Source organism: Callorhinus ursinus, unplaced genomic scaffold (assembly GCF_003265705.2).
Source record: "Callorhinus ursinus isolate GAN/ISIS: 27379988/994484 unplaced genomic scaffold, GSC_fseal_2.0 scaffold24, whole genome shotgun sequence".
NCBI classification, from domain to species: Eukaryota; Metazoa; Chordata; class Mammalia; order Carnivora; family Otariidae; genus Callorhinus; species Callorhinus ursinus.
In genome coordinates this window covers 26817504-26888183 of record NW_027397086.1, presented here as the reverse complement: position 1 = coordinate 26888183, position 70680 = coordinate 26817504, and the positions used below count along the sequence as shown (strand labels likewise).

Sequence of the window (70680 nt, the reverse complement as noted above, 5' to 3'; positions counted from 1 at the left end):
TGAGAAATAATAGTTCTCCAATAATGTGATGCCATTTGTTTTTGTTTTCATATTCATCAACATTTCCTATATCACCAACGATTAGTCTCACCTGGAGGCAGGAAAAGGGCTCCTCGCACCCGACCTTCTCGGATCTGCACACGCTGTACCCCAGGGGCTGAGAACCAGCGCTGGACCACCTGGCTGGCCATGGGCTCACCTATGATCAAATCTTGGAAACAAACTGAGTCATATAGGTTCAGAGTGACCCAAAAGGGGCTGTTCATCACATCCTTCTTAAGCAGCCTCCTGAAACCCTTCTGGGGCTTCAGAGACCAGAAGAGGCCCATCGGGTGGACCCCCACGTAGTCGCCTCCACATGCAGGAGCCCGCATTAGGTCCAGCTCACCAACCTCGTTCGCCTTGTAGAAGGCTTTGGACTGGTACACATTCCCCTTCTCATCCTTCAGAGACGCCGTTAGGGTCACCAACTGCAACGGGGACAGGCCTGTCACTTGGATATGCACTGGCTCATCTGCAAGGGCGCTTGCTGGGGTGGCTGTCAGCTGGAACATTGGCAGCTCACAAAGGGACCAGGTGGTATTCCCTGCCCTGGAGGGTGAGAGGAGACTTTGAGTTGGAGACCGAAATCCCAGGAGAAAGATCAAGACAAGGCTTGCATTAGGTCTGGCCAAGCTCTACTTCTAGAGACCTCATGCAAAATATATAGAACATTAGGAGGAGGGAAAAGAAGACGTGCAAGAGGACTCATTATTCTCATGTTACACATGAGGAAACAGGTTGAGTGACATGCTCAAAACCTCATAAATAATTAACAGTAAAACTAGAAATTCAAGCTAAGGCTGATACCTGCAGCCTCCTCTCTTATCCATTATAACACTGTAGTAAATCTTCATTTTATGGTTTGGGGTAAATTAAGCTTCAATTCCTCAGTTGAGATAATACCCCTGTGACCTACTTCACCAGGTGTTTGTTAGGATCTAAGGAGGTAATGCATGGAAAAGCCCTTACAGGAAGGATCAGTGCTACTTTTCAAGCCACATACCTACCTGGGTAGAGTTACATAAACAAGAAATATACTATGGTGTTGTATATTTTTTGTTTTAGTCTCTAAATAAGACCAACTTCCAGCTTTTTTGTGTGTTCCCATTATTTATTCCTTTTAAGGGAAAATAAAACTCCATGATCTTGTCTCTGCTTTTATGCCTTTCTGATGGACTGATAAATGTCAAAATATCATTTGTGGTAAAGAGACTGTAAAAGACATTGGGTCAGCTATTTCGTTCTCTGCTCCATTAATGAGCAAAATCTGGGGTATTTCCTCCTTCTTTACATCCTTTCTCCTTTCCTTTCTTCTCTCTCTCCTCACTTTTCTCCTTTCTTCCATACCTCATACTCACCAAAAAAAAAAAAAAAAAAAGGTTGAACCTATTTACAGATAACAGATGCAGAGTAAAATAAGAATAAAATAGAATTGGGAAAGTGTGAACCAAAATCAGGCATTGGTCAAAGAAAACCTACAGCATGAAAAGTAAAGCTTTTTATGGACTGTGAGTTTGGCACAGAATTCGTGACAGCCAAAGGAGAAAAGGTAACTTGGTCAGTTCCATTATTCTAATTATTATCATAGAAAAAGTTACCAGGTCCTCAGGGGAAAGGAAAAAGAGAGGTCTTTCCAATGTTTAGCTCTATAAGAAATTTCTTATATGAAACTTTGACATAGGTATGTGCCATTTTTTTGACAAAATCTTGATACAAATTATAGTGATGGAAAAGCCTCCTAAAGCCCAGGGATGGAGACTCAACAGCTATGTGGATACCATGTGACCTCAACCTGGGGCCACTGAGGATTGGATCAGGGCTGAATACCTGATTCAAGATGCGCCAGGGATATTTTTCCCTTACCTATTTAGAATGGGGACCCAGAGATCACCAGTCACTCTGATTTGTCAGAAATTCCCCATAATGACTCTGAAAAACAAACTGAGGGTTCTAGAGGGGCGGGGGGGTGGGGAGATGGGTTAGCCTGGTGATGGGTATTAAGGAGGGCACGTTCTGCGTGGAGCACTGGGTGTTATGCGTAAACAATGAATCATGGAACACTACATCAAAAACTAGTGATGTAATGTTGGTGATTAACATAACAATAAAAAAATTTAAAGGAAAAAAAAAGAAATTCCCCATAATGGTCACTCTTACTCTATGTGTACATTTTTGCTATTTCCACCAAAGTGTGTGCCAGAGATTAGATGAGAGTGACATTCCTATAAGAAGCAGTTCTCTCAAGAAAACTATATGGATTTGACAAAAACGAAACCATGAAACAAATAAACGCAAGAGAGAAAGACAACTTGTCAGGCCAACAGTGTGTGCTTGTGAATGCTGTCTCGGTTTCCCTACCAAAGACAAAGAAGGGACCAGATGATCAGTAACCCCATAGTCATTGCCCCTTGCAGTATGGGCTAAATAAAGTCAGTATCTTTCACACCTTCTATCTTGTGATGGGTGTACCTTTGTGAGGACTCGGTAGGCATCCAAGGCAAAGTTTGACAGATTGCCTTCCCAGAAGTTGGCTGTGAATCTAACAGTCCTCAGACTTAACAAGCCTCTGTGTCATCATTCCCTTATATTCAAGAAACAAGAAGAGTCCAGAATTAAAATACACACATACACAACACACATGTGAAAGAAGACTTGGTACCTATACACCTGGGGTTCTGAGGAACCCTGAGGTTTTGTGAAATGTTACTAAGGGGTTTCCACTAGAGTTCTTAACTGAGAGAAAAAGAAACTGTTTTTGAACTTCAAGTGTCATGTGATTATGGTGCACATAATGATGGATAGTGATTGAGTGGTCCTATTAGTGATTTCTTTACAAGTTTTTCATCCCATGAGGGCAGTGTCCAAAAGGATCATGTTCATTTTCGGTTTTGGATCCAAGACAGAGGAGGTCCTTGATGGTTAGTGAGCACTCTATTGCATGGGGAGGATGGTAGGCTGATGATGTTTGCCTCTCCTTCCTCAATCACGTACTCCAAACTCCCTTTCTACTTTGTGAAATGAGTTAAGGTAGTAAACAAACCCTACTGCTATAAGGGAAAATTGGAGGGAAATTTGCATTCCAAAAAATGAATTCTTACACACTGCAACTCCTCTGAGCTCCGACACTTTGCTATTATTTGTAAGCATTGCAAAGTGTGGACTGAGTAAGAAAGGCATCGTGAAGTAGGGGCAGGATCAGAAGAGCATTGTAATAGGAATTGTTTTTTGAAGAATTTTTCTCAGGGCACCTGGGCGGTTCAGTGGGTTAAGGGTCTGCCTTCGGCTCAGGTCACAATCCCAGGTCCCAGGATCCAGCCCCACATCGGGCTCCCTGCTCGGTGCAGAGCCTGCTTCTCCCTCTGTCTGCCTCTTGAAAATAAATAAAATTTTTAAAAATCTTTGAAAAAAAAAGAAGTTTTCTCCCTTGGTTATTTATTATACCGCTTTTATATTTTAGTAAGCATTTGCCTTTTATAAACATGTCTGATGGTCCAATAGGCTGATTTTTGAAGATAAATTTAAAGTGGAAGAAGAGGGCGCCTGGGTGGCTCAGATGGTTTAAGTGTCTGCCTTCAGCTCAGGTCATGATCTCAGGGTCCTGGGATCGAGTCCCACATCGGGCTCCCTGCTCAGCGGGGAGTCTGCTTCTCCCTCTACCTCTCTCTCTGTCTCTGTCTCTCATGAATAAATAAATAAAAGTCTTTAAAAAAATAAAAATAAAGTGGAAGAAGAGGATTAAAGGACCAGACACATGTCTCATGAGATCAGAAATGGAGAATTACCATGTTCTGAGTCATTTCACAAGAGTCGACACGCCAAAAAGTCTGTCTTTACAATGAAGCTACCAACCGATGGGATTTACACTAGCTGGTAATATAAGTTGTCCTGTCCCATGTGCATTGTCTTTAACAAATAATTTTAAAATGCAGCAACGGCTCCAGGAAAACTGAAAAGGCAATCATACACCGCAATCATTTGACAAGTAAAGGGCCTGGTTCTTTTAAATGGCTACTGGAGGGCGCCTGGGTGGCTCAGTTGGTTAAGCGACTGCCTTCGGCTCAGGTCACGATCCTGGAGTCCCAGGATCGAGTCCCGCATCGGGCTCCCTGCTCAGCGGGGAGTCTGCTTCTCCCTCTGACCTTCTCTCCTCTCATGCTCTCTCTCTACCATTCTCTCTCTCTCTCAATAAATAAATAAAAAAAAAAAATTAAATGGCTACTGGAATTCTACTCTCCCCCTTGGTTCCCTTTTTTTCTCTAACAGCAAACATTTATTGGGCACTTACTAAAACCTAGCCGCGGGTGATATTAATTCCCATAATAAAGCCTTTCCAATTTTCAAGGTCCTTTCCTGGTCATTATAAGTTAGGAGATCAAACTCAGCAAGTTAAGTGACTTACCCAAGTTTGCCTGTGTTAACGGTGCAACAAGAATTTTAACCCATGCTATCTGACCTTCCATGTAAATCTTATTTTCCCCAAATGACAGTAGAAATGTGAATGTGCATTTTTTTTCCTGGCCTCTCCCACCCTTGTTTCTTTTTTACTACTTTCTTGTCTTTGGTTTCATCTTTTCCTTTTCCCTGACTCTGAAGCTTTTAGTGACAGATACTGCCTGAAGCATAGTATGGCAGGACTGATAATAGAATAGTAGGATTGAATTTTAGTCCACAAACCCACATGTGCACAAAATGCGATGTTTTCCTATTATTCTAGATTCAACGTAATTTCTCTTTTGAATCCTTGTTCCTCCAGGTGGCAGAGATGTACTCACAGAATTTAGAGCACTCTGCTTTTCCTTGCAGTCCAAGTAAGTCCCAGTGACTTGTACAGTGCTAAAACACTTGGCCGAAACGCCCTGCTCCTATGTTTTTATGCCTTCTTCCAAAACCAATTTTACAATGAATGCCGAGCAGGTCATACCAGTTTGCAGATAAAGGTCAGAAGGAATGCAATATAAGACTGTAGTGAACTGGGGCACCTGGGTGGCTCAGTCGTTAAGCGTCTGCCTTCGGCTCAGGTCGTGATCCCAGGGTCCTGGGATCGAGCCCCGCATCGGGCTCCCTGCTCGGCGGGAAGCCTGCTTCTCCCTCTCCCACTCGCCCTGCTTGTGTTCCCTCTCTTGCTCTTTCTCTCTCTCTGTCAAAAAATAAATAAAATCTTAAAAAAAAATGCTTATTGATTGTGCTTCACTTCATTCGCATAAACTCTCATCCATTTACCTAATTCTTCTTCCCTGTTTACAGGCTTTTTCACTTCCCAGTCTAACCTCTGCAATATTGTCAGATCTCAACACAAAAATAATCGAATCTCTCTCCTGCTTTAAACTTCCAATGGCTGAAGGGTGATGGGGTAAGTCCAAATCCTTTGGCCTAGCATTAAGACCCTTTGCAGGGGAATGGTTCCACCACAACACCCCGGACGGTTTCCCTGTGTCCGCAGGCAAAACTTGTACCACCAGGCCTTGCAATTGCAAGAATGTGGTAAGAGAGGCAATCTTTCGAGGGGGCTTCACAAGATTGTTTTCTCACCTGTCTCTCTTATCCTCTTTTTTTTTAAAGATTTTATTTATTTGAGAGAGAGAGAGCACATGAGAGGGGGGAGCGTCAGAGGGAGAAGCAGACTCCCCGCCGAGCAAGGACCCCGATGCGGGACTCGATCCTAGGACTCCAGGATCATGACCTAAGCCGAAGGCAGTCGCTTAACCAACTGAGCCACCCGGGCGCCCCTCTTATCTTTTTTTTTTTTTTAATTGGAATAGAATGGACATATGAGATTAGTTTCTATACATTACCAAATGATCAGCGTGAAAGGTTTAGTTACTATGTGTCATCATACAAAGTTATTACAATGTTATTGGCTATATATTCCCTATGCTGTACCTGATGACTTATTTATTTTATACGTGGAAGTTTGTAGCTCTTAATTGTCTCTCCCTATCTTACAGGAGGCCGCTATGAGACAGCTTTTCCACCCACCTCCCTGGTTCCAGAGAGGCATAGAGGACTTTGGGGCACGGCTGCAGGCTCTGTGACAGTTTTGCTGCAGTCTGGAGTTGGATCCTCAGCAACAGGGTAACTGCAACTGTGTTGAGGTCACGGGGCCCCTTTTGTTTCAGAGCCATCATTCAGGACTCAGACAGCAGGTGCCTTTGGCTTCTCTTGCCTTCATTATCTATGTAAATAATAAACTGTCTGAATCTAACAGGGGCTCACTATTTCTTTACCAGCTGAATCTGTCAGTCTTGGAGTTGGACTTCCCTTTGTGTTTGGTGCCCGTTATAACAATCTGATTCAATCAAAGCTTTTACAAGTCACCCCAACCTACTTACTAGTCCAACCATCTCATTATTACACTTAGCTTATGATATTGTAAAAATCTGCTTCTTTATCTCCCTCCCTTTTTGCTCTATCCAATGTAGTAGCCTCCAGCCACATATAGCTAATTAAATTTCAATGTATTAAAAACAAATAAAATTTTAATTCCTCAGTCACAGTAACCACATTTTAATTGCTCAATAGCCACACATAACTAGTGGCTACTACATTGGGCAATTCAGATAGAGACTGTTTCCATCAGCCTAGAATATTCCATTGAACAGCACTAGTCCGGATTGTTAATTATTCCTCAAGGGCAAGAATTACACCTTGCTCAACATTCTATTCCTCAGTTTCTAGAATAATGTCAGGCACATAAGCTGCTTCAAACAAGATAAGCCTTCCAGTGGTTGCAGAGAGAGCCCTAGGCAATGTGGAAGCAACCTCTTGGGCTGAAAGCTGAAAGCTGAAAGCCATTTTGTGGAGCAGGTTCCAGACTCCCACGGGGAAGGGTATCAAGGTTACACGCCTGGGAGAACTTGACCCATCCTGGAGAAAAGGCAGCCAAGAACTGGTAGGACGTTAACACGATAGATGGCAGGAAACAACTAAAGAGCAAAAGGTCACCCACAGGAGTTAAACTTACTAATCAAGAAACAAAAGTCCTTTCCCTTTAGGGGCTTTTCTTCCTTCATCACAGGTACTTCCTCCCACCCCCCACCCCATCTTCCAAGCAATAAGTCTCAGAGACAAATTTCCCAAGCCAAGAAACAATCTCTCCATAAGTTCACACGAGTAAGAGGACCCTGACTTTGCAGCCGAGTGTTCACTTTGCCCCCGAAACAGTCTCTAAAGGATCTCTTGTTAAGTGGATGCTTCTAAAACATAGATCCGCGTGACCAAGCAATCAGCCACCCACGAGGGAGGCGATGGTCCTCGCAGGTCCCCCAGTGAGCTGCGCTAGCCGCCCAGCTGAGAGGAACGCACACAGCTGAATGAAAGATGTCTTCCTGGGTGCCCTGCCTAATACCGCGCAGCCCTCAGCCAGGCCAGGCTGCGACAAGCCGACTCCCCCACACTCACCCTGAATTCACCTGCCTGGAGCAGTCTGGAGTAGGGCGGCTTGCTGAGCCAACTAGAAGCACTGGAGGCTTCCTCAGCCTATTCTTCCAACTGAGCCAGCCACGCGCCCTCTAGCCTGCTCTCCCTCACAAAACTGTCAGCTGCTCCTTCCTCTTATGTCCCCAGTGACGGGACTATGGGCCATGCTGTCACGGGGTCAGGGCAGGGTCTCAGTGCAGCTGGGGCACCTCTTAGTCCAGGTGTTTCACAATGGATCTCGGGTTTCATCACATAGCTCTGGTTTCTAAGCACTTCCCTGACTCCTCTCCACTCCCAGTTCTGGTCTTCTTTCCTGCAAACCCTTCTCCATTTCCTCCTTGGAGTCGGTGCTCTCTTAGGCAACTGCCTTTTTTGATCGTGTTTAACAAGGAAAGTCGACAGATATCTAGCCTCCGAGCAGTGTGGGCTGAAGACTCACCCCAGGGGCCCGTTAAGTCAAGTTTCCTGGGCCCCCTCACCTGGAGATTCCAACTGGAGTAAGGTCCTGGGATCTGTATGTTCAGCAGGGGATTGCTAAGGCATAGCTGGGTTTGTGAACCACTCTTCCAAGGGACAATAGAAGCCCTCCCAATGCAAAAAATGCCTCCCCGGGGGCAGAACCTCTGAAGCCTGCCCCACTGTTAATCTCCTTAGCCGATGTCCATTGTAAAAATGTACAAATGATCAAATTTACAGATTGTAGACTGTGCCTCCTGGTGGTGACTTGCTTGAGGGAGGGCACTGTGTCTTTTCATTTTTGCACCTTTTACAGCCAGTGAGGTGTAGCTGGGAGACCACGGGTCTCTGGAACCAGAGAGATCTAGACTGGAACCCGCACTCCTCAACTATCCATGTGACTGACCTCAGGCAGATTGCTTAATTTTCCTTGTGCTTCTGACTTCTTAAATGGGAGTGATATGTAAATATATTGAAGGTGAAATATAAGCCTTGAGGGAAGAGGCTGATCTTGGAAGTCATGGGCAGGTTGGAGGTACTAAGGAAAGAGAATGGTGCCTCCGCACACAACTCTCCCTGTGGATGAGAGGTACCTTGGCAGGATAGCAAGGCTCCCAGCTGAGGGACTAATTCCCAAGATCAGGTCCCAGGGTGGGTTCAGTGTCATTTTCATGAAGATTCTTTTTTTGTTTTTTAAGTTGTTTTTTTTTAAGATTTTATTTATTTATTTAATTGACAGAGAGAGATAGCGAGAGAGGAAACACAAGCAGGGTGACTGGGAGAGGGAGAAGCAGGCTTCCCACGGAGCAGGGAGCCCGATGCGGGGCTCGATCCCAGGACCCTGGGATCATGACCTGAGTTAAAGGCAGTCGCTTAACCAACTGAGCCACCCAGGCGCCCCTTCATGAAGATTCTAAGAGCAGTGCAGGAAAGCCTCCTGAACACAAGTCAGGAGGCTCCAGCACCCAGGTAATCAAAAGGGAGCAGGTCAGGCTGGCACAGAGCCAGGTCTTCTCCACTCTGCTGCCCAGAATGGAAAACGCTGGGGAACCTAGCAGTCCATGGGCCCCTAAGAGCTATAGCAAATGAGGAGTGGGGACACCGGGCAGTGAAGTGATGACCGTGTAGGGAAGAGACCTTAGCAGTTATCACTAGCAGGCGTGAACCATGCAGAAAGGACTGAGGTCCTCTAGGGTAGAAGGATATCTACCTGCAGTCTGCCCTCAGACCCACGACTGCAACATCAATTCTTCCCTGGGACCCCAAAGCCTGCTGACCTGCCCTGAAGATTTGAGCCCCTGCAATCACACAAGCCAATTCCTTAAAATCCATCAATCTCTCTCCCTCTCTTTCTACACATACCTTTAGGTATATTTATAGGGCCTGAGAATGTAACTGACATAAGACAGATTAAGAGGTGAAAACACCCAAAAGTATTTAATGCAAGTTTTATGTGGCACAGGAGCCCTCATAAGGAATGAGACCCAAAGAAAAGCAAATACTCGCTTTTATATTAGCTTGAACAAAGACAGAGACAATTGTGGAAAAGTAACTAAACTATGTGGGCAGTTTACTTTCCTTCTGATATAGGGAGGACACCTTCCATCTGGGAGTTTTAGCTCCTGCTTTCAGGAGGGAAAAAGGAAGGGTCAGAGGGCCCTTCTTGTACCTGCTGTTTTTTTTAACTGCTAATTTTTGTTAAAGAGGCATATTTTGGGGTGACATATTCTGGTTTCCTTCAAAGGAGAAAGAAGAAAAGCGTGAAAATTAGTGACTATGGAATGAAGACTACTCTAATGGGGTAAAGTTACAGGTGTACTTTCATTGAGCTTCCACATAGCTGCAACAATCAGTGGAAAACTGACTTCTCAATGGTAGACCCAATAGTGTCCCTAGTCATCATTAGAACCTAAAAAATTTCTTCATAATCAGAGTAAATATAGAACTTGAAGTGTCTCTAGCTCTCCTAAGCTAAAAACAACCAAAACAATGTGTTAATGTATAGACCCAAATTTATTTCAAATTTCCAGAGAATAGAGTTTAACAGGCCATGGGGGAAAATCTCAACACAGAGTAACAGAGAAAATTTAGGTCTAAGTCCCTGGGTTCTGATTCCAGCCCTGCTATCAATTCATCGTGAAAATTTCTCTGCACCCCTATTACTCAGCTATGAGAAGGCTGACAAAAATCAGTACTCCAAAACATGCTTGTCATTGTTTCATAATGAGTTTAGCTATATCTGTGTACTCTGACCTGTTTATTTTTTAAGATTTTATTTACTTATTTGACAGAGAGAGACACTGAGAGAGGGAACACAAGCAGGCAGAGTGGGAGAGGGAGAAGCAGGCCTCCTGCTGAGCAGGGATTCCCAATGTGGGGACTCAATCCCAGGACCCTGGGATCATGACCTGAGCCGAAGGCAGACACTTAATGACTGAGCCACCCAGGCGCCCCTGACCTATTTCTTATAAGGCAAGGATGATCTTTATTAATGCCTCCCTGACAGCAGTGATGTTCTCGGTAATTGCTTTATTCTTCCTTGGAAGCTTTATTACATTAAGGCTATGTCCTGGGGCTTGTCCTTCAGAAAAAGGCAACCCTGCCTAGAGAGAAGGTCTGAGCCTTGACCAAGGTGGGAATGGATTATGAGAAACTGAAGTCCACAGAAGCTTTTTTCCTGCTTCCTGTTTGGGGTTCTGAAAAGCACAGTGTTAACAGGACATCGTGTGTTTAGGCAGAAGGAGATAGCACATGCAAGTCTCCCTTTGCACTCCTGGTGTGTGAAAGAGTTCAGCAAGCTCCCAGATTCTCACGGTGATGGGCATGGAAGGCAGCTGAGAGCTGAAGGTCAGCAAGTCTGCCCTGGGATTGCTGTGGCTGTGTGTGAGTTGACCCTTTAGCAGAGGAGATGGGGTATATGCATCCACCAGGGACCTGATAGGAGACACAACTCACACTTAGAATTTGCAAGGACAATAAAAGCCAAGTGGGCCAAAAGCAGAGGGTGAGAGTGGTTTTGCCAGCTGGCCTGGACCACGCTGAGAGGACACACTATTAGCTAACCAGGTGCAGATACTTTATCAGTGCACACAAGAGGTCAATGCCTGGAGATCAGACCGCTTACATTTCCAAGAGGTTAGAGAAGCTGGCCAAGAATGGTTATTTGATCTGCATTCCTGCCAACCTTTGTAGTAGTGATATGGAAAAGAATATATGAAAAAAAAATTCAAAACCTTCTTGGTTCTGAAAATCCACAAAATGTAAATCAAGGGATATATATTAGACCAAACACAAACATCATATCTCATAAACATAAGCATTCTTCCTAAAGTCCAAAACAGGAAACAAAAATAATTATACCCATTAAACTCACTATGATAGCTATTATATAGCATATGGCGTATATAACTAATGATACAGCATCTAACCCACATAGTTACCATGTAGCATACAGCATAGGTGGTATTAGCCATTGCAGTTACATGATTATTAGAGTCAAAGGAGTGATGTGGTCTGATTGACTGGGTCTGGAAAATGTGAAAACTTGTCTAGTGAGAAAGGAGGGAGGCTAATAGCCTCACTCATCCTGAACGGAATGATTTTACTCCAAACAGAGGGAGCATCAGAAAGCAGATGAAAGAAAAAGAGTTTAGGCAGGTACCATGAAGTGTCTTCATATTACTTCTATTACTCTCATTCCTCGCTGGCTTCCCCACCACAACTAAGGAATCATTCAAAACCCTTTTTTACTGGTTCATCTTCACTTGATTATCTCCTACTCACCTTCCACTTCCATCCATTGCAATTCAGTAGCTCAGGAATATGTGGGCTGTGACTTACCCCTTAGAGAAAATGCGTCAGATTTGACCTTGGACAACGTAATTTGGACTGTTTACACCCAGGGTCATCAAACTATGCCCTGTGAGCTAAATCCAGCCAACAGCCTGTTTTTCTGCTGCCCATAAGCTGAAAATGGCTTTTACATTGGTCAAAGCTTAGAAAAAAATAAAAAGAAAATTACTATTCTGTGACATGTAAAAATTATATGAAATGCAAATGTCAGTGTCCATAAATAAAGTTTAATTGGAACAAAGCCACGATCATTCATTACAGCCTATCTATACTGCTTTTGTGCTTGAATGGCAGCGCTCAACAACAGTGACAGAGACTTCACACGGCCCACAAGGCTGAAAATATTTGCTATGTAGAACTTTATAGAAACAGTCTGCCAGGCCCTAAGGTACACAAACCACACCATCATGGCTCCTTCCCAAAGTGCAATTCTATGAATCTCAGATTCTTTCTCAAAATGCTGTACGTTTCAACACAAATATTACCTTCTTTTCTTTTATTAGCATTTGTTGAATTATTGATTGTAGGCTGACTCAATCATGTTACCTCTGTATCAACTTCCATATTGCCTTAAAGTAATAAATTCATTTACCTAGCTCTAGTTTTTCAATGACAATGAAGTAACCATGAACCATGAGCATATTTTCCAAATATGAGAAATTTAAACATATTTCATTTGAGTTTTAAGAAATCAACAAATATCAGCACCTGATTCTACTCATATCTGTTTTACAAACCAGGAGATTCTGTCATTCATTTTGGTCATTTTTTTTCCCACCAAACAATTGTTATAATAATAAACCAGAATATTTTAGGGCAGGTAGAGCCCTACACTTATTTTTAAAAAAATGTAAAACTCTCCATGTATGATATTGGATTAAATGGAAACCATTTTCCCTTTCCAAAGTCAAGACATGACCACTGTCACCCTCCTGCTTTTTCTTAGTATAACCTCCCACAATAAGAAATCAAAGACATTGTTCATGAAAATGAAGTGAAGGTCTGGTATTGCTTCTCTGTTTCTCAGGATATCTTCTCTTCTCAGAGTTGACTGGTCACAACTGGAACAAGGTGCTTCCTGAGAAACTTCTGTATCTCCTTCCAAGAATGCTCCTGGGCAGCGGCGTGTGGGGTCACCCTTCCACCCCAGTGCATGAATAGGTGGAGATTGGAGATCTTTGAGGCACAGCATAGTGGGGAATAGGGAGGCTCTAGGAGGTGGCCTGCCCCAGGGTAAGATAGCAGGGTTGAGTTGTTCTTCCCTTATCTTCTCAGCTGTTCTGTGGCTTGCTTAGCATATGCTTTGCTGTTGATATTCTTATCATCTTCTCCCACAATGAAAAGGAAATGTCCCTGGGCCTTTTCAATGGGAAGAGAAGTCTCACTGGCTTCACTTCTAGTTTCCTCAAAGCTGTGCTGGAACTCTGCTAACCCTAAGGTGTCGATGGATAGCAATTGTAGAGAGAAGGGCAAGGGCCGACTTATCTGACCACAATATACCTGTGGAATGCTAAATACGAAGTTGGGCCCGTTAATAAGCACGGTGGCTTTGACTGGTTTTAGGCGAATAGCCATGGAGAGTCCAATCTCTGCACCTTTGCTTATGGAAACTATCCCAATGCCTGGGCGGAGGACCTGAAAATAATGGAAATGAGATGTTGACTCTGTCCACCATTTAGCAAAACCCTACCATCTCAAACAACCAAAGAACTTGAATGGCCAGTGGGAGCCAAGCAAGGACTAATCCCACCCACATGCCCAGTTCTAGAGTTCTGGAATACAGAATGAATGTTCAAAGGAAATACTCCTTCAAGAACATGTCAGGTTCCTTCCAAATTAAATACTATGCATTCAGCCTGGTGTTAGGTGCTGAGTTTAAAATGCCCTAAAGAAATACCAATGTAGTAGGAAAAATAAGAAAGAGGCACGTAACTCTTGTGAATAATATGAGTCAGGGTACAGTTGATCGGTAAACTCTGTTGCACCAATTCTGGGGTCTCTAGAAGTTCAGAGAAAAGGGTACTCTATAGGAAAAGACTGAGAAAAAGAATGAGTTTAGTAGAACAGAGCATGGAAATGTGAGCAGAAACCTCTGCTGTGGTTTCCCTGGAGGGTTTCTCCTTTAGAGAAAGGTTTCATAAAGGAGGCTTGGCTCTGCTTCCTCTTCCACCATCAGTCATCAAGCAAGAATTTTTTTTTTAAGATTTTATTTATTTATTTGACAGAGAGAGAGAGAGAGAACAAGCAGGCAGAGAAGCAGGCAGAGGGAGAGGGAGAAGCAGACTCCCCTGCTGAGCAGAGAGCCCGATGCGGGGCTCAATCCCAGGACCCTGGGATCCCAGGACCCTGGCAGACACTTAACCAACTGAGCCACCCAGGTGCCCCCAAGCAAGCATTTTTAGATCATCCACACTGTACTAACCACTGGGGGACACAGAGGAAGGAAAGGGGTAAATCATCTCTTATCATCAAGGAACTCACTGCCAGATGGAGAGACAGGAGGGGAAAAAAAACCAGACAATTAGAGTAGCTTACAAATTCTGTGATATAAGAATGCACATAGGCCAGGCTGCCACTCCAGATTAGCAGGGAATAAAGGCAGAATCAGAGAGAGATTCTCAGAGGAAATAGGCTACAATTTGGATCTTTATACCAAGACAATGGGAGCAAACAAGAAGGAAAGGCATTGATTGTATGCTGTATCGTGTAGAATGATAGAGGCCATTCTCTTTTTATTTTATGGGGCATGTATCCAGTCCCAGGGGATAAATTCTGATGGATCTGAACCTATTCCCCTTTGCTACATATTTTTTCAGCCTCTTTGTAAGGCCAATACATTCTACCTGAGGTCCTATCCTGGTATATTAAGAAGGTGACTGCAATCATCTCCTTTTGAATTAAAAAGACCTTTCAAGCTCTGAAGTTCTATGTCTTAATATAAAAGATATAGAGTCATAGTTTAGGCAATGAGAGGTGAGAACTCAGAATGGATGTGGCCAGGGAAGATAAAGTAAAAGGAAGTATAACACGGATGTACAACAACAACAACAAAAAAGTGACTCAGTTATGTGCAGGCTTTTGGCAGAACACTAACTCCTGTTATAATTTCTGCCACCAAATTTGGGATCAGGGAATTTAGAATGCTTAGAAGACACTTAAAATCGGGCGCCTGGGTGGCTCAGTCGGTTGAGCGACTGCCTTCGGCACAGGTCATGATCCTGGAGTCCTGGGATCGAGCCCCGCGTCGGGCTCCCTGCTCAGCGGGGAGTCTGCTCCCTCTGACCCTCTCCCCTCTCATGCTCTCTCTCTATCTCATTCTCTCTCTCAAATAAATAAATAAAATTAAAAAAAAAAAAAGAAGACACTTAAAATCAACAGATGGAGAAATAAGGCCTATAAGGAATTGAAATAATGGGTGGTCTCTCCTCTCACAGAAGAGAGAGCATGAAGCAGGCTTAGTGCAAGTACTAAGAGCCTAGGAAAGAAATCTGGTTTCCAGGTCTCATTAGGTATTGACTATCTAAGCGACACTGGTAAGAACACTGATGGAAAAGCCATGCAACAAGTACAAGGGCAACCAGGCTAAGAAAGCGAACAGCAGCATCACATAACCTCCTCATTTCTTATCTAAGCCAAGCAGAAAACTCAGCACAATAACATCACCTATGTGATAGTTCAAAGACAACTCCATCATATGCATCAAAAATAGCTATTTAAGGGGCGCCTGGGTGGCTCAGTCGTTAGGCATCTGCCTTCGGCTCGGGTCATGATCCCAGGGTCCTGGGATCGAGCCCCGCATCGGGCTCCCTCCTCAACGGGAAGCCTGCTTCTCCCTCTCCCGCTCCCCCTGCTTGTGTTCCTGCTCTTGCTGTCTCTCTCTGTGTGTCAAATAAATAAATAAAATCTTAAAAAAAAATAAAAATAAAAATAAAATAAAAGGCAAAAATTACCTTAGGATGTCTCAGGAGAAAGTTGACAGCTTCCTCAAAATATTCTAATTCTGTCTTTTCTGGTTGGGAAGGCAATTCTTCAGAGTTAAAGTAAGCCAAGGCCAAGGCAACAAAGCCATGACTGGCCAGGAGACTGGCCTGGAATTCAATCAGTCCACCAATACCACCAAACAAGTCAATTACCCCTGGGAAACGGCCCTCTCCTGAGAAAGAACAAAACAAAACAGAACTGGGTATGAATGGAAAGGAAGGAAAAGAGAAGAGAAATATGACAACACAAAGAAATGCATCACAAATTCTGGAATTGAAGCATAAATTTTTTTTTTAAAGATTTTATCTATTTATTTGACAGAGAGAGACACAGCGAGAGAGAGAACACAAGCAGGGGGAGTGGGAGAGGGAGAAGCAGGCTTCCTGCGGAGCAGGGAGCCTGATGCGGGACTCAATCCCAGGACCCTGGGATCATGACCTGAGCCGAAGGCAGACGCTTAACGACTGAGCCACCCAGGCACCCCGAAGCATAAATTTTCAGTAGAATCTCCAAGTTTTCAGCCTTGTATCTGGGGCAGAATTAAAGCTGATTGGATACATTCATGGAACATAATATCAGGAAGGTTGATTGGGAACCATATTCACTGAACACGTTTAATCTCTGTAGCCAAGGGGTCCTGTGGACTCACAGTAGTTCATTTCTATAGTATTGGTGTAAAGAAAGCCATTGAAATTAGGCAAGGGCTTTTTAACCTATGAAAAGGTACACAATTAGGCTTTAGGAAATCAATGAAGGTCGTGAAATGATATGCAAAATATAGGTCTATATGTTCTTTTTTTTTTTTTTAGGAGAGAGAGCGTGCAATCTGGGGTGGGGATGGCATAGGGAGGGGTGGAGGGAAAGGGAGAGAATCTTAAGCAGGCTCCACGCTCAGCACAGAGCCTGACATGGGGCTCAATCTTACAACCCTGAGATCATGACCTGAGCCAAAACCAAGAGTAGGATGCTTAACCAACTGAGCCACTCAAGTGTCCCTATGTGTGCATTTTACTAATGAAAGCTTCTACAGATTTAATTAGGTTTTCAAAGTATATATAACTCAAAAAAAAAAGGCTTCAAAAGTATATGTCTTCAAAAAAAGCTATTGAAATAACTATTTTAGCTAAAATCCCAACTTAACTCTGCTCTGTTCCATTCCTCTGACTATATAGTGATGAAATTTTGCAGCCAAGCAGATGTAAATGATGAGTTCTTCCATGCAATAACAATTTGTTTATTACTGCAGCTTAACACATTGTAAAAAGTAGGGATGGTCAGAGTATCATTCTACACTCATGCTCTGTGTAGGCAGCTAGTTTCCTAAATAAAGTAGAAAAAAATTTATGATGCACTTACTGGGGGCGCCCTATTCTCAGGTAAGTGATTTTAACTAAGAAAAACTGGTCCCATCCATGGGGGCACCTGGCTGGCTCAGTCAGGAGAGCATGAGACTCTTGATCTTGGGGTTGTGAGTGGAAGCCCCATGTTGCTTACTTAAGGAGATAAGTAAGTAAGAGGTTACTTAAAAATAAAAAGAAAAAAGAAAGAAGAAAGAAGAGTGATTTGATTTAAAGGAGTATTGGGAATTTTCAAAACAAAACATTGCTATGTTTTCTCACCTTGAGAGAAGGAGAAATAAAATGATACTAAATATATCTTGGCTTTAAAAGACCACTTCAATAAATGAATAAAGGTGCTTTTCATCTCCTGACTGACAGGAAGAGGGAGGACTTAAGAGTGCTGAGCCTCTTATTATGGAAGAATGTTGTAGTTGAGAACTGTTTTGAGACCTGACTCAACCACTTTTGGCCCCACACAGCTCAAAGCTCTTTTGTATCCCCCACAGAACAAGCAGGACACACAGCACGTGCAGTGTCCAAGAAGATTCACAGATAGCACCCTTTAATGCAGCACATCATCCCAAGGTGGGAGGTCTGCACCGATAGATTTTTAACGAGGTGGACAGACATTTGTGCCACTTAGCTCCTGATACCTACACACAGTGATGTGTGTGCTAGGGGTGTAAAAATATTGAGATTTATCCAAACAACTGCATGGGTCATGACGATTTTGGAAAGGAAATCTTTTATTCCTTCTACATCATCTATAACTCTTGCTGTCAGGAACCACCTCTAACACTTCAGGCTTCCTTTACCCATCTCACTTCTACACAGTGATTATGTTTCTGAAAGCAGAGAGAGGCGCAGTACATCCTGATGATATGATGGCTGTGTCCCGGATCAAAGCTCATGCCTGAAGAAGGGGATCTCGGACACACCTGAGACCTGGACCTGTCGAGGACTACTTCTGGGAAATTAACTTTGCTTCATTCGGTCCCACAATAAATCCTGAGAAATGTACCAGTAGATGTTTTGAACCACTTATTGATATGTGGAGATCACTGTGGGAAACTGACTTTTCTAGTAGGTTTTATGGCCATTAGGGAGCAGGTTATATTATCTGTGGATTTATGGAATATTCATATTTATAGAATATAAATATAAACTAGAGGATATAGTCTCTTTGTATCCTCTATATTTGTTGCAGTATTTCAGTCCATTGTATCATCAGCTTATTGCATGCAATGACCTATATCTAAGTTGAAACTCAGACAAGACAGAACTCCCAAAAGAAGCTGGGACACAGTTCCACGATATCAGGATGTGGGTCTTCAGATAGGCTTCAATACAGATGGATTTCACATAAATCCAAAGCTATGAAACCCCATAATGCAGGGACTCTATAAACTACATGTTAGTCATATCCTTAGACAAGCTCCAGAATTGTTGAGATCAAACTTGAGTTGGAATGGGCCTCACCATATTCTTGTTCTGACCCAGAATTAGCCCTGATTCTAAGGCTGGAAAGGACTACACTATGTACTATCCATATCCAAGTTAAACCTCTAGAAGGATTAGGCACTCGAAAGAGGAAACACAAGGATGAAAGTCACCAAGTTAATTCTACTCACCAGGAGGGATCCCCAAAGGTGGCCTTCTTGAACTTGGATCTGTTTGATACCAGGTGCTATGTACCACCTCTCCAAAGTCAGGCTGACTTTTGGAGTGGTGGTGGCGATGTCAGTTAATAGTAAATTTGAATCATAAAGTTTTATTTGGACCAGGAAGGGGCTATTCATCACATCTCTTTTCAACAATTTCGTTAAAAATTTTCAGGTTTCAGGGACCAGAAGAGACCCATAGGGTGGACTCCTATGTAGACACCTCCCAGTGAGGGGGCATGCTCCAGGTCTACCTCACCAACTTCATTGGCCTTATAGTAAGCTTGAGAATGAAACAGGTTCCCCTTTTCATCTTTCAGTGATGCCTGAAGAATCACTATCTGAAAGGGAGGCAGACCTGTAGCTTGGATATGCACTGGCTCATGAATAAGTGTGCTTGCACGGGTAGCTGTCAGCTGAATCATTGTTACAATGTGGCACCTTAGAGGATCCTCAGTAATGTTTGCAGTAAAACCTGGATATAAAAAATATATATATAAACTATATATATATATAGGAAAATAAAATAAGGCAGTGATAATCAGGTTAATGAAAGGTAAACTGGACCAGAAACCAGCTGCTTGGGATTCAGCTCTAACTCTCTAGTTATTTAGCAAATATCCTGATATAATCTTCAAGTGCAAGATACCTGAGAGCTTTTGGCAAATTTGTAGAAGACATAAAACAAGTAGATATGTTTTGTAGTTATTATGAATCAGGATGGAGGAAGCAGCAGCTAAATATGCATGAATGGAATCAACACATCCAAGGAAGATACCACAATTGGCCATCCAGAGCCCTTGAAAAATTAGATGCAGCGGAGGATATGAGTGAGATGTGCAGCTGAAAATGGGGTTTGTTGGGGTGCCGGGGTGGCTCAGTTGGTTAAAGTGTCCGATTTTTTATTTTGGTTCAGGTCATGATCTTAGGGTCCTGGGATCGAGCCCCGCATCAGGCTCCCTGCTCTGCACGGAGCCTGCTTGTCCCTCTGCCTCTGCTCCTCACCCCGCTTGCAGTCATTTTCACACTCTCAAATAAATTAATAAAAAAATAAATAAAATCTTCTAAAAAAAAAGAAAATGGGATTTGTTAAACATCTACATATATGGAACTGGGGACTCCGTTACTAATCCCCTCCCCAAGTCCTGCAAACAGAATGCCTGGCATCTAAGAATTCACCTCTAACAGAGCATAAAAAACAGACAAGTCTTGTTGTTTCCATAAATCCACAGACAAAAAGAACGAGGACAAACTCTTTGGGGAGAACAAGTAGGCTGACATATGTATTACTCCCTAAAGAAAAAATACTCACAGCTTCATAGTTAGGCTTACCCAGTCCTAAGCAAAACCAGATGCTGACAAGCCCTTCAGGTATACAAAAATTTGCTAAGCTTTTCACAATCTCCCTCTTGAAGATTAAGGAATGCCTTTCTCCTTTGGGTTATTGTGAAGAAAGCCACAAAAATGACCATTGTTCCCATTCTAATAACCTAACCTTATCTGGATAAATACAAAATAAAAATTTTTGTTTTCTTAAACTCACTAGATTGCCAGGAATTTAAATGAATTAAACTCCATGAGTGATAGGTTCCTCCTAGGAGAGAGGAAACTTTCTCTCTCTTTTTTTTTAAAGATTTTATTTATTTATTTGAGAGAGAGAGAATGAGAGATAAAAAGCAAGAGAGGGAAGAGGGTCAGAGGGAGAAACACACTCCCTGCTGAGCAGGGAGCCTGATGAGGGACTCGATCCCGGGACTCCAGGATCATGACCTGAGCCGAAGGCAGTCGCTTAACCAACTGAGCCACCCAGGCGCCCAGAAACTTTCTCTTCTACAAAGCGACTTTCCTCTATGATAAAACAGCAAAAAAGAATCCCCTATAAAGAAAAATAAGGAGAAATCAACAGAAAATTTAATGCAATTTTAATGGATGTGTACGGGCTGGTTTGATAGATTAGAATTCTGAGAAACTCCAGCCAGGGTCCTTCTCCAAGTGCCAACTCTTAAGGATTTGGCCATGTGCTCTAGAACAATACATCAAAGAATGAGAGCAGAGACATGAGCTGAGAAATCTGTCTGAGGCATTGCAGGTCTTTGTATAAAGCAAAGCAGCTAACTTCCAAAGGATGGGGAGAACAGCCAAATAGATTTCCCCAAGCTCAGAAAGCCAGGAGTGGGACTTCAGAGCAAAGAAATTTTCTTAGTGACCCTCTTTCTAGAAGAATTATGAATCAGAGAGAAATACCCTACAGTGAGAAAAGCTAGCAACATGGCCATAAAAAAACAAAAATATCTCCAGAAGTTCAGCAATGCTTAGACCCAGTTTCTTCTGGTGAGAAGAATCCCATACCCAAAAATATTTGAAGGCAGGGGTGCACTGAATCAGACAAAGCTGCAACAAAGCTCAGACCCAGCTCAATCACAGGTCAGATTGGTTCAGCCCTTAATTCTAACTTTCTGACAGAGTAAGGCTTTGCTCTTTTCTTGAGGTAAATATTACTTAGTCATTTCTTTTATATGAAATATCTGGAGTATGATTTTAAAAATTACAGGACACAACAGAATCAAGAAAATTGACCCATAATCATGACGAGAGCAAATAGGCCATAGGGAAGAGGCATAGACCTAGCCAAGAGGGTGGAATGATCAGACAAGAACTTTGTTGTGGGTTTTTTTGTTTTTGTTTTTGTTTTTTTTAGAAGACACAGAGGGCACCCCTTCCCCTGCTTATGCTCTCTCTCTCAAATAAATAAATCTTAAAAAAATCTTTAATATGCATACACACATATATGTGTATTTAAATGGATTTAAAAGACTTTAAAATAAAAATAATAATGTGGGGTTTAGAAATATAATGACAAAAATGTGGGTATGGAGCAAATAGAATTATACTGTTGTAAGATTATTACATTACTTACTATTTTTCAAGCAACACAAGATTATTTGCAGGCAGACTATAACAACCTAAAGGTACTATTAGGAGCTCAGCTGAGCCCGGGGAGACAGAGAAAGCTGAGCAGCTTAGGTGTCAGAGTAGCTGATGAAAGCAGCAAGCCAAAAACAAAAGTCAAGCCTTTAATCACTTACTGTGAGGGAGAAAGTGCCTGGTCAGGACAAGGATTGAGGGTCTGAAGTCGGCAGGTCAGCCAGACGTGGGGGTGGGTCCACTGTTGAGCGAGCCCCAAAACAAGCGTCCAGCAGTTCTGAGGTCAGAGCAGAGAGAGGGGAAAGGCTAGAAGTAGAAAAGAACTGGCTGCTGAGTCAGAGTGAAAGTGTATTCAAGCATCCCCTCAGTACACATACCTGGAGAAGACTTCAGACCTTGAGCAAAGGTCTGATAGAGCCATAATGAGGGCTCCTGGGCAGGGAGGGCAAATATGAGAATATGATGGGCCCGTGTGACTAGTGACTAGGGAGACCAATAACTACCGAGTGGCCTGAGTCCTTGCTTCCAGCTTTTTCCAGAGATTGCCATGCACTGGCTGTACCCCAAGTCTGGTGCTGGAAGGACAGCATTCCACCACGATGCTTGCCAACTAAAGCCTTTGTAATTGCCTATAGTCAGTTCTGGAAAATCACACATAAGTTTTTAACCAAGAGCTAGACTTCTCAGGTACCTATTATATTCTCTAGAATAACACACACACACACACACACACACACAAATATTTAAGTAACCCCAAAAGAAACAGGTGTTCCAGTTACTCTGGCTATGTAATAGACCACTCAAAAACTTAAAGGTGTACAACAGTTATTTATTATGCTCATTAGTTCTGTGGGTTGGACGTCAGGATAGGACTCAGTGAGATCAGCCTCAGTTGCAAAGAAAATAACTTTTTGGAGACTACTAAACCAGCTCTCACAACTGTGTAAGATCAAATCCTTAATAGTTATAGATCAGGGGGGTGAAGGAGGCTAAAGGAGAGACAATCATCAATTGATAATTGAAGCAAGTTCAGATCTGAAACTGCTATTCGCTATACCATGTGCAAATCCTTGTGCATTTTTAGAGAGAGGAGACTGCCTGGTAAGAATGGGGATGAGGAATGAACGTGACAGCTTAATTACTCCAGAATAAGAAGTAAAAATAGCGTGGTAGTTGAAGGACGGGTCAAGAGTTCCCTTTGTGTCCTAGCTTGCATTCCTCGAGAAGCCTACCTTGAGATAAGAACTGATAAGCAAATAGTGTACTTTGAGGGGTTTCCAGGAAAGATGAGTGCAGATGAGCAACGGAAGTGTCCAATAAACGGTTGGTTGAGGGCTGAGTGGTGAGGGAGGGAGGAGCCTTAATTTCCCACCACTTCCAGCCTGCCATGCTGAGCGGTAAAGTGGCCTCTGGAGGCCCCAAAAAACTATCAGGCACAGGAATCCAAGGTCTGATACTGTGAGTCAGGCCTGTGCACTAATGCCACTAGGGGAAGTATCTACAGGCAAGGTATTGACAGTATCTGTTAACATTGTATTCTGTTTTTTATGTGTGTGTGTTCAGAGGGAGCGAGAGAGAGAGAGAGAGATGGGATAGACACAGGCATGAATACATGCTGATGAGAATGAGCCTACGGAGAGACAGGTGCTGAAAATGAGAATTTGATGGTGAATTAAGACATTTTTCCCTGAGAAGCCTAAAAACAAGTGATTTTATAGCCCAAAATACCCTATTTCCCTTGTAAAAATATTCAAGAAATTGAGTATACATAAGGCACACAGAAATACGTGGCAGATGGGGCGCCTGGGTGGCTCAGTCCTTAGGCGTCTGCCTTCGGCTCAGGTCGTGATCCCAGGGTCCAGGGATCGAGCCCCACATCGGGCTCCCTGCTCGGTGGGAAGCCTACCTCCCTCTCTCCCACTCCCCCTGCTTGTGTTCCTGCTCTCACTAGCTCTCTGTCAAATAAATAAATAAAATCTTAAAAACAAAACAAAACACATGGCAGAGTCAGGAATGGAATTTATATCTCCAACTCTTAGTCAAATTCATTAGTAGTTCAGTAAGACTTTATCAAGGGTCTACACTGTGATAATCACAGGGAGATTAGACACAGTCCCTACACTAAATAAGCCTAAAGGTGTAGTCTTCCTCCCATACATTATCCATTAAGTTTCTACTTAAATATCACATGGATCAACGACTGTTCCCAAACAGAAAAAAAGTAAACGAAAAGTCATTAGCTTTAGTTCAACTTATACTTCTTTTCAAACATCATCACTTTTCCCTTCATATCCCTGGTTTATTACATTTCACTACCAGAAAGCATTCCTGAATTGCATAAATATGTATGACCTTTAAGAAATATTTTCACATAATGTAATTTTAACAAGCCATTCATCTGACATTAAAAGAAAAATCATCCTTCAAACAATATAAAAATAGGACCACAATTCCAAATCCGACTAAGAGAGTTTCTTCTGTAATATTCTAGGAAACAGTTTTTAGAAAGAGGGAGAGGGCGCCTGGGTGGCTCAGTTGGTTGAGCAACTGCCTTCGGCTCAGGTCATGATCCTGGAGTCCGGGGATCAAGTCCCGCATCGGGCTCCCTGCTCAGCGGGGAGTCTGCTTCTCCCTCTGACCCTCTCCCCTCTCATGCTCTCTATCTCATTCTCTCTCAAATAAACAAATAAAATCTTAAAAAAAAAAAAAAAGAAAGAAAGAGGGAGAAATATTAATGGAGATGGGGGAAGATAAAATAAAGAAAAGTCAACAAATAGTTTGAGTCATTCTCCCTCAGAAATATAAATTCTGGCTTGATATCTTCATAATCACAAGTCCCTATTGATATATTTTCTAAACAAACTCCAACAGAGTTTGTACCCTTATCTGAGCACTCTTTTGAACTCCATAACTGAGGTGATAAATGAACAAAAAGACTATTCGTCTGCATGAACTGCTAAATTCCAAACACTGAAATTAAGAATCTCTTTTTACTTCTTTTTTTTTTTTTTAAAGATTTTATTTATTTATTTGACAGAGACAGCGAGAGCAGGAACACAAGCAGGGGGAGTGGGAGAGGGAGAAGCAGGCCTCCCACGGAGCAGGGAGCCGGATGTGGGACTTGATCCCAGGACCCTGAGACCATGACCTGAGCCGAAGGCAGATGCTTAACAACTGAGCTACCCAGGCGCCCTATTTTTAGCTCTCATTCAAGACCTGAGACTTTAACCAAACTCCAATCAGCCCAGAAGAGATAGCCCTGATTACAAGCTAAAAAGTAACCGGATTTTTTCCTCTCAAACCTTCCTTTCCCTCAGTAAAGAATGGCACTATCTAGAGTCGTCTTATCGGTCAAAACCTCAAATATGTCTTTGCAGTCTAACCAAATTAATGAAGCACTCTCTCCCTCTCTAAAAGTAAATAAATAAATAAAATAAAAATTAAAAATGCAAATTTAAATCATGGGGTATATTTATACCTGTAAGATTGGCAAGAATTGTAAATTCTGAAAAGAAGAGTTGGTTAAGAAGTGGATCACCAAGACTCAAACCCTGCTAGAGGAATGAATGTAAATGGGTGCAATCACTTTAGAAAACAATTTGGCATATCTATTAAATGTGACAATATGAATGACCTTTGATCCAGAGATTTCATTTTTAGAGATATAACCAACAGAAATGTGTGCACAGATGCATCAGGAATTGTACACAAATATTCACAGCAGCATTTTCCAAGATATTAAAAACTAGAAACAACCAAATGTCCATTAACAATAAAATAAATGAATAGATTTTGGTGTATTTATACAGTAGACTACTACAAAGCCCAGCATTAAAAATAAATGAATCAAAGCAATAAAAATAAAACAATCATAACTACATTCAATAACCCTGGGTGAATTTCACAAACATAATATTGAGTGTTAGATGCCAGTCATAAATTTATAAATGAATCATAAATTTATACATGCCAAAAAAACTACAGAACATACTTGCAAATTTATAAACAAAAGCAAGGAAGAGATTACCAAGTCAGGATTGTAGTGAAAAATTATCAATGTAGTTCACATTGATAGACTGCAAGTAGATGGATGAAAAATAATATAGCATGCAACACTAAGCATAAGGAACCCAAAGTGGCTTTATTAATGTCAGATGAATTACATTTCAATATCAAGAGTATTAACAGAGATAAAAAAATAATGACAAGTTCATAAAAATCATAAATCCGAATAATGGATTTCAAAATATATGGAGCAAAATTTGACAGAATTAAAGAGAGAAATAAATAATTCCATAGCCATGGTTAAGATTTTAACATTCCTTTCTCAGCAACTGATAGAATAACTTGACGAAAACAGTAAAGGCATAAATTTAAAAAACACTATCAATGACCTTCACCTAATTGCTATTTATAAAACATTAAACCCAACAACTTCAAGCACACATGGTATATTCAACAAGATAAGCCATAAACTGCGACATAAAGTTAATCTTAATAATGCAAAAATGCTGAAATCAGAGTATGTTCTCTGACCATAATGGAATTAAATTAGAAAGGAATAAAAAATGATATGTAGAATATCTTATTTTTTATTTATTCCCAAATATTTAAAATCAAACACACTTCTAATAATCCATGGGTCAAGGAAGAAATCACATCAGAAATTAGAATATATTTTAAACTGAATGATAATGGAAGTACAAAATGAAAATATTTGTAGGATGAAGCTAAAGCTAAAAAGGGAAATTTATAATTTTAGTGACTTATATTGGAAAAGCATCTAAAATCAAAGGCCCAAGTCTTTACCTTAAGAAGCTAGGGAAAAAAAAAAAAAGGAGGAAAGTAAACCCAAAGTAAGTAGAAGGAAGGAAATAAGAAAAATATATTACCAATGAAATAGAAAATAAACACTAGAAAGAAATTAACAAAGACAAATTTGGTTCTTTGAGAAGACCGACAAAATTGATAAACTACAAGCCAGACTGATCAAATAAAAAGAATAAAATAACAAATACCCAAAATGAAAGAGGGCTTATCATTGAAGATCCAATAGACATTAAAGGAAAAATAAAAGATTATGAACAATTGTATGCCAACTAATTTGTCAACTTAGATGAAATGAATAAATTCCTTGTAAAATACAATTTAATGAAGAACTGTTTCAAAGTAAAGGAGATTAAGTAAAGGTGAGAACAAAAGTGCAAAGCATGACCCAAGATTCGATCCTGCATCAGGGGGTGAAATTACTATGAAGGTCATTTCTGGGACATCAGTGAAATTTGAGTATGAACAATGTATGATTAGTGTTACATCAGTGTTAAATATTTGGAATTTAATATTTCCTGATGGAAAAGAAATTTAACGGTAGCTGCAGTTTGCTACCGTACAACTAATATTGGAATTCTGCTGAATCGGGAGACTTACTTTTGAACTAGAAATCATTCACGTAAAAACTTTAGGACTTTTGTACTGCGAAATAACCTAATAAAAATAAGAAAAATAACTGCAGACAAGATTAAGTTCATGTGTGCTGGTATGACTGAGTTCAAGCTACCTGTCATTTAATCCTCTAGGATACCCAGAACACGTGCTAATGGCATTACAAATCAAATAAGTAGGACATGGGTGTCTGGCTGCCTCAGTCAGGAGAGCACGTGAATCTTAATCTTGGGGTCATGAGTTCAAACCCCACTTTGGGTGTAGAGCTCGCTTAAAAAAAAATATTGCCAAAAGGATGAATTGAGATTAATATTTACAAAACAAAAAAACAAAGAAGCAGGACCAAGTTGCCCATTCCTAGGTTCAAGGTCAAGAAATTTACAGTGCAACAACTTCCACTTCTGATGAGTTTTATGGCAGACCAATACTCAAAGAACTAAAAAGGCCAGATTTTTAAAAATAAATAAAAATAAAAGGAAAAAACTGGCAATAACTTAAATATCCAATTTTAGTATATGTGCTGCCGAAGCGAGTAATAGCATATTGGTTGAAAAATTACAGTGGTCCTCCCCACCCTTAGTTTCACTTTCCAGTTTGAGTTACCTGTGGTCAACCCCCATCAGGAAGCAGACAATCCTCCTTCTGATGTAAATCAGGTCAATAGCAGCCTAATTCTACATCACAACACCTGGGTTACTCACTGCACTTCATCTCATCATAAATAGGCATTTTATCATCTCACATCATCCTAAGAAGGGTGAATATAATATACAATATTTTGAAAGATCACCTTCACATAACTTTCATTACAGCATGTTACAATGGTTCTATTTACTATTAGTTATTATAATTTCTTACTGTGCCTAAACTATCATAGATCTGAATGTATAGGAAAAAATATAGCATATATAGGGTTCAATACTATCCAGGGTTTCAGGCATCCACTGGGGAACTTGAAATGTATTCCCCCCTCCCCATGGTTAAGAAGGGACTATTATACCTAACATCCAGTTATGGAATATATTATTAATCAAACTTGTTACTCTTAAGACTATCTTGAAGATTTTATTTATTTGACAGAGACACAGCAAGAGAGGGAACACAAGCAGGGGGAGTGGGAGAGGGAGAGGCAGGCTACCAACTGAGCAGGGAGCCCGATGAGGGGCTCAATCCCAGGACCCTGGGATCATGACCTGAGGCGGCAGACGCTTAACGACTGAGCCACCCAGGTGCCCCAAGACTATCTTAAAATAAGTAGAAACACTCATAGAGTGAAGGGAACAGGACAATATGACAATAAATTTTAAAATACAGGAAAGAAGTTTTTCATTTGGAAATACGCCAGTATATTTAGTGATTATCTGAGTAGTAAGACAAAAATGGTATTTGTTGTCTTTCCCAAATTTTTAAAAATGTGCTTTTATAATCAGAAAAATGTTACAATAAAAAAGAAGTCTATTTATGTGGCTTAAAATACATACTGTCTGTGCAAATCTATTTCTATTACCCTGAATATTTTTTTTTATTTTTTTTTTTTAAGATTTTATTTATCTGACAGAGAGAGACACAGCAGGAGGGAACACAAGCAGGGGGAGTGGGAGAGGGAGAAGCAGGCTTCCCGCCGAGCAGGGAGCCCGATGCTGGGCTCGATCCCAGGACCCTAGGATCATGACCTGAGCCGAAGGCAGACGCTCAACGACTGAGCCACCCAGGCGCCCCAACCCTGAATATTTTATCACCAGGTTTTGTATAAGTATATGTACTGAGTTCAAAGGCCCAGCTAAACAGTAACTGAGAACTCTTTTATATAGAAATCACTTAATTTTTTTAAATGTAAACCATTTACACCATGCTTGGTTACCTCAGTAAACAAGTTAGCAAACCTAATGTAACCTTTTCAGGAAAACTAAAGCTCATTATTCTGATAGATTTATTGTATTGGACTGTCAAACAGTGACACCTTCTAGTTACTGATGGATGTGCAATTTATCCTGTCCACCAGCTCAACTTTCCAGGACCGCTGCTTCAGGGATGGTGCTTTCCCGCTTTAATACTAGGGTCTAGGGTCATGTTACTTAAAACATGAACAGCATTGCCTAGGAGCTTTTTAGACATACAGAAGCTCGGGACCCACTCTTGACCTATGTAATCAGAATATGCATTTTAAAAAGATCTCCAAGTAATCCATATGTACGTTAAATTTTGAGAAACACTGCTCCAGGTTACAAAGAAGTAATTTCTTTTGCCTTTACACCCATATGAAGCCTGGTTTTGCAGTTCTCCAGGTGAGACCAAGTGTTTTTCCCACTCCCTTTACCATCTATTACTTCCAGCATGCCCTTTGCACATTTTTCTGTTTCCAGATCAGAAGTAAAACTTGTGTGGGAAATGAAATAATCAAATCCCATAAGTTAAATTCAACTATTTCCATACTGAAACCTTCTCACATAGAAGGAATGTATCAGCCCTGATATTTAAGCTCCAGGGCTTCAGAAACTTCTTAAGTTCTCTAATGTACAGATTATTAAAAATCTGATTGTCTGCTGATGACATTTATAGGGTACAACTACAATGTAACTGATTTTATTAATATGTCAGAATTTATACACCCACCTGATTTTTGCCCTCTTCAAAGTAGTCACCCTGGAAAAGAGAATACATGCAATTTCCTTTGTATAAAAACTATCACTTTTCTTCCAGAACTATTAGTAGTCGAGATAATATACATGAAATTCCTTCTCTTACTACTCTCTAGCCATATCTAAAGTCTAAATAAAAATAATTCCTAATTTAATCACTTCCTCATTTAACATCTGTAGTTCAGAACTATCTGGTAACTAGCTATTTGAGTAATTCCCACAAACTGAGTATCTACACCAAAGTCTACAAATACCACCCTAGTGGACATCCATAGTACTCAAAACCACTTTTTTTTTTTTAAAGATTTTATTTATTTATTTAGAGAGTGAGAATGAGAGAGAGAGAGAGAGAGAGAGCACATGAGAGGGGGGAGGGTCAGAGGGAGAAGTAGACTCCCTGCCAAGCAGGGAGCCCAATGCGGGACTCGATCCAAGGACTCCAGGATCATGACCTGAGCCGAAGGCAATCGCTTAACCGACTGAGTCACCCAGGCGCCCTCAAAACCACTTTTTAAAGTTACAGAAAAGGGGGCACCTGGGTTACTCAGTTAAGTCACCAAATCCTGATTTCAGCTCAGGTCATGAGATTGAGCCCTGCATCATGGCTCCACGCTGAGTGTGAAGCCTGCTTAAGATTCTCTCTCCCTCTCCCTCTGCACCCCGCCCCCTGCCCCACTCAAGTGCATGCCTCCTCTCTCTCTCAAAAAAAAGTGACAGAAAAGATAAAAGGTTTGAAATAGTCATCTCCTTTGAAGAGAATATTCACTTAGACATAGAATCTGGCAGAAAGAAAGTCACAGCACTTCACAGTTGGCATATACTCTAATTTTTTTCGTTTATAATACTTAAATTAAGGAAATGACAAAGCAGAGAAGCAAATTTCACCTTTAAAAACATTAAAAACTCACAACACTCTTCAAAAAAATGTACTTTAATTCCAAAAGAGATTAATCTAGAATGAACACTATCATTTTCTACTATTTCTACTTGTGTAGTAAAGCAGTGAAAGAAACAACTTGCTATAATAAACAACATAGATTTTTACATTTCTTTTATCCAAGTTTCCTACTTGTATTTGTACTATACATAATGCCACCTTAGATTTAAGAGTCCTAACAGGATTAAAACATGTTTTTGCATCTACTATTTTATGCCTATGAAGAATAAAGGCCACATCTGAACATATAATAGCCTCATATCTAAAGAACAAGTTTAATTACTGTGTCCTCCAGAGAAGGAAATTTTCATACATGATTAATGATCTGATTCCACTAAAAAAACAACAAAATTTCAGCAAATGTGAAAAAATCCTGCTGTTAATTCATGATCTGAGAAAAAAAAAAAGATAATTCATTCTTCCACAGAAAAAGTGGGTTTAGAGAACAGTTCTGATCATTTTACGTGGTAAAGTATCAAGTCTAATAACCAACCCCTTGCTCAGGACAAAATGATTTCAACATTTCTTCTTCTGAACTGCTCAGTAACCCCAAGTGATTTTTAAATTGGGAGGCAGATTACTGGCAATAAGTTCATCAAATTTAGATCTATCATGGATAGGCACATTATAGAAATCAAGAACATCTCTGACCCTACACATCTGGTGAAGCCTGGAGTTGGGCACGGCATGGCCCAGGTCATCAGCTAAACGTGCCAACAAACCGAATTTCAGATGACCATCTTCCAGGGACACATCCTGCCAATTGCTAGGAACAGATGAGCCAAAAATTTCTTTGACACAAGATTCCACACGACTCTGGAGATCTTCAGGTGGTATGTATGTTCGGCTTCGTAAGGGTGGACACACCAAAACAGGTTCTTCCTTCACCTCTTCTACTGTCTCAGCCACCACTGGCTTTTTCTCTTTTCTGGAATGATCAAAAACAAATATATGAATCTTTGGTTAACTAATGTACACTAATGTAGCTGACAAGCTGACGAACACCAGACCCAACCTTATCTATCTATCTAAATCAATAAATAATATGCACACTTACTACTCTTCCAGGCACTGTGGAGAGAATAAGATAGGTATCTGCCTTTGGAAGCTTATAACTGAATTGGGCTGGTACACACAGAAAAGAAAATTACAGATTTTACATGCTCTAAGAATTCCAGTAACAGGTAAAGAGGCAAATCATTTGCCTGGGATTCCCAGTTTCTAAAACCCATCCTACCTCTCTAACCTCATCTCCTACTAATCTCCTATATACACTCTATGCCCTACCCAAACTAAACTACTACATTCTGTTTCCCTCTTTCCTGGTGTCATGTGTTACCTCAAGTTATATCCTATTGGAAATGCCTATCTTTCATCTTCCCTTATAGAATCTTTTTTTTTTTTAAGATTTTATTTATTTGACAGAAAGAAAGCAAGAGAGGGAACACAAGAAGGGGGAGTGGGTGGGAGAGGGAGAAGCAGGCTCCGTGCTGAGCAGGGAGCCCGATGCAGGGCTCGATTCCAGGACCCCGGCATCATGACCTGAGCCATAGGCAGATGCTTAACGACTGAGCCACCCAGGCGCCCCTTCACCTATAGAATCTTACTTTAAGTCCTAGAACAGAACTGTTCTCTTCCAAGAAGCTTTACTTGATTTCCCCAAATATAACTATAAATTCCTCTGATCTACTATAGCATTTTATATTGCTTTAACAGCATGTCACATCCTACGTGAGTTTTAATTTTTTTACATTCTACTTCTCTTATCAGATCAGGGTTTCTGAGCCCAAACACTGACATTTTGGACCAGATAATTCTTTGTTGTAGGGGGCTATCATGTTCACTGTAAGATGCCCAGCAGCAACCCTGGCCTCTATCCAGGGTAGGGTAAATGCCATAGCATTCCTGTCCTCAAGTCATAACCAAATGACATAGCCAAATGTCCAGATGGGCAAAATTATCCCTGGTTAAGAACCACTGTACCAAATTATAAACTCCCGTTCTATTTATTATAAAGACCTGTTTTATTGATTTGGGGTCCTTTGAAAACTGCGTGAATAACTATTACTGAGAACAAGGGCCAATGTTAGGAAATCTACCCGATACACTACTTCAGTGCTTACTGAAATAGTAGTTCATGATCTGACTCTTGTTTTCCATGGAGTTGGTATCGGACTGGGATTGGTCATCCTTACAGAAATTGGAGGCATTGGAAAAAAAAGAGAAAGGAAAGAAAAGAAGTCTGGCCAAGAATGCGGTTTGTAGCACTATTTCCCTTTGCCTACTCAAAGACTCTTCCAGCAATTTAGCCCTCATTCTGCATCAATTCTTTATCAATATTTCTCTCTACCTACTACAGTACTCCCGGGGCACACAATATGCTGCTGTAAAAATCTCCCATCTTCAAAGAAAAACAGAAATACCCCCTAGACTCCATGTTCCTACCCAGTTTCCCAAAGAGTTGTCTACATTTATGTCTACTTCATCACCTCCCATTTTCTCCTCAAAACTACTCGTCACATTTCATCAGAATGAAATGTATCCATTCCTTCCATCTCAGTAATCTCGTACACTGCTCTAGTTTTCTACATAATTTACCACTTTCTGAAATTATATCCTACGTTTTTTTGCCTCCATCAGAATATATGCTCTATGAAGACAAATATTTGGTCTGACTTATTAACAACTGGATCCCTAACACCTAAACAGCTGACATTTAGCAGACACTCTATAAATTTGCGATGAATGAATGAATGAAACAAACCTGAAGGAGATTTGAGATACTACTACTAACCAAAAAAGAGGGGAAGCTAATAAATCCATGAACACATGACAAAAATCCTTCCGGATGGAAAGAGTTTCTGCTTGAAACCTGAGGGCATAAATTGCTCCCTGAGGTTCCCACAAGTTTTGATGTCCTAACACTGTGAGTCAAACAGATTTACCTTCAAAATGTTCCACATGGTGCTGTGGGAAAAGCAGGAGATGGGGAGGCGTCAAAGACCTGGGGGTTCTGGTTCCAGCTCTGCCATTAACCTGCTTTTGGCAAAAAACTTCCTCTCCATGGAGCCTCAGTTTCCCCATATGTCAGAGCTCTGAGAAGGGACTTTGTTTCGCTACTGTAAACTACTTAGGGAAATGCTGGCCCAGTCCTGGCGTTTAATAACGATCTGTTGAGTGAATCAATGAATGAACAAATGAAAAAAATGAGGAGGCCACACTTCGTTTCTGAATCTTCCGTGTGAAGAAATATACCGCGCAAATGAACTTAGTTTACCGAGCGCTTTCACGTTCATGTTCTATGTTGCTCGTTGCAAAGAGTCATTTGTTTCCAGACACCGCACCTGACGCCTGGAACACGTGGTCAGTACTGTTTGCTTAATAAATTGACTGAAATGGGAGGGAAAGAGAGCGGTATCTCCGTGATGAGGAAAACTGAGGCCTAGCCTGGGCCCCACCACTCCAGGAGACCCGCGCCTACACTTCTGAACTCCGAACCATAATCCAAGCTCAGAACCCGGGTCCCGTCTTAATAGCATGACGTTTCTGAATTCGTCCTTTCATCCTCCTCAGTTTCTCTCCTTACTTTCCCTGAACGAGACCCACCATCCAACCTTCCGCTTTACCTGAATCGAGACCAAAATTCTCTGCGTGGTGCCCCTAAGACGATCCACGTGAGACCTCTTCTGGTAACACCAGACACTGACAGCGCCGCCATCTCGGAGGAGAGCTGCGTGATAGAGCTGGGCCCTCAGCTGGCAGTGACGCGCCAAGACCAGCCAGTCAGGTGTAAGCTTAGTGGTAGGTGTTCCCTTTTTCCTGTTAAGCGTCACCAGCTTCTCCCTCCCCCCCTTTGCATGCCGGGAAATGTAGTCCGGTGGCCATTGCCGGCGGAGGCTGGACCGAGGCGTTCTCTCAGAGCATGACGGGAGTTGTAGTTGGGGGCGTCCCGGGAAGGTTCCGGGTGACGCCTTCTGGTCCGGGGGCGGGCGGTCATAGCGCTCTTTGGCTGAAAGGAGGAGGAACTGGCAACCGGGAGGAGGCTCTAGCGAGGCCTTGAAGGCTGCGCAGCTAGGCGGGGTGGGAATTTGGGTTTGGGGGACGGCCAAGTAGCGCGTCTGATATGCTGCTGGGGTCGTGACCGCTCGGGGACCGAGGCAGGACCCGGCCAGACCCAGGCTGGAGGCCTCGCCTTCGTCGGGCCTAATTTCTAAAGGCTAGGTAGGCCTCACGAAAGGCTCCTATTCGTGCGACCGCGCGGGTTCCTGCCCTGATTTTCTGTCCGGGAGATGGCCTCCCCGAGCCCCCCGCCGGAGCCAAAGGTAAGTCGGCCTTCTGGGTACCCCGTTCTCTCGCCACTACCGGAGCTAGGCCGCGCCACCGCCCCCCCGCCCCCCCCACCCCCCACCCCCCCGTCTCCCTACCTCCCTACCTCCCTGACCGTGGTCTTTTGGGCCAGCGATTTGCAAGGAAGTACCACGTAGTGCTCTGAATTGTGATTCGCGACCAGATCGTCCACTTGGCCCCCCCCCTTTTTTTTCCAAGAGCGACTTGGTAAATCAGTTGAAGAAAATTAGTAATGCTCCAGACAAGCGCTCTCATTTGAGTTCTTCCAGATGAGGCACCATTTTTTACCTTCCCCCGTGTCTTGTGCGCCTGTCACGATGCATGGACCCAAGGTAGACGCTTGGAGAACTTCATGGAATTGAACGGGGTTCCAAGCCAATGCGGAGAGAGTTGGAGCCGGGCAATGAGGTGCAGGAAACTTGGGGAGTTTGGGAGCAGCTTACTAGAATAAAAATGTTAGGGTATAATGATTAAACCAGAAAAGCTCTATCGTTAGGACCCTCACTACTGACGTCAAGATCCAGTTCAGTTATCCTCTAGTTTGAGGTGCCTGTTTGTTACAGAATTGGGCCCTATTTGGAAACTCTTGGTTATCATGTTCCTTCTAGCCCACCCGGCCCTGATAAGTGATTGCTTCTGCTACTTTCAGTGGTAGAATTGTCCTTGAGACAACAAGAACTGACTACAGAAATCATACTATTTCAGGGGTTGCTGACATTTGAGGATGTGGCTGTGTTTTTTACCCAGGAGGAGTGGGATTATCTGGATCCAGCTCAGAGAAGCCTGTATAAAGATGTCATGATGGAGAATTATGGAAACCTGGTCTCACTGGGTAAGAATCTTTTGTTTCTCTGATTCAAATATCTAAGAGGCTATCAGAAATCACACTCTGAGAACACTTGGACCACTACCAGTACCAAAACTGCTTTATTCCAAAGTTCTGATTCATATCTTTCAGCCATTAGTTGTTTCCATGACTGTCATCCCTAGCATCCTTGCAATAACCAAAATACATGCCTTTCTGGCTTCTTATCTTCATAATCTCATTCCCATATTGCTCTGTACTTTCCCTCCTGGCTCATCCTCCCACTGCTTTCCTCCCACCCCTTTTCACTCTGCCTTCTGGAGCCCCTGTTCTTCTTCACATAATGTTCCTTACCCCTCCTGGCCTTAACGAAAACTGGCACTTTCCCAAGGACACCATTTCTCTGGCAGAGGCTGCTTTTTCTCCCACATCCTCTTTCCCCACCCCATCCTTTGTCTCAGGGCTAGAAGGGAGAAGTTACTGTTCTCCTGCCTTCTCAGTGCTCTTCCCAAAGTATTAGTTTAACCCTTTAAGCAAAATCTCTCTCCTTGGAGGCCTCAGCAGTCTTGTTCTACCCACTCAATGCCTTTTCACTATCATCTGGCAACATATCTTGGGCCTTCACCATAGATTTTGTCACATTTCAGAATCTTCTCTATGCTCACCTGTGCCATCAGTGATGTAGTCATTACTTAAGCCTCACGATATTCCCTGACCATATTCTCTTCAGGGACCTGGCTTTCCTTTTTTGTTCAGCTCACATCAGTGATCAAACCCTCAATTTTGTCAAAGCAGGCAAATCTTTAACCCTAATATCTTACTCTTTGAGAATTATTCAGACATTATTAATTATTATTTTAGATTAACTAAACAGGGGTGACCAAAACAGACATGATCTCTGTCCATGTGGAGCTTACGCTAACTTCTTACTTTTTACCTCTCCTACTCCTTTCCTTCTACAACTACTTATTCTTAATCATGTTTCCTGTTCCTTGACTTCTTTTCTCCCCCCAGGTTATCAGTCCTCTCCTAACCTTGGCCTCCTCATCTGATCCCTGGACCTACATGTGAATTATCACCAGCATGCTCTCTTGCCACTTTGTCATTGTGCTCTACGCATTCTGCAAATTTCAAATTCTGTATTGGTTATAAAATCTGCCTTTTCTCCTACCAGAGTTACTAAACACAAGCAGGAGAAGTTCTTTAACTGAAAGGATTGATGCTCTGTATATATGTATGCATGGCTTTTCTTATAGTCTGCAGTGGGTTTTTACATCTCAGCCTATTCTTTATCATTGATTTGCTCATTCCCTTCTTCCTTTAAATGACTATTCCAAAAACTAAAGAAGTTTTCCTTGGGTCCCTCACTCAGTGGTGGACCTCACTTTCTGTTTCACAGAGAAGATAGAGGCCACTAAATGCGAACTCTCAACTTTTCTCCCCTTCACGGGCATGCTTAAGACTGCTCCCGTTTCCTCACTTCTCCAGGAACTTACCCATCTGTAATCTCCCCCCTCCCCCCTTACAACTTTAGTCTCTATTCCTTCTGCCCTGGTACCTTTATTTTGATAATAGGTATGTTTATGACTTCCAGTTGGGGAAAGGAGAGAGGTGGGTGGCGATCCTTTGAGCCACAGTCTCCTTGCTGCTCCCTGTAACCTGCTCCTCATTCACCTAATAGCCAAGTTTTTGTAAGAGTAGTTAATGTGTGTTTTGTACTTTACCTTCCATCATCTCTAAGCCCCTTTTCTTGCTTCTGCCATTCCGCTTAAATTGTTTAACATTGGTCTCTAATAACCCAGTTGTCAAATGCAGTAGACTCTTTTTTTGGACCTTATTTCATTTTGCCTCTCTATAGATATTTGAAACTCTTTATTGCTTCCTTCTATTGCCTTACATTCTCACACTTCCTCTCAGTTTATATCCTTTCTTTGGCAAAGCTTATCTACACTCAGATCATCACCTACCTCTATGTGATAAGTCCCAAATCTTTACTTTCACCTTTGAGAAGCAGTCGGAGCTTAACTGCCTAAGTAAAAATCCTGGTTCAACCCCATTTGCAAGCCTTGTGACTATGGGTGAATTACATAACCTTTCCATGCCTGTTTCTTTTTTACAAAATGGAAATAATAATAGCACTTACCTCTTTGGGTTACTGAGTTAATATGTGTAAAGTACTTAGGATACTGATTAGCATGTAGTAAGTATAATACAAATGTTGATTGCTATCATTGTATTCGTTATCTTCTGTAAGAGCTCTAAAATCTTTGTCATCTTCTTTTGAAGACCACATAAATAACTCACACCTGGCAAATTTCAAATAATCCCTTCAGATCTCAAGAGCTTCCTCTTTGGAATTAAGTACTCCTTTTTCTGTGCTACTGTATACACTTCTGTTGAATTTATCACACTGTACTCTAATCATTCTTTATGTTATTTCTTTAACCAGACTGGTTTCCATGAGGACAGTAACTATATTTTTTTCATTTGATTTCTCCAGCACTTAGCACAGAGCCATATATATTATATGCTTAGGACAGAACCATATATATTATATGCTTCTAAATATTTGTGTAATGGAATGAATGAATATACTCAAGATTCAGTACCCCTTGACTAGATTATTGCACTAGTCCATGAACTAGCCCCTTGCCTCCAATCTCCCTTTCTTTTAATACATTCTATTTACTGCCACCAAAGTGATTCTGTTAATTAACTGCTTACAATTTATAATTCCTGATAGCCTAAAGGATAAAAATCTTAATTTCTTGTTACACCTACTAGGGCCTCTCTAAATAGCCCCTGCCTGGCTTTCTAGCATCATCTATTATTTTTGCACACCACTTCAATCTCCAGCCATATCAGCTGCTGATTTTTTTCCCCAATATGCCATGGTGTCTCTGAGTCATTGTCAGCTTTATCCATGCATATGGTATCCTGGCTGATAGAACCAGACAAATGCCTAGCCTTGTCTGCCCCTACTACTGTAAAATGTGAGTTACCATATGGACGAAGGCATGGCAGTGAGCCCATCTGTGATCTCCTACTTTCAGGCTCTCATTTTAGCCGAACTACAACTTTTTATCAGTTATTATTTCTCCCTCCACAATCTTTTCATCTGTAGACTCTGTCTCCATTCCCTTGATGAGAGTTCCCTTGCTGAAAGATCACTATTAACTTGATTTTTTCTAATGTAGTGTTTTCCTGCACGTCATCTTGCTGCTTTACTTAGTACAGCTCTCTTTCAAATTTAATTTTGGTCCTTTATTCATACCTTTCCTTTCTATGATGATTTTTCTTTAAACACTTTAGTAACTTTGTTGATAATACAACTGACAGCTTAATCTCAGTTCTCAGTCTTTCAGTTCTTTTCAAATGAAATGGACTTCTTCAGTTTTAATGACTCCTTTCTAGTCTGCTTGAGCCATATTGGACCTTGACAGCATTGGGAATTGCTGTTTCTGTAAGATGTTAAACTCATTGTTTCTTTTCTTAGATTATAGTCTTTTCTCAGTTATTTGTTCAACTACTCATCCATTCAATAAATAGTTAATCAAGCACTGTGCTAGCGCTAGGAATGCAGATTCTTCCCCATTCTCTCATTCTTTTACCAAGAAAACTGTTCTTTCTATACTCTTGGATACCGGGGTTGGTAGCTATGGTCAGTCCACAGGCCAAATCTGGCACACTGTTTTTATAAATAAAGTTTTATTGGAATGTAGACATTCCCACTTTTATTGTATTATCTATTACTACTTTCCTGCTGTATTGGCAGAGTTGAATAATTGCAGTAGAGTCCATATGGCTGACAAAGCCAAAAATATTTATTGTCTGGCCCTTTTTAGAAAATGTGTGGTAACTCTTGTTCTGTCCTAAAGTTTAGCCACTTCCACTTTACCATTTCCTTGCCTTTTCTATCTCTCTGCAGCTACCATATTATTAAAACTGATTAGAGTATAGAAATCAACTCAAACTATCTTAAGCCAACAAGAGAACTTATTGTAGGGACCGAGGTGGCACACAGAATATATGAGCATGACTCCAACTGGATGTCAGAAAAGGATTAAACCCAGGGGCATCTGGGTGGCTCAGTTGGTTAAGCATCTGACTCTTGATCTCGGCTCAGGTCTTGATCCCAAGGTCATGAGTTTCAAGCTCCATATCTGCCATGGAGCCTACTTAAAAAACAAAAACAAAAAAACCTACACCCAAAAATTGGATTGCTCAGGAAGTCAGGAATGAACTCTATCTTTGCATTCTGTTTCTTTCTTCTTGGTAGAGTAGTCTTTCCTCCTCATATCCACATGCTTCTGTCCCTATAGCTTGTGAGTTGATAGATTACAATTCTAGTCATGTTGGAATAACTGCCTATTTCAGTTTTAATTCCAAATTCCTGGGAGAGATGCGCTTTTGAGTCAACTCTCTACTATAGACAAATTAGCTTATGATCACAGGATGGGAACACAGAATACAAGCATGGCAGAGACCGCAGAAGGTGATTATATCTACCAAGCCCAGATCTAATGGATAGTCCTTTCTATGCTGCTCTGTGTGGAAGCCTAAACTCACTTGTTTTCTTTACCTGTCTCTCTTTGACCTATTTATTTTCATTCCAGTGCCTCTCTGTTTAATTTACTTAAGCAGTGTATTACATTTTATGCCTGGTATAATAAATTATTCTTTAATATTCTTTTTTAGGATATACTTCCAGTTGAAATTTAGATTCATTGGGGTTTTTTATTCATTCATAGGATTTTGACTGGAATACAATTGGGTTCATAAATTGGTTTAGGAAGAATTAAGATCCTTATAACATTGAATCTCTTTAGCAGTTTGCTTGACTCTATCTGTCTTATGTCCTTCCGAAAATTTTTATGGCTCATTTTCATTTCTCTCATACAATTCTTGTAAGATTTATTCCTTGTTCTATGGTTTTTATTATCGTACAAGGCATATTTTGTTTTTCTATAATATTTACTAATTGCTTACTTTTGGTAGTGAGTACTTACCACTACTTATTTTATATCTTAGTTTTCTTGTTGCTATTATATTTCACTTAATTTTTTTAGAAATTTTATGTAGACATTTATGTTGTTTGTAAATAACAATAATTTTGTCTTATTCCTCTGAGTAAAATCCCTGGAACAACAATACTGGGTAAACATTATAAGGAGACTTGCCCTTCTCACAAGGAATTTACAGTCCCATAGAAGAGATAAATACGTTGCATTCACAGTGCATATAATAGCTATAATGCAGTTATGGATGAGGGCTGGTGATAAAAAACAGAACACCTAGGTCTGCCTAGTGGACTTAGTGAAGGCTTTGTAGAGGAGCTGTTGCTTTGAATTGAATCTTAAAGAGAAACCAAGAGTTTGCCAGGTAAGCAAGGTTGGGGGACATTTAGTAAAATGAGATATGCAAAGAAATGGCATAAAAGAGTAACATAGGTAATTTGCCCACTTCCACTGTGAGAGAGTGGGTAGGAGGGTGACTTGAGGTTTAGAGAACCTTTCGTGAAGTGCTGAGTATCATGGTGTAAAGAGCTTTGATTTGCTCTCACAGGTGATGGAGTACGAGTGAATCTACAGGTGGTGATGTGACTGGAATTCCATTTTATGTACATCTCTCTGGATGCAGTGAAGTAGATATAGTGTGGGGACAGTCTTAAAGGCTAGAGTGAAGGATTATTAGATGGCTTTTGCATAATCCAGGGAAAACATGGAAAGAAGGTAGATACTAGAGAGTTGAATCTTTGATTTTGGTGTATTTTTACCAATAAAAAAAACGGAGAAATCTAGGATGATTTTCTGCTTTGAGTAATGGATGAGGATGCCTATCAAGAGAAGATCATTAGAGATGGAAACATACATGACAGCAAATGATGATGATCCTGTTAATTGTAAGCCCTTTTTGAGACAGGTAAATGGCAATATCCAGAGTATATGTAGAGAGCAAGGTAAGAATGTAAATATGGGTAACAGTAACCTTCAACAGTTAATGAAGGAAGAGAAATACATGAAGGAAATTTATTAGAAAAGGCCAAAGAAGAAGTAGGGAGGGAACTAGAAGAATATAATGGCATAGAAATCAAAAACAGTGTCAAAATGGTCAACAGTGTCAGATGCTGCTGAATAAAGACTGAAAATGTTCATTGTATTTGTTATTCAGGCGTCATTGGTGATTTCGTAGAAGCTTTTCTAGATGCTGGAAACAGAAGCCAGATTTCACAGTAGGTTATAGGGGAAGAGGTGGGCATGGGAAACATACCTGGGAAATGGAAACCTACAGTGTTAAGATTTTATTTCAAAACTTAGATTTCAGGGGCGCCTGGGTGGCTCAGTCGTTGGGCGTCTGTCTTCGGCTCGGGTCATAATCTCAGGGTCCTGGGATCGAGCCTCGCATTGGGGTCCCTGCTCCACGGGAGACCTGCTTCTCCCTCTACCACTCCCTCTGCTTGTGTTCCCTCTCTCTCTGTGTCTCTCTCTGTCACATAGATAAATCTTAAAAAACAAACGAACGAACTTAGATTTCATTAAGAGAAGGATTTCAGGTTCGAGATAAAATTGGGCATATTTATATGCTGAGCATATTTGAATGTATGTTGGCAATGGAGAACAGATGGAAAAAAGAGGAAACAATGGTAGTAATTAAACAAGTGCTCAAGAGACACGCGGGATCAAGAGAAGGTAGATGAATTAGCTTTGGATAGGAATGGGATATATCTTCATGTATCGTTGCAGGTAATTTTATAGGCAGTGGGCAGAAATTGAGGGAGTTCTCTCATCCTTTTTCATTGTGTGAAAGAAAGCAGTCCACTGAAGTGAATTTAAGAAACAATACTATTAGGAGTGTGAGCAGAAATAAAGTTTCTACTAATTTCTTAGGGGAATAAGAGAAGTTTTTTTGGAATAAAATAACTTAATGACTGATTTGAAGTAAGTGAAAAGAAAATTCAGAGATGACTCAAAGGTAGAAGATTAGAAAATTGAGAGAAAAGAGGAAGTCTAAAAAAGAAAATTGTTTAGGGCCGAATAGATATATTTGGTACTGATCAGCTCTTGTAGCGAAATTATCCAGCGGACAGTAAGAGATAGAAAATCAGGAAAAAAGTCAGAGGCAGACTCGAGGGTTCTGTGTGCCACTCTGTTTCATCAGAGACCATTATGTTATCTTTCCTTCAACACATGCAAGATTTTCATTTCTCAGATGTCTTAGAGACTCTCAGTTGGAACTAAATGGTTCCAGCTTGGGCTCTTACATCTTTAGAAGAGTGAGAATCATATATACTTGAAGAACGTGGTAGGATTTGTGGTAGGTGAGGGCATAAGTTACCATAGACTGCTTTTTCTCTTTTCTTTCATTACCCCGACCATGTTCTTTTGTATTTATTTTATTATGTCTTTCTATATCATAGACTCCATATCACTCCAACCCATTATTTTATTTTTAAAAGCCATTTTGTCTCACTGTAGGAACTGCTTTACCTAAATATTCTATTGTAATATTTTCTCTCCCTAGTATACTTGTCATTCATTTTATTTGGTAGGGAACTTCGTGTCTTATCTTTGAATCCTGAATCATTACATGATGCCTGGAGTGCTTTTGTCTGCAATAAGTAAATTCTTGTTAGTAAATGAATTGTTGCTTCCTCTGCTTTGTTTTTGTTTTTTGTTTTTGTCTTTTATCCTTCTCAGCATCATTTTGTGTTCATGTCTGTCAGTTATTTGGTCTACCATAGTCCAGTAATGCTGTCTTACCTCACATTTTCCTGAACCTACTGTTTTCTTTCTGCATCATCCTTTCTTCCTTGATAGAATACTTCATCACAACACTACTTGTTTTATTTCATTGTTTGCCCATCTTACCTTGCAAAATCGTCTGTTGATTTACCTGCCCTTCCTCCCAACTCTGCTCGCCCCTACTAATAACTCATCATTTCCCTCATAAAAACACTCCTTTAGTGTGCCTGGCAGACTCAGTCAGAGGAGCATGCAACTCTTGATCTCGGGGTTGTGAGTTCAAGCCTCATGTTGGGTGTAGAGATTACTAAAAAAATAAAAACTTAAAAGCTTGGTCCTTTGAAACACACACACATACACACACACACTCTTTTCATACCCCTTCTCCAAGAAAAATATTTCATCAGATAACTAATAATATTTATATAGCTTGTATTCTTTGCCGGGTACTGTCCTAAATGCTTTATGTATATAAACTAATTTAATTAATCTTCACTATACTGTGGAGTAGTCATCTGCATTTTATAGATGTAGTGGATTAATTTATGTTAATCTTATTTTCCTAAGCATTTCTCCTTGCTAGCAAAGAGCCCGGCTGATCTTTCTATTTTCTGTTTATTTTTCCAGATGTTTTGAACAGAGATAAGGATGAGGAGCCAACTGTGAAACAAGAAATTGAGGAGATTGAAGAAGAAGTGGAACCACAGGGTGTAATAGTTACAAGAATCAAAAGTGAAATTGACCAAGATCCCATAGGTAGAGAAACCTTTGAACTTGTTGGTAGGTTAGATAAACAGAGAGGAATCTTCTTATGGGAAATACCAAGGGAATCTTTGGCCCAGGAACAGAGAATGTTCAGAGGAAACACTAACATTATTCGTAAGAGACCAAACTCAGAAGAGAAATGCCACAAATGTGAAGAATGTGGAAAAGGTTTTGTCCGCAAGGCCCATTTCATTCAACATCAGAGGGTCCATACTGGTGAGAAGCCTTTTCAATGCAACGAATGTGGGAAAAGTTTTAGTCGCAGTTCATTTGTTATTGAACATCAGAGAATTCACACTGGGGAAAGGCCCTATGAGTGTAATTATTGTGGAAAAACCTTCAGTGTGAGCTCAACCCTTATTAGACATCAGAGAATCCACACTGGAGAGAGACCCTATCAGTGTAATCAGTGTAAACAGAGCTTCAGCCAGAGAAGGAGCCTGGTTAAACATCAAAGGATTCACACAGGTGAGAAACCCCATAAATGTAGTGACTGTGGGAAAGCCTTCAGTTGGAAGTCACACCTTATTGAACATCAGAGAACTCACACTGGTGAGAAACCCTATCACTGTACCAAATGTAAGAAAAGCTTTAGTCGAAATTCATTACTTGTTGAACATCAGAGAATTCACACTGGGGAAAGACCCCATAAATGTGGTGAATGTGGGAAAGCTTTTAGATTAAGTACATACCTTATACAACACCAAAAAATCCACACTGGTGAGAAGCCTTTTCTTTGTATCGAATGTGGAAAAAGCTTCAGTCGGAGCTCATTCCTTATTGAACATCAGAGGATCCATACAGGTGAGAGACCTTATCAGTGCAAAGAGTGCGGGAAAAGCTTCAGTCAGCTGTGCAACCTTACTCGTCATCAGAGAATTCACACAGGCGACAAACCCCATAAATGTGAGGAATGTGGAAAAGCCTTTAGTAGAAGCTCAGGTCTTATTCAGCATCAGAGAATCCACACCAGAGAGAAGACTTATTCATACAGTGAAGCCAAGGAGAGTTTTGATCCAAACTGCAGTCTTGTTATACAGCAGGAAGTCTACCCCAAGGAAAAATCTTATAAATGTGATGAATGTGGGAAAACTTTCAGTGTCAGTGCTCATCTTGTACAACATCAGAGAATCCACACTGGTGAAAAGCCCTATCTATGTACTGTATGCGGGAAAAGCTTTAGTCGGAGCTCATTTCTTATCGAACATCAGAGAATTCACACTGGTGAGAGACCTTATCTGTGCAGACAGTGCGGCAAAAGCTTTAGTCAGCTTTGTAATCTTATTCGACATCAGGGTGTTCACACAGGTAATAAACCCCATAAATGTGATGAATGTGGGAAGGCCTTTAGCCGGAACTCGGGCCTCATTCAGCATCAGAGAATACACACAGGAGAGAAACCTTACAAGTGTGAGAAGTGTGACAAAAGTTTTAGTCAACAGCGCAGCCTTGTCAACCATCAGAAGATCCACGCAGAGGTGCAAACCCAAGAAACCCATGAATGTGATGCTTGTGGCGAAGCCTTCAATTGCCACATATCTCTTATTCAGCATCAAAAATTGCACACTACATGGATGCAGTAAATGTAGAGAAATATTCAAGCTCAGTTTGACTTGAGACTAGCTACCCAAGTGCAGTTTCAGTATGGTTCACCAGGAGTCAGGTTTAGTGACAAAGCAAATTCTCCTTGGCCTCAGGCAAATGGTTTCTAGATTCTGTGAAAGGTGGACAACTGCCCACAGGCAGCTGAAGACTTCCATTCCTCTTTGTTTTGGTGATCATAAAGACTCAGTAATTTATTTAAGCATCTTTTTGTCACACATCTTTCAGCAGAGAGGTCAAACCCAGGTTCAGAGCACTTGGTGTTATAATTAATAAAGGGACAAGGACAAAGTTGCATTGGTACAAGGGAGCTGAAGTTAGAAAACTAGAATAATTATTCAAGAGAGTCCCCTGCCACCATCATATGGTGGTTCATTCAGTTCCGTGATATGTTTGGCAGTACATTCCAAAGCCTAGTAATTAAACATATGATTAAGTTTTTGAGGAAACAGAGCCCCAGTTTTTTTTCAAATTGGTATCCAAAGATTTTTTTGGTCATTGCTTAAGAAAGCCAGTTGTTTGGCATGTGATTGAAAGAAGCAGTTCCAATGCCTTGTGGTTCCCAGATCTGTGAAATGAGTGGACCATTAATCTTACATATAAAGATTATGTGAGTAATTAACAAATGTAGCAAAGGTGTTACCAAGGAACCTTTGGGAGTGCCTTTTTTCAAGATGGGCCCGAAAAAGTGGAGGAAGACACTTCTTTTTGTGCCCTCCCATCTGTGAAACATAATTGTAGTCCTATACAAATAACCTTATTCCTCCACTATCAGCATGCGAAAGTGTACATATTTTGATTACCAAGAGTTGGAAATAAAAAGAACTGGAGTCTATACTAGGAAGCTGAGATATTTTGGTAATTGCTTTGGTTTTTATGGTAACTAGACTTTGCATGCAATTTTAAAATCCTTATTTCTGGTTCTAGGGCTTCCCTTAGTTGATGGTTATATAAACCTGTTAATTCATCTGTTTTAATCATTAAACCTGTTTTGTTTTTTGCTTTGTGTAAGAGTTCTTTGTTATTTTCACGCAAAAATCTATCCTGTCAAATAAATACTGCACTTAAAAATTAGAATCAAGGATTTTAAAAAAATTGCTCTCACTTGTACTTGTGACTACAGGCATACCTTGGAGATACTGTGTTTAGTTCCAGACCACTGCAATGAAGCAAATACTGCAATAAAGCAAGTCAAGTTAATTTTTTTTATTTCTTACTGCATATAAAAGTTATGTTTACACTTTTCAGTAGTCTAGTAAGTATGCAATGGTATTACATCTACAAAAGCAATGTACATGCCTTAATTTTAAAATACCTAAGTACCTATTGCTAAAAAGTGCTGACGATCATTCTGAGCTTTCAGTGAGTCATAGTCACTAATCAGATTAGTGTAACGAATATAATAGTAGTGAAAATGTTTGATATATTGCAAGAATTACCAAATGTGACACAGAGACACAAAGTGAGCAAATGCTGTTAGAGAAATGGAATCAAGAGATTTGCCTGATGCAGGTTTGCCACAAGCCTTCAATTTGTGAAAACAGTATCTGCAGAGCACAGTGAAGCAAACCACAATAGATCGAGGTGTGCCTGTAGTGACCTTTTCTGGGATAGTTCAGTTAGGGTTAAATCCAGATTCTTTAGTTTCTGAGTGTAGAATTCCAAATCACCGGAGCTCTGTAATTCTAACTACCTAATAGTTTGAGCAAAACACCTCCCTTTCTTCTATATTACAGACATTCTGAACGTCTCCTCCACGCTTTCATCTTCCCCTGGGAGTATTTGTGTGTGTACATGTGAATGTGAAGGTATATGTGTAGAAATCGTGCTCCCTCCTATTCAAATTAGGTACTCGTAGTCAGCATACAGTTAACTTGTCAAAACAGAGTTTGTAGCCCAATGAAAAGTACAAAAAATAACTGAAAATGTGCTTGATGCCTCAATTATCCTCCTGCCTGAAATTTCCCGTTTTACTTATTCTCTACGAGTCATTCTCAGGCCGACGACTCAGCTAATAATGAGGTTCTTAGACGTGTTCTCAGTATTTTGAAAAGCCTAATGTGAAGTATGTTTTCCATACGTGATAGTTGCATGCACACTTAAGCATTGTGCCTTTTGCTGCAGTTGCATCTGTTTCACGTATGGTTATCTTGCTTAGCAGAAGCTCTGGCTGTTGACCTCATCATAATGTGGGGACATGGTCAGATGAGATATTCCTACTAAAATAACAATTTTTAATATCCTTGGTTGTGAGTCTGGAGTGATAGCTCAAAACTCCGGTTGCAGTGAAACAATTCTTGATTATATATACAATTCATTGCTTATGTAAAGCATAGCCAAAGAGAGTAACCTTTTTAAAGCAAGGTTATCGCAGTGTTTGTGGTAGTTTTCTAAGAGGCTGGTAAAAGAACAGGGAGGCATGTGAAGAGGAGAGAAGGAGAAAGTTAAATCTTTCAAGAGGAAATGATGCTTAAGATGAAACTAAAAGATGAGTACCAGGAAAAAAACCGAAGACAGAATTACCAGAGGACCCACTAGATACAGAGTGAGCCTCCAGTTGTGTGGTGATCGGCAAGTGGCAGGTGAGAGTTGCCTGCTAAAGAGAGAGGACTACGTGCTGCCAAAAATTGTGTGATAACATTTTCCTTGTATTTAAATTGTGTGCACAAGAGAAGGGCACATATTTTAAGTGTGCAGCTCTGAATTTCGCAACTAAACCTATGTCACTAGCACTCAGCTTAGGAAATATTGCTGGTACCCCTGATACTCACCTGGGTACCTTTGCAAAAACTACCCACACAGCACATCTTGTGGTGCCTCCGTTCTTGGTTAAAAGACAATGTGGAAGTGAATATGAGGAGAAAGTTATATGAGTTCATGTACTTACGAAGGCCAAGAAGTCTCATGCCAGCTATAAACAAGAACCATGAAAGCCAGTGGTATAGTTCAGTCCCAGCCCAAAGACCCAAGAACCAGGAGCACAGACATCCGAGGACAGGAGAAAATGGATGCCCCAGCTTCCCCAGGTGGAGAGTGAATTTGCCTTTCCTCTGCCTTTTTGTTCAGTTTGTGTCTTCAATTGGATGATACCTACCACCAATGGTGAAGTCGATCTTGACTCAGTCTACAGATGTAAATGCACATGTCTTCCAGAAACCCTCACAAACCCGAGATAGTATTTTACCGGCATCCCTTAGCCCAGTCAAATTTAAACAAGTTAACCATCACAGTAGACAACATTTTATTTTTATTTATTTATTTTTAAAGATTTTATTTATTTGAGAGAGACACAGTGAGAGAGAGAACACAAGCAGGGGGAGCAGCAGAGGGAGAGGGAAAAAGCAGGCTTCCCGCGGAGCAGGGAGCCCAGTGCGGGGCTCGATTCCAGGACCCTGGGATCATGACTTGAGCTGAAGGCAGACGCTTAACATCTGAGCCACCCAGGCACCCCCACAGTAGACAACATTTTAAAACTAGCAGGTAAAAGGAGTCTTTGGTGGCAGCAAAAAAAAGAAATTGAAAATCACTACAATGCTCCATTTCTCTAATTCTGTTAAGTGAGGCATTTCATTTTCATCTGTCTTCCTAAAGAAGGATGTCATCAGCAAATCTAGGGGCATACACAGCATACCCAGTTGAGCTTTAGAGTAAATTTCAACTTTTTAAAAAAAATCTAGACCAAATATTACAAGCATTTTTTTTTTAAGTCATTGTTCCTAATCAGTATTTAATACCTTTCACCTTCCTTCTCTCCTTCAAATGTATTCTGTGGCCTTGGGTGGTTGGCAGGAGTGGGTTGATTGATTTCTTTTTAATTAAGGCCATCTCTATAACCATCATGCATGGAAAACAGAAGGATAGGTACATTTACTTTACTGCACAAATAGTACAAGTTTCATTAACATGTATTTTTAAATACCTGTTGGGTGCTATGTTAATACTGTATTAGTTGCATCGTTGCTTCAAGGAGTCCTTTATCCTCAAGGAGACTTTGAGAAGTGAATAGTAAGCCATATGTACTCTACAGTGTAAAGAATGGGGGGAAATCATGTAACTTTCCCAAATGCTGAGTCTTGTTACATTTTGCAGAAATAAAAAAAGAGTATGTCTCTACCTGTGCTATTTCCTGTCCAGGAGCCCTGTTCTCAAGAACATGCTTCTCATGTTCAATGACTAAGGTAGCCCACATCACATGACAGTCATTGCATCCCTAGGACCAGAAAATGCATTCTGACTTCTTTAGCCTATAAAATGCCCCAGGGAAAACCAAGGCAGGACAAGGAAAAGTTGGAAGTGGCTGCAGAAAGATGTTTGACCTTGTTTTTTTTAAGACGGCGGGATAGATTTCTCTGACATCTGAGACCTCGGGCTATAGCCTAGTCCTGGTTGTTGTGAACTGCCAGAATTAGTTCTCTGTTTAGATGCGTTATATTTCACTATGCTGTCACCATACTCAAAGGGCCGAGTCTGTGCATGTACGTAAGCCTCTTTTTGAGAAGTAGATGTAGAAGAATTGTGAATTATTCGTCCCAGTACTTGCCTGTTGAGTTGCAATAAAACAGACTTGTTGGGTCTATTAGGGTGGTAAGTAGCAATGTTACATGAGTTTTTGTTGTTATTTTCCCCAATCTAAAGATCTCATGTCCACTCACCCACCACCACCGAGAGGCTAGACCCTATGCTGGATTTGCTATTCTACACACTTAGCTACTCCCAGCTTCCCAATCTCTTCTGAGTCCCCTACATTCCAAAAAAATAATTTTCAGCACTATTCTTTTATCACATTATTTTCTGCTCAAGAATTGTTCACAGGTCCCTATTTCTCCTTACTTCAAGGCAAGACTCCATAACATCCCTGCCCAATCTCCCCTTCCCCTTCACTGTGCTGCTCCACTTGGCCTCACCCTATAATTTCCAACAGTGTCCTCAACATATACGATCTGTACTCTAGTCATAAATTTAATTCATCTTACACAGCCACTCAAGTGCTTCTACCATTCTCCAAGAGCCAACTGACAGGGAAAAAACATAATATTTATTCACAACTTATGTATCTGGCATGCTACATAAAATATTTCTAACCTCACAGCAACCCTATTTTACAGATATGGAAACGGAGGCTTGGATCCCAAGGTCATATAACTAGCAATAAACTGCAACTCATCCCACAGTCTTTATAAAGCCCCTTTGATCCCAGCACCTCGCCTATGCCACTGTAATCTAGCACATTGTTGTGCACCATTTTGTTTCCTAACTGTACCCTTGTCTTCCTTGTCTCGGTATCTTCACACCGCTGAGCATACTGTAGGTGATAAATGAGTACTTGTTGACTGATTTTATAAATGTTTACAGAGACTGATACCCAGCATTGAGTGACCATTTCAGGAGCTTAGGACAGACTGTGTTACAGCTTGGAAAACATACTTACTCGAGTAATGAAAAGAGAGCTATGACTGGCTGTGTTGAGCTTTGCCATTACTCCTGTCTCTTCATTCATCCTCTCTAGAAAATGGCCTTAGGGGATTGGTAGCAGCACTACATGAGCCCTCTGGGCTCTCTTGAGCATAGATAATTCATTTTTACCCTGCATGTGAGGTAGATACTATTCTAAGGACAGGTCCACAATTCTTTATCTGATAGCTTTGAGGGTGTATGTGTTTGAGAAATCAGAATTTTTCAGATTTTAGAGATTAAATATAGAGCTTATGCTATATATTGTATAACTCTCTCTGCAGGGTCTGAGTCAGCACCTAAAATCAGACACAGTAGCTCCACATCCCAACAAGTGGAATAAAGATGACAGCCTCAAGCCAGGTTCTGCCATCAAATAATTTGCTGTAAACTTAAGAGAAATCTTGGTTTTCAGAGCTTTTTGGATTTCAGGATTGTGAAAACTGCAGTAAGGGATGTGAACTGTTATTGAGATGTAATGACTCATTTAATCTCTCAGTAATTTGCAATGCTGTACCTTTTTTTTTTTTTTTTTGGAGATGAAGAAACACAGAAAGGTTGTACAATGTGCCCAAGGTCACATGGCTAGTAAGTGGCAGAGCCAGCATTTGAATTTAGATTGTCTGACTCCAGAACCGCTGCTTTTTACGACCCCAAATACTGCCTTCCAAGAGGACTTTGCAAGTCTCACCGACTGGTGATGTGACCTTGGACAACTGCCTTGGTGCCCTGGACCCCAGGTTCCTCTGCTGTTGCTGCGAGAAAATGTAGATGTCAGCTGGAGGCTTTCACCCCAGGAGGGCTAAATCAGATGGACTGGAAGTCCCTTCCTGCGTTGCGTAAAGCCTGCTCCAAGATTTCTGCAAAGTTCTAGAGGCTTATATTCTCATTGTCACAGTTGGCTTCAGCTTCTGCTAAATTAATTCACATTATGAATCATTATGAATCATCTCAGGATCTTGTTTTTGAATAACAGGATGTAAACTCATGTGAAACTCAGCTCTTCCTCTCAAGCAGACAAATGTCTTTAGATTGCTTGAGATTTCTCCACCTTCTTAAAAGTGCTTTATTTAGTTACCTCTCCCACTTCCATATTGCCTTGGCTTCTCCCTGCCTACACCCTTTCCCCTCCTTTCTCATTTCATCCTTTATCCTCGCTCGTTTCCCTGCCCCTTCTCTCCCTACTCTCCTCCTTCCTCTTCAGAGCAAAACCAAATTCCTCTTTTATTCCTTCCAGCATTTAATAATTTTTTGTGACCTTGGCTTTTGATACTTTTGCCTTCAAGGTATCATCTCCCAGTAAATTTTCTTACACAAAGACAGTTCTAAGAGTTCCTTGCCTTTTGCCCTCCCTTGATGCCCACCCTAAATGCTATCTCCTCCCACTTCTCAACCCCCAGTCAATGGTATCTGTGTTTCTTGCTTAGCTACTTAAGCTTCATTGTGGGGTATGCAAATGTCATGCCTACTCTAAAGCTGAAACTTCTCTTAATTACCTTCAGTGCCTAGTACCAAATTTTATTTTTAGTAGGTGTTCAGTAACTATTAGAATAAATCTGACAGGTGTACCAAAAGGTAGGAAGCCACTGATATATTCACTCAGTGATCAGACAGTTAATAGAAATTAGAGTCTATAGACTTATAACACTTGTCTTCATATTACCCTCAGTGGAGTAAAGTACTGGGGTTGAGATTTCAAAGACAACTGTAGTGCCTTAGTTGGGCAAATATATCAGATGATAGCCCGGACAATGCATTATGTTAATCCTCATCCCCAGTGAAATGTAATTTGGCCGGGATCAAAATACTTAAATAACTCAACCTTGATTATAGATTCTTGCTAAAACCATAAATGAGAATCCAGGAGGTTTCTTTACAACATAGGGTCAGTGATGCTAAAGTAAGCTCTAGAAAAAATTTTCTGGCAGCCGTGTTTTGTCACATCAGATATTACCGGTTTTAGGACAGCTTAACCCATGGTAGGAGCTCAACTCTTTGCTGATTGAATGAATGAATGAATGAATGAATGAATGAATGCGGTAAAAAACGTAGAAGACCAGGGCACCTGGATGTCTCAGCTGGTTAAGCATCTGAGCCTCGATTTCAGTTCAGGTCATGATCTCGGTGTTGTGGGATGGAGCCCCACATTGGGCTCTGAGCTCAGTGCGGAGTCTGCTTGTCCCTCTCTCTCTCTGCTCCTTCCCCCCACTCACACAACACACACTCTCTCTCAAATAAATAAATAAAATCTTAAAAGAAAAGAAGAAGAAGAAGAAAAAAGGACTTGTAGAAGACCTACAACACTGGCGGCAGAGGTTTTGAACACTGCCTGTTGCCCTGTCCTTACCTTCCTCCCGGTCACATGCCCATTATAGGAGAAGGAGACCTGAGTTCTAATCTCTCAGCTCTCCACCCCTAAACCCCCGTATGTGTGACCATCAGCAAGTAATTTAACTGCTCTCGGCTTGGTTATATCATCCTAGTAAAAGTGAAAGCCTCAGGCCAAATGAATACAGTTGTCTTTACAGAACTAATACAGGTATATGGAAACAAATACTCAAATCGTAGTAGAGACACATGAGTAAAAATCTGCCCCGTGCCTCACTCCCAGGTCTCCCTCCTCAGACAAAGTGCCTTTGGACTAATTCCGTCTTATTCCTCTAAATGCTATTTGTATGCCTCTAGTTCTTAATTTATCTACTCTAAGCAATATCATTTATCTTTGCACTCTTCAAGACAAAGAATTTAGTTTACTACTTTTCTCCTATATTTAATTATATGTATGAATATTTTAATGTTTTATATCCATTCCCTTTAATAGAGTTAAAGCACTATTTCTTTTTTTAAGCACTGTTTCTTAATCCATCAATTTTAAGTAGTATCCTGACTCCCCACTAAGTGAATGAATATTCCCTTCACTTCTCTCCACCTCTCCTCTTCCTTTAATTTCCTAGCTTGTCAGTGAAGACATTACTTTTTTTTTTCCACCAAAATCATAATTTTTATATTGTACAAAATTATATTTAAATTCTCTTTTGTAACTATGGTTTTCTTTAATGCTTTTTCTCTAGGTTAATTCTGAACATTGAAAGCCACAATAAAGTACAATTACGTGAATTGTGTTTACTGCAAACTGAGGTAGTGTGCTCAGATGTGCATAGGGAGTGGAGTGTGTGTCCCACCAAACGTGGGTCACTTCAAGAGGAACACCGCGAGCATCATAGCCACACTGATTCTCCCATTACACTCTGCATGTTGCTTGAAATCATTTTACAGTGTAGCTTGCTTCCTATTATGAAGGGCCTTCATTTTAAAATATCCTCAGACTTGAAATTTAGCGTGGTAGTTCCCAAATGTGGCTATACTTTGGAATCCCCAAAGAAGCTGTTAAGAAACCCTGATAGAGGATCCCACATCCAGAGTTTCTGGGCTGGAGTGTGGTCTGAACATCTGGGTTTTTACATTTTTGGCAGATGATTTCAATGAGTAGCCCTAGTTGAGGACCCTGACCATTAATGTCAGTCATGTCTAGTAGAGTCAAAGGTCATGAACTATACTGAGCCCTTTGGAAGCAGGAGCGAAAGTAAAACCTGATACCAGCTGAAGGCTTCTAGAACATTTTATTTCTTTTTTGGTTGCAGTTGCCTCCTTCATAACCTACCACTGCTACGATTGTTGAATAAGACACACTTCTCCACACTCAGCTTCTGAGGTGGTCATTATTCGATCGGAGAGCTGATTTTGTTTTCAAGTCTATTCTTTTCGTGGGTGGATACTCTGGGGCTTGGGGAGCTAAAGCTGTTGCGAGGAAATTGCATGAAATTTCGTCAGATCCTTGATATTCACACCTACGTTTCAAGAACTGATTCTTTTATCGTTGTGTCTAAGAATTTAACATGCACTGTGTTTCCAGTAGTTCCGATCTGATTTTGTCTAATTTCCAGGGTCAGTAGAAAAGTCATTCTCTTTCAGCCCTCCTACGAAGACACCCAGAAGACCTGATGGCAGGCTGGTGGGCCTGGGGTTCTAGTAGGTGTAGCAGGCTGTGAACAGGGACTGAGTAGAAGCAGCAGCAGAAGAGCCCGTGTGAACATACTGTCCTTTGGCCGCCTGGCAGTTAGCCTAAAAAACAAGCGTGAAAAAGGACGTGGGGTTAGAGCAAACGCAACCCTGTATTTGACCCTCTGGCTCTCATTTGAAACCAGCTCCACCTGCATCTGGATTTCTCTCTCCTTACAGTGGTTTTGCTAAATATTAGTGCTGATAGCATTCCTTGCCTTCTATAATACATTATCTCCTTTTTTATCCCAGTTTCCTGAGCATCTCTCAGGCAAGCTGAAGTTTGTGTCGGTTACTGAGAAAGTTTCTTTTTAGTACCAACAATATTGCAACAACCGTATTAGAAACTGAAGTTGATACAGTGGTAAGGGAATGGATGTTTCCAGTGGAGAAGCTTGCAGGGGCTGCTGCAGCAGTTTGCTAGAAAATGGACCAGACGTTATGCGGAAGGATCAGGCAAGGTGCAGCCAGAGGTACAACAGCAGATTTTAAAAGTTCTTTTTTTAAAATTTTCATTTTCCACCTATACTTGCCCCAAGAATATATCATTTTTTTGTAGTTGTAATCATACTATCATTTGGTTCCTTGTGTAAATTCCAATTAAAGGGGAGATCAGAATTACGAAACCTGCAATAATAGAATTTGAGCGCCACTCCATGGTACCATGTCTTCAAGTCCCTGTTCCTATTATCTTGCTCTCTCTCGGACTTGTTTCTACATCTACAGTGATTTTCAAAGCATGTTGCATGGACCTCAGCGCTTCTTAGAAATGGAAATTCTCTGGTTTGACCCCAGACGTTCTCAATTAGAAACCCAGTGGCTGGGGCCCAGAATCTGTTTTCACACGCCGTCCAGGTGACTCGGATACATACTCAAGCTTGAGAACCACCACCCTAAATGAGCTCAGCTTCCCTTCTTTTGTGTGGATGGCTCTTCCGACCCTTACTTTCACAATCCCTCCTTCATATTAGCCACATCTCCCTGCCCCTCATCAGCCACACCCCAGCACAGCCACACCCAGCTCTCCATCCTAACAAAGTAAGGCACTACCTCTAACATCTTACACCTCTCTTATGGCCCTGAGATGACTTCTAAGCTTCTCTGGGGTCTGCCTTCCCTTTAAAAGTGCCTCATTGCCAAACTCCTCCTACACTTGATTCCTCACCCAGCCTCCTCTGTGATCAGCAAGCCGCCTAACACGGCTATTGCTCAAACTCAGCACTCTTCCCTCTATTAAACTTTTACTCTTCTATCCTATTTCCCATTTAGATTGCTCTAGATCTTCCTGCATGATTAAGAGAGCTATTAGGAAAATTTCAGACCTAAGTTAATGCACTGCAAACTCACTCTCATTTCAGTTGCACCTTGCCTGATGCTTGGCCATCCTGTCTGGTGAGTCTCCTTGCGGACTACTTCAACAGCTATCCCAGGCTTTCCTGGTGTCAAGAGGCAAGTGTCCATTCCCTTACCCCCTCAACAGATGCCCTCGATGGTAATCAACCGCTACATCCCTTCATGTCTACAGACCCGATTCCAAATCCACTTTTTTTTCTTCTTGGCTGTCTCTTCCCTGCTTTCTGAGACCAACTCGGCCAACTGCATTTAATAGTCTCACGTAATCCTGTTTCTTCTAACTCCGTGTCCTCTGAATTATCCCCACCGTCTTCATCTTTAATCTCTCCTCTGGCTCCTTTTGCTTTACATTTAATTTCTTTATTTTTTTATAATGTTCAATTAGCCAACATATAATACATCATTAGTTTTTGATGTGTTCAACGATTCATGAGTTGCTCGCTCATCAGTGCTCATCACCGCACGTGCCCTCCTTAATACCCATCACCCTTCTGCTTTACATTTAAACATGCCTGGCTGTCTCCTCTTTGGGTAAACTCTGAGCTCCCTGAGGCCAGTATCTGTGTCTCCTTTGTTCACCCCAATCCTTGGCTCACAGTAGATATTCAAAAAGGAATGGTTCCTGACTGAATAAAATCCTATTCTGTCCTCATTTCTCCTGATTCTCCTTCCGGGTCTTTTCCTGACAACCTTCTTGAATGGGCACTTTTCCTCTTCTCTCTCTATTGGAACTGTTGTGTTGAGGGTCACCGTAGGCTCCCACATGCCAGTCTCAGCCTTTATTCTGAATCTCTCTGTAGTGTGTTATGACTGACCCCCTTGAAACTTGTTTCTATTGGTTCCCAGGATCTTCGGCCCCTCCCACGTTATTACTGCTGCTTGTCCTAGTGGCTTGCTTCTATTTTTTCCTAAAATGAAAGGTGCTCTGGTTCAGTCCTTGGCCTTCTTCTCTTCCCTCTCAAGTGTCTCTGTGGAAATTGTCTACTGTCCACTGTCATCAACCGTCCTCCCAGTGCGGATCGTCCGCAACTCTCCCAGCCCCCACCTTCCTACTGAGCTCTAATGCCACCTTTTCAACTATCCAATAGACATTTCTGGAGATACTGTCACGTCCTGAAGAAAACAATGCTTCTCCAGGTAAGAGAGCCAGGCTCCTAGTATCCACTCCATCAAGTAGATAAGAAGTAGTAGCATCTTAGGGCGCCTGGGTGGCTCAGTCGGTTGAGTGTCTGACTCTTGATTTCTGCTCAGGTCGTGATCTCAGTGTCGTGGGATCCAGCCCAGCCCTGGGCTCTGCGCTCAGCAGGGAGTCTGCTTGAGATTCTCTCTCTCTCCCTCTCCTGCTGCCCCTCTCCCTGCTTGCTTGCTTTCTCTCTCTAAAATAAATAAATAAAATCTTAAAAACAACAACAAAAAGGAATAGCATCTTACCAGGGCCCGCTTCATGAAAGCCTCCTGGGTGGCCTTCTTGTTGGCAGCCTTGCCACCCCAGGCAGCCAGTGCACTGGCCTGCAGGGCCCGTCCATAGGAGAAACTGAGTTTCCAGGGCTTTGGTAGAGGGCAAAGGTTGATAGCATTGAGGTTGAGAGTAGCATCCTCTTCGCTCATGCCACCAGACAAGAAGCAGATGCCTGGAAGGAGAGAAGTCATTGCACTCTACTCTTCCCAGCCTCTCTGCCCAGCAGGAGAGAGCAAGCCAGGAGCCTAAAAGAGACGGAATGCCTCCATCCTTTCTCTACTTGATGTGCATGGAACTGGGTTGGAAAAATTATAGTTTGCTTCTGCCGAGGCTAGCAGGGCTAAGGAGAGAAGGGCTTTAATAAATAAGGAGGGTGGTGACCTACTGAGGAAATCAATGGATTGTGTGCACTTGGACAGACACAGGCTATGTGGTATCATGGAGTGTGAGGGGACATGCTGGCCGCCTGTGAGACACAGAGGTCCATTTCTTGGATACAAGACTCCCGGGCAAGCACAAACGCTGGTGGAGCTCCTTCACGGGATAAGGGCTTAGACCTCAAGTCAGAAAAGAAGGAAAGCCTTACCGGGAACAGCTGCAGGAACAGTCCGGTGGAGAGCGGTGACAGTGGCCATAGCCACTTGCTCTGGAGTATACTTTTTGGTGCAGGCATGTCCGGCAGTCACCATGTTGGGCTTCAGCAGGGTGCCCTCCAGGTAAACGTGATGGTCATTCAGGGCCTTGTAGACAGCCGCCAGGACCTGAGGGACAAGACGTCCAAAAGCTGAAACCCAGCACCAGCCTGACAGTCCCCTGACCTTGGCACTTTCAGGTTGCAGGGCTGAGAGACAAAGGAATCCTCGTATGGGGCTTGGCCTAAGTTTCCTCATCAGAGCAATGCACAGGCAACTGCAAGCCACGGCCATTGAGCACAGCCAAGCTGGCCTAGCCCCACCTTCCCTACTCTGACTGCACACTGCAGGGACAGGTGGCATGGCTCTGCTTCCTGGAGCCCCCTCACTCCTTCCTTCCCTTCACTCCCTTTGGCCAGTTGAGCCTGCCTTGATTTAGCTGGTTGGGGACATCTAAATTGGCCTCCATTCTCCATCTCCATAGAAGCTGAGGAGTCACAGAAACATACATTTTAGAGACAGAAGCACTTTCAGACCTCATCTCAGTCCACCAACTTTTGCAAGTGGAGAACGTGAAATCAGGTTGCGTTGCAGATATGAACAAAGTACCTTCTAACTACATTTTGTCATGTGAGTCTCATCTTATTTTTAAATTTCTTTGTTTACATATAATGTAACTGATCCCAAAACACAATAGGATTTACTCACAGCCCCACAACTGGGAACATGGATTGTCATATCCAAGTCTTGGTACTGCAAATCCTATCCTTCTTCCATGTGGAGAATACCATTGTGCCAAAAGAGTAGAAGGTTTGATACGTACCCCCTTATCTTCTCAATGCTACATAATGATTCCAACTGAAGAATATTTCATATATAACAGCTGATATATATTAACAGGTCTTACTTAAAAATAAGATATTTCAACTGGAATTGGGACCTTTATATTCAAGACTTACCTTCTCAGTAACATACTGGCAGTGTTCCAAGTCATGGTCTCCATCAGGAATGACCTCTGGTTCAACAATGGGTACCAGCCCATTCTAAAAAGGAAAAAGGGGGAGATAAAGTGCAGCTCTGCTCACCGTGATCCTTTCCTTAAGAAGATATTTGACAGTTGCAATTGATATAAAATGAAGCCCTTATAGAGAAGTGCCATTCACTGACTTAAAGGCAGTATCAGGAAATTTAATGGAATTTCTAGTGAGCATTTGTGGCTTAGCCAAAAAAGAACAATGAGATTAAAAAAAAAAAAAGTTCCCCTGGGAGTGGGTAAAATAATGCAAATCCTTAATTTCTATAGCTAGAGGTTCTTCTAGAGACTATTCTAGCTACCTCAGAACCTAGCTCTCACCCTTTTAGGGCAGTAAAATTTCAATCACTAATAAGGATGCCCCTTGTGTGGATTAATTAAAGAATTAAGCACTGTGTATAGCTCTAACTGGGACTCTCCAGGTACCCACAACCCAGGTAACCTCAACATAGCACCCACACAAGCAAATCAGACTTAACTGGGATCGATCCCAGAGACACTATGTTGGAAACTAGTGTCAGGTCACCATCATCCAAGATATTACTTGGACTGGGGCTAAATCAGAGCTATCACTCTCGAGCTAGGGATCTAAGAGGATCATGTTTTAGATGTGATGGAGCACAGGTAAGCAAGTGCCCTGGCCATAGGGGCTGGATCACTCTTAAGACCCAGCTTATAGAACTTTGGCAGAGGGCAGCCATTGACGGCATTGGCCTTTTGGGCTCATAGCTGACTTGTGGGACCAAATCTTTCCCTACCACGCTTGGCTATAGCAGAAGTGGTGGAAAATGCCACCAGGATATAGTGATGAGATAAGGTTCATGTACTTGTAGTAAAATTGGAAACAGAGGTTCTGAAGAAAGCTCTTTCTGACTGCTTTTTAGCCCAAGGGGAAGGCAGACCACCTGCTGACAGATGCTGGCGTAGCGGGCCAGGGTGTTGGCGTTTTCCTGGATGGCAAGGTTGGACGGACACTGGTTGTCAATCCTCAGCACAGCGCGCCATTTCCCAAAGTCAGCACCGTCTTTCTTGTACTGAGCACAGCGCTCAGAAAGGCCATCAAGACCTGCAAGTCACAAAAGAGAGAAAGGTTTCTTTGCACTCATGTCCCTGATCCATGGGGCCACTGATAAAGTGAAGGCGTTCTTCTTTGCCTTACCTTTCAGATCAGCAGAGCTTAAGGACTGAAAACATTAATCCCAATACTAAGCCCAAACTGGGGCTTTATACTTAATAAGAAGAACAGAGGGAACTAATATTTGTTTAGTATTTACTATGTTCCAGGCATGATTCTAGGCATTTTGCATACCTTATCTCATTTAATTATGATAACAATTCTAATAGTTAATATTATACTTGTTTTACAGATGCGAAACCTGAGGCTCCAAGAGGTTACGTGACTTTACCAAGTTTGCAGAGCTAATGAGTGACAGAGCTGGCATTCAAATTCTGCTTAACTAACCTAATGCTATGGTTCGTACTTGTCCACTTGGGCAGTGAAGCACCTTGCAAAATTGTCTAATTAGTAAATGATAGAACTAGGAGTCAAACCCTGGTGGGTCTGATCCCAAAGCTTGGGACCTTTCCTCTCTTCTGCTGCTGGATTTTTCTCTAAAAATTACATTCTCAGGTAAGAGTATCTTCTCTGTGCAAAGCACCGTGGTAAGCACTTTATGTACATTGTCTAATTAATCCCCATGACTACTCTGCAAAGTAGATATTGTCATCCTATTTTAACTGACTCAGGACATGTATGTGACCAGCCTAAGGTCACATAGTTATGGAATAGAGGAGTTAGGGTTGAAAAGCAGGTGTGTGTGGCTTTAAAACCAGGATGAGATTCTTATTTTGTTTTCCCTTGCTCACCTCTTTGCTTGCCTTCATTTCTAGCATATATTAGCATGATTCATATCAGCAGGTGATATCCTTACCTTGAATGGTGGTTTCCTTGTTGGTTCCTGCAAGGGGAGCACTTCCCTGGTCTAACTGTGAATATAAATAATTAACACGTAATTAGCAGGTGTCAGGGGTCCCAGGAAAACAAAAGCAGAGCCCCTGGTACTAATAGTTCTCATCTTTCACAAGCTAAGGAGTTGAATTAGGAAGGTGTATCAGTCACGGGGCGGGGGTGAGGGTGGGAGACACAATTAAATCCATAGCAGAAGGGAAGTACCTGGAAGAAAAAAATGCAAGTGTCAACAGTAGGAGGATGGAAAATATGGAAAGCACAGGCCTGGAGTTCGGGAAATAAGAAGTAATCTGACAGTACCTGGGATGCAGAGGGGCCATATAAGAGCAGCTTCTCTTATTTGTGCAAGGGACATTTAGGGAGAACCTACACATACCGAGCATGACATTATTCCAGGAAATCGAAAGAGTAAAGATGCAGCCCCTACTCTCGGCATAGCAGAGGCTGAGGCCATGAGCCTGAGAGGTAGACAGGCTGGGTTTGAACTGGCTCTGGTTTTGTCTTGCTGTGGCCAAGTTATGCTATGCCTTGTAAGAAGTGAATTGACCTCCAGGGGTTACGAGGAGGATTAAATGAGCGCTTGGAGTTGTAAGCACTCAACAGATAACTAGTTTTCACTCGTGAGAAGTTCTTGCAGTTTTGGAAGACTGAGTTGTACCCGAACAGTAAGTGGTTTAATCATTAATAGTGACCATGAACTAAATAATGATTATGTGGTTTTTTTTACAAACTCCTTTCATCCTTATAAGAGCTTTATGAGGTAGGCACTACTATTCCCATTTCAGAAATGAGAAAATCGAGACACCAGGAGCTTGAGTACCTTGCATAAAACTTAGTTGAAAGAAGAAGACACCAGCCAAAAAATCTAGAAGAGGACCTGTTTCTCAGGGGGTAGGCTGATAATGAGAAGGACAGAGGGAACAGTGACTAGATGAAGAGGGTGTTCAGAGCATCAGCCCGGTGACTGGGCTGGGCATTTGGCTGGGATGAGGCAAAAGGGAAATGGAAAGGGAAGTGTTCACCTTAATTCCCACCACAATCCCCTTTTCCTTGAGGATGTTTCTGAACAGCTTTCCCTGGCCGTCCTTCTGGTAGAGGGTCTCGTGGAACAGGATCACGCCCCCGATGCTCTGGTTGATGGAGTTGTCCACGGTGAAGAGGATTTCTCGGAACTGCCGGCGGTTCTCCTCGGTGTTCTCCACCTTGATCCTCTGCAGGCGGTTTCCCATGGTGCCTAGGGTGGGCGGGACAAAGGCAGCTTGAGGAGCCAACCAGGCCTGTACTGCCGGCCTCCTCCCCTCTAATGACCCTCAGCAGGATGGAGGGCAAGACTCTTTTTTATCCAGATCTTTAAAACTCCTGTCTCCTTTTTCGGCTCCCAGGGGAAAGATCTTGACTGCTGCCAGGATGTTGGATAGGCAGCGTATGGACTAGATATGTCAGGGTCACGGTGGAAGCCACCAGTGGGTCCAAGTGTGTATATTAGGTCCTCAGGCCTCTCCAGCCATCACCACCCCGACCCAGGTCCAGCCCTCAATCTGACTAGATGTATGTACCATAGGAGGAGGGGTGGGGCGGGCTCTTGACTTCCCTGGTTTCTATCATTTTATGGTGGGCCAGACAGGCCTGCCACAACCTACCCTTGTGTCATCCTGGGCTTCTCTCAGCCACAAGCCCTTCCCTGTTCCAGATGAGGGCACTTCCCTGCCCTCCCTGCCCTTCCTTAGCTGACCTTACACTGACTTCTCATTAGTAGCAGAGGTCTATGTATCTGATCTCATTCTGGTTCCTGAGTTCTTGGCCTTGCTACAGTCTAGATTCAAATGATCCCTGGCAAGGGGCCTTGAAATGGGGGGCTTGAGCCTCTTCCCTTGGTTTTCAGAAATCTACCTACTGGAACTATAGGACTCAAAATGTCTGTCTATGCTTGCTGGCTCTTCTGTTCCCACTCCTGTGTACCTTTACTCCTCTGAGAGGAAAGAGAATATAATTGTTGCTTGCGTTGGCTAAGTTGTAGAAATAAGAACACGCTTGTTGTATGATGTTACTTGCGCTCACCTACAGACTCATCTGCAGCCAGGATCCCCTTCCCATTGGTAACAATGCGCTGTGCAATTTCGGAGAGCTCCTTCTTCTGTTCTGAGGTGAGGGCTGGAAATCGGGGGGCCATGGTGACAGGTCTGGAAAAGAGTGCAGGAGTGTCCTGAACAGAACTGCAGGTAGCTCAGACAGATTCGTGACCAAGGCAGGGAAGGTATACAAACAAACCCTCTAGGCTCCTCTTATACTTTCGGCCCACTTCCATAACTGGATGAACAACTGAGGTCTGGGATTTTCCCCCTTTAGCTTAAGGAGTTGTAATTAGCCATAGTGGATGAAAGTGGGATGCCAAATTTCCTGGTCATCCTAAACAGAATTATCTTCCAGGAGACCGTTGGGTTCACTGATCCGGAGACTTGAACCAGCTCATTAGTGATCCACTCAAATCTGATAAATAGATGGCCTGCAGTACTTGACTATCTCTCTGTGGATTGCTGGTGCCTTTGTGTGCTCTGGATGACTTGAGGCCAGGACAGTGGGGCTTTTAGCCTCTATGGCCATCTCCCATTTTGTTCTGTTAGCCTGTGTTATTCTCTGGGTAGCAAGCTTGAGAGGCTTTGGCCTTGCAGTTAACCTCCCTTAGCTTTGGGACATAGACAGTATGGTGTGTAAGGCTCTTTTTTCTTATATTCAATGACCTATGACAGCATTTGGGATAGGTGGGGAAGATTTTCCCTTAGTGCCTCTGGGCTGGAGGCTCCCATGGACTCGGATGCCAAAGTCATCTGGTGATCCTTGCCCCAGTAATTCTCAGCTTCACTGCTCTAGCAAGGAAGGACTCTGGTTTGAAGATCCCCTATCCAAGCACCCTTCTCAGCAGTGGTTTCTCTGAAGGGGATCATTGCTTTTGTTGGGCTGCCACTTCGGGCCAGTCTTGAAAATGCAAGCTCACAGGGCTCTCATCTTGGATGTTAGAAAGAGTGATTTTGCATCAAAGAAAAAAAAATGGTAGTAAAGATTATCTTTAGTGGTTTCCCATCCAATCCTATGACCTCCTCCTTTCTCCGGTCCCCTTCCTCTCATATACTCACCCATAGGTTAGACGCCCCATGCCTGCTTTCCACTTCCTGCAAGCCCAGGGACACCTCAGTTCTCATTTGATCCACTCAGCAACCGGGTAACCAGGGCAACTAGTATCTTTGTTAATTAATGAGCAAGGTAAGCTTCAGAGAAGTTAACTGATTTGTCCAAGGTCTCAGCTACGGGGAGGCAGAGCTCCCCACTCAGTCCTGCCCCTCCTGGTAAATCAATTTCTTCACATTTTCTGCATCCCTTCAAGGCAGGCTTGATATAAGAAGTGGGTGGCTACTGAACTGATTCTTGAAAAAGTATCATTGGTATCACTGATGCTACTTTCACTTCAACAAGAGTCCTCGTCTTAACCCCAAAGGGTGGAACCACAGTGCTGTCACTGGGAACAGGACAGGCTAGTGGGCAATGATCTCTAGAGAAGATATTCTTCCAAGGCTGCTCCTATCCCAGCCACCTAAAGATAATGTTTCCCCTTGTTTACACATGAGTTCCTAATACTGTAGTCAGGGATTACTAGCTGTAAATCTGGTTACTAGATCTTTATGTAGAAGAAGCCAACCTGAAGTTGGCAACCTTCAGGCCAAAGTACAAATCCTCTCTCTCAGTTTAGGTAACTGCATAAAGGAATTCACAATTAAGAAATCAAGATGTTTCCTTAATGAAACAAAAGGAAAACATAGCCCAATAATAGCAAATCACCATTAATGCCAAGTACTCCGCTAATTACTTTACAAGCACTGTATAATTCATTCCTTATTATAACCTCCAAAGGCAGCTGGGCTTCCCCCACCACTACCACATAATAGATAAGGAAAGCACATAAGGGAGTTTAATTATTTGTCCAAGGACATTCAACTAATAAGGCGCAAAGTTGGGATAAGGTGCAGTACTCCCCTCCTTCCAGGAAAGAGTGAGCCTGGTGAAAGGAATCGGCCTTTGGGTGACTCTAAGTGGACTCTTGAAAAACCCCCCAGAGTTCTTGTTGAGAACACCCCCATAGTACCCAAAATCTGTGGGCTGTGGCTCATCATCCATACACCATGGACCTCGTCAATTCATAAACATCTCACACATTCACACAGGTTTTAGCTACTAGATCAGACAGACCTGCATTCAAGGACCAGTTCTGCTTCCTCCTAACTGGGACCATGGGCCAGTCAGTAACTTCTCTGAGTCTTAGTTTACTGTGGAATAAATGGTGCTAATATCTGTTCTGGGTGTCTCATTGCCAAGTGGATCTACTGTGACCTGTGATCACCCTACTCATTATAGTTGCTCAAAATATATTTGTTGAGTTAATTGTATGATAAATATGAAGATGTTTTATAATATATTATGAAAATGTTGGGTATTACTATTTCTTTTTAAATTTTTTTAAATTTTTAAAAAAATAATTACCTGAGATTCCATGTTTCTATTTACTACCAAGTTATTTTTTTCAGTCTGAGTGTGCTGACTTGACCAGAAAAAAAAACAGAGAAAAAGTCAAATTGAACCAATACTGTTTATGGGAAGTTAAACTTCTACAGAGAGATTAAAGGTCTATACCACCTCAGCACAAATGTTGCCCCTCTGTTAATCATAAAACAGGATCACAGACCAATGTTCATCCCTGGGAGACAGGAGGCCAGGTGGGAGTGGGTAACCATAGAGAATGATCTTGGGCTCCTAAGCCTCTGCTCATCGAGGTCTCAAGCCAATCTGATTTTAAAGTGTGATGGGAAGTGGTTCACATTATATTATTAAGTAAAAAGAAAAAAAAGGCAAGTTTCAGAAAAGTATGTGATATAAAATATCATTCTTGTTTAATTAAAAAAATGGTATAACACATACAGTTTGTAGATCTATATAAGCAGAGAATAACCACCCTGGTATTATTTGTGGGGATTGGGATGGGATGGACTAACTCTCACATTTTACTTTATACATTTTTTGTAATGTTTGATTTCTCAAATAGGTCTATATATGACATTATGTATTATACATAATATATTAACAGGTGATATATATACAAATCTGGGAAGAGGTTGTGAATATGAAAATAAGAGAATGGAAGGCAATCACAGAAAAACAGCTGCAAATGACCTCAGGGATATCTATATTAACCCTGCCAACTTTAAAGATGGGGAAACTGAGGCTCAGAAAGATTATGTCTGATGCCCCTTCTAAACTGTGATGCTCTAGGATTATAAACCACATCCTACTGGCTTATGACTTGGAATCCCTTTTCCAATCCTTTTCAGCAAAATAGCACATAAAACCTACAGTATGGTTATTTCTACCTTCCTTCGAGAGGTTCTGGGTGAAAAGAGAATGATTTGTAAAATAGTGAATATGAAAATATTCATAGAAAATATGAATATTTAACTCCTGGAGAAATATCAGGGAGTAGAGAGTCCATTCACTTCTCCAATGTACAAGGCAGACAGGTTTTCAAAAGGACATGAGGGGCTTATGCATTGAAAGCCTATGATCTCCGGGTACTGTGAGCAAGAATTTTATATACAGGTGTGTGAAGATGCCCACAGCTTCATTACCCACCCCCATGTCACAGTGACAAAAGCAGTGAGATGCCTTATGACAGCCTGGTGCCTTTGAACACAGGTGAGGTAGCTCGGAAAGAGAGCTGAGTGTTGCTCTTTCTTCTAGGATTACAGCATCTACACTGCATTCAGCACCTCGGGCTCTAGCGTTGGCCTGGGGGGTGGCCAGATGTGCCTTGGCCTAACGGCAGCAGAGCTGGACCCCCACTGGATCCAAACTGGCAAATGGAGCCCTAGGTAACTATTTAGGAGAAGTTTATTTTAGAAGGCAACCTATCCTCACAACATGTCTATTTTTCAAATAGTAGAGCAAATGTCCCAAAGGTCATCAGCCGCTTTTGATTCCAAATAACTTAAGCTGTAGGATCTTCAAAGGAGGAAATGTTATAGGAACAATCAAATGAGTGGAAGTTTGATAATTCATAATCTAATGACGGCGGTGCCCTGTGGCGATACCAAGCCTGTTCTGCATTCTCCTTTGAGCTGTGGGGGAAAGCAAGGAGTTCATCTGTGTGACCAAAAACTTCAGTGCCAACACTAGTGGGTGTAGAAAGAGAATAAAGAAAATGACGTTAGACGACAGGTCTGTAAATAAATCATGGAAATAAGCAGTTGTTATGGGGAGGGTAGGAATGAGCAGGAATCTCGAGAAGTGATTAGAACCTTGCCAAATAAGTGTATTCAAGTTGTTTCTCCCAGGCCAGAGACAGAAGCACCTTCGTACTGGTAACACTGGGAACGGTCTTGAACATTTGCCTCCACTCAGAGAATCAGCAAAGCTGTGGATGAGCATTTACACTTAGGGAGAAAAACAACCATTTCAGCACACCAGCACGTTTTCGGCCACCACCAAGTTTCTCCTGAAAATAAAAGCAAACAGACTTTCTCGGCTACATGTGTAGCACCATCAGTAACCCTCACTCCCTGGTGCAGTCCAGGTAGACAAAGGAAGTTCTGTTACTTACAGTTTGGGAGAGGAAAGTCCTCTTAGGGATCAGAAGCTGTGGAGGAGTCAGCAGCTGCCAAATAGGACGAAACCCTGGGAACACGCAGTTTTTATAGACCTCCTGTCAAAGTTTGTTGGTTTTTGGTATATATATATATATATATTTTTAACTTTCACCCTCCTCTTCCCACTGTTTATCCGTGCCTGATTGGCTCATAAACAGCCAGTCCTGATCATGCTCACACACTCATTGGACTCAGGGAATGTTAAAGCTACAGGGGCTATCTGGAGACCGTGTAGTTCTTCATCCAGACGGTTCATTTTTCAGGTGAGGAAACTGAGGCACAGAGGATTAGGGGAGTCCCCTAAGTCACACAGCTAGTAAATGACAGAACTCTAGAGCCACCAACAGAACCTGCGAAGAATGTCACCTTAGCTCTAGCACTTACTAAACACACGACCTTGGCCAAGGCTTCTTTTCTTTCCTTCCTTCCTTCCTCCCTCCCTCCCTCCCTCCCTCCCTCCCTCCCTTCCTTCCTTCCTTCCTTCCTTCCTCGCTTCCTTCCTTCCTTCCTTCCTCGCTTCCTTCCTCCCTTCCTTCCTCCCTTCCTTCCTTCCTATGTCTCCAGGCCTTAATATCCTCCTCTGTAAAGTGGGATCTCAACTTCACAAGAGCATTAAATGAGTTTGTAGAGTGCCTGCACACAGTAGGCAGGAGATCCCTCCTTGTCCTCCAAAACCAAGCTGGGCCCCCTGATGTTGATAATACCAGAACACACTGTATCTACCCCATTCTCATTCTTTCTCACCCTTTATGCATTTGTCTGTAGCGTGGTAAAAAAAAAAAAAAAAACTAGAATAAAACTCAAAGTGATTGCTGTAAGCCACCAGCTTCCCTAGTTATGGCAGTGTTTGGGTAAGGGTTCGTTTTACGGGAATTTTTTTTTTCCTGAGCACTAAACCAAAATCTAGGTCAAGAGGAGGCAAATAAAATTTTCTTCCTGAGGCAAATAAAAGTTCTGGGGGAAATCTAAAAATAATGAATGACCATGATCACAGGAAAGCATAAAATTCTCAGGACTATATTCCTTTGGGATAACTCATAAAATGGAAGGGGGAAAAAAACCCCTAAAAACCAAAGTGCTTGATGGTATAGGGTGTGGTGCTCTAATAAGTGAACTGTCAATGGAATGAAGGAAAAAGAAGCAGAGAACTAAGTTGTCTTAATAGAGTTCAGGCTCAGACAGCTTCTAAAAGTGGGGGAGCATTAGACAACAAAGATGATTATTAAAGGAAATTGAAATGTTTGAAACACAAAACTGAGGCCCATTTGGCAATGGAAGTTTTGGCCAAGGCCTGTCCTAAGGAGAGCAAAGGACCAGGCCAGGTAAAGGTCAATCAGCATTCTTGACTCCACGTGCCCGCTGAAGGCACACTTTCTGGTTTCCCCATCTCCACCTGATGCTCATGCAAGCCCCTGATCAGACCAAGATGGCCTGATTTGGGGGATATGCGAGTTTCATCAGATTTGATTTTTGTCAAAGGAGAATGAAGGAAGAATATGGAGGATAGTGATGACAGAATGGAGAGCAGGACTAGTGACAGCTGTTGGGGGTCAGGCTTGGAGTGTCAGAATCGTGACTAAAACGTGCCACCTGCCAAGAGATGCATGGTAGAAACAATTTTACTTACGCTAGCAGCATGAATTATTCTTGTTATAACAATGACAGCAATAACAATAATAGTTGCTATTTTTTTGAGGTGTTAGGATGCCTCTGGTTCTTTTTATACATGATCTGCCATCTCAGCACCCCTCTGAGGAGAGGTTTATTACTCCTGTTTTCTGGGTGGGGAAACTCTTGTTTGGAGAAGGCAAGTAACTTGCCTGGAGTCACAGGACGGGCACACAGGAACTCCTGTTTCCTCCAAGCCAGTGGTCTAAAGCAGGGCTGCTTACCTTTTAGCTGCCACAGATGGCATAGATTAGCCCTTTCCCTCTCCCCCTCCCAGCAGTTTATAACCTTGGACATTAAACCTGCATTCATCAGGAAAGAATGCCTTGCGTCGGCAGACCTGGGTGGCCCTGCTCTTGCTGGGTATCATTTCACGTGGACAGCAGCCTGGCCAGCGTGTCAGAGGAGCGTGAACACA

The 70680-nt window shown here is 41.8% G+C and overlaps 5 protein-coding genes across 10 annotated transcripts in view; 1 reads left to right on the top strand and 4 right to left on the bottom strand.

The window, feature by feature from the left end:
• The window catches only part of LOC112836778 (acyl-coenzyme A amino acid N-acyltransferase 2-like), a 13602-nt gene extending 6027 nt beyond the window's left edge, over positions 1-7575 (bottom strand). Inside the window, exons 1-2 of one of the 2 annotated variants that reach the window (XM_025888721.2) lie at positions 7441-7575; positions 92-591 (exon numbers count right to left, since the gene is read on the bottom strand). In XM_025888721.2, coding sequence (XP_025744506.1) covers positions 92-554 — 463 coding nt within the window. In that variant the 5' untranslated portion in view covers positions 555-591; positions 7441-7575. The remainder of the gene's footprint in view (positions 1-91; positions 592-7440) is intronic. The other variant, XM_073876647.1, reaches the window with a different exon arrangement.
• A 4406-nt stretch (positions 7576-11981) lies between these two features.
• Positions 11982-19173, bottom strand: LOC112836346 (bile acid-CoA:amino acid N-acyltransferase). The gene is given in 5 exon segments (XM_025887984.2): positions 11982-13401; positions 15717-15919; positions 18033-18038; positions 18715-18921; positions 18924-19173. Coding segments are annotated over 5 exon segments (1260 nt in total). The 3' UTR covers positions 11982-12807.
• An 11496-nt stretch (positions 19174-30669) lies between these two features.
• MRPL50 (mitochondrial ribosomal protein L50) lies at positions 30670-34514 on the bottom strand. The gene is made up of 2 exons (XM_025888448.2): positions 34318-34514; positions 30670-31619 (listed from the first exon to the last, which is right to left on the bottom strand). The coding sequence occupies exons 1-2, from the start codon at positions 34407-34409 to the stop codon at positions 31232-31234; spliced, it is 480 nt and encodes a 159-aa protein (XP_025744233.1). The 5' UTR covers positions 34410-34514; the 3' UTR covers positions 30670-31231.
• A 158-nt stretch (positions 34515-34672) lies between these two features.
• ZNF189 (zinc finger protein 189) lies at positions 34673-46958 on the top strand. 5 transcript variants are annotated; one of them, XM_073876656.1, is made up of 4 exons: positions 34963-35013; positions 35786-35870; positions 42015-42075; positions 44213-46958. In XM_073876656.1, exons 3-4 carry the CDS (start codon positions 42048-42050, stop codon positions 45931-45933), a joined length of 1749 nt encoding a protein of 582 aa, XP_073732757.1. In that variant the 5' UTR covers positions 34963-35013; positions 35786-35870; positions 42015-42047; the 3' UTR covers positions 45934-46958. The 5 variants fall into 5 exon arrangements, with proteins under 5 accessions (XP_073732756.1, XP_025744231.1, XP_025744230.1 ...); XM_025888447.2 differs by having other exon boundaries at positions 34997-35013; positions 35789-35870; XM_073876655.1 differs by lacking the exon at positions 42015-42075 and having other exon boundaries at positions 34673-35013; positions 35789-35870.
• An 8046-nt stretch (positions 46959-55004) lies between these two features.
• On the bottom strand, positions 55005-68691 carry ALDOB (aldolase, fructose-bisphosphate B). The gene is made up of 9 exons (XM_025888162.2): positions 68549-68691; positions 63967-64088; positions 62931-63142; positions 61871-61925; positions 60845-61005; positions 59866-59949; positions 58861-59035; positions 58247-58446; positions 55005-55525 (listed from the first exon to the last, which is right to left on the bottom strand). Exons 2-9 carry the CDS (start codon positions 64076-64078, stop codon positions 55430-55432), a joined length of 1095 nt encoding a protein of 364 aa, XP_025743947.1. The 5' UTR covers positions 64079-64088; positions 68549-68691; the 3' UTR covers positions 55005-55429.
• Positions 68692-70680: the final 1989 nt, after the last annotated feature.

What these genes read in the sequence shown, in the direction of transcription:
- MRPL50 (XM_025888448.2), bottom strand. Translation starts at nt 34,409, where the DNA reads ATGGCGGCGCTGTCAGTGTCTGGTGTTACCAGAAGAGGTCTCACGTGG. An exon ending in GAATTTTGGTCTCGATTCAG is followed by an intron (nt 31,620 to 34,317) that starts GTAAAGCGGAAG and finishes TGATCATTCCAG; the next exon opens with AAAAGAGAAAAAGCCAGTGG.
- ZNF189 (XM_025888445.2), top strand. Translation starts at nt 34,981, where the DNA reads ATGGCCTCCCCGAGCCCCCCGCCGGAGCCAAAG. An exon ending in GCCCCCCGCCGGAGCCAAAG is followed by an intron (nt 35,014 to 35,743) that starts GTAAGTCGGCCT and finishes ATACTATTTCAG; the next exon opens with GGGTTGCTGACATTTGAGGA. An exon ending in TGGAAACCTGGTCTCACTGG is followed by an intron (nt 35,871 to 44,212) that starts GTAAGAATCTTT and finishes TTATTTTTCCAG; the next exon opens with ATGTTTTGAACAGAGATAAG.
- ALDOB (XM_025888162.2), bottom strand. Translation starts at nt 64,078, where the DNA reads ATGGCCCCCCGATTTCCAGCCCTCACCTCAGAACAGAAGAAGGAGCTC. An exon ending in CAAGGAAACCACCATTCAAG is followed by an intron (nt 61,006 to 61,870) that starts GTAAGGATATCA and finishes TGTGACTTGCAG; the next exon opens with GTCTTGATGGCCTTTCTGAG. An exon ending in CTTTCATGAAGCGGGCCCTG is followed by an intron (nt 55,526 to 58,246) that starts GTAAGATGCTAT and finishes CTTGTTTTTTAG; the next exon opens with GCTAACTGCCAGGCGGCCAA.